This window comes from Salvia miltiorrhiza, chromosome 4 (assembly GCF_028751815.1).
Source record: "Salvia miltiorrhiza cultivar Shanhuang (shh) chromosome 4, IMPLAD_Smil_shh, whole genome shotgun sequence".
Lineage (NCBI taxonomy): Eukaryota > Viridiplantae > Streptophyta > Magnoliopsida > Lamiales > Lamiaceae > Salvia > Salvia miltiorrhiza.
The window spans coordinates 46,286,436-46,341,151 of NC_080390.1; the positions used below are offsets into that span (position 1 = coordinate 46,286,436).

At 38.2% G+C, this 54,716-nt stretch overlaps 3 protein-coding genes and 1 non-coding gene across 9 annotated transcripts; 1 reads left to right on the forward strand and 3 right to left on the reverse strand.

The window, feature by feature from the left end:
- Window positions 1-307: 307 nt before the first annotated feature.
- On the reverse strand, window positions 308-6,068 carry LOC131023790 (uncharacterized). 3 transcript variants are annotated; one of them, XM_057953380.1, is made up of 6 exons: window positions 5,821-6,068; window positions 4,766-4,948; window positions 4,265-4,344; window positions 1,959-3,686; window positions 1,698-1,866; window positions 308-1,193 (listed from the first exon to the last, which is right to left on the reverse strand). In XM_057953380.1, exons 2-6 carry the CDS (start codon window positions 4,845-4,847, stop codon window positions 586-588), a joined length of 2,667 nt encoding a protein of 888 aa, XP_057809363.1. In that variant the 5' UTR covers window positions 4,848-4,948; window positions 5,821-6,068; the 3' UTR covers window positions 308-585. The 3 variants fall into 3 exon arrangements, with proteins under 3 accessions (XP_057809363.1, XP_057809365.1, XP_057809364.1); XM_057953382.1 differs by lacking the exon at window positions 5,821-6,068 and adding an exon at window positions 5,583-5,759; XM_057953381.1 differs by lacking the exon at window positions 5,821-6,068 and adding an exon at window positions 5,187-5,575.
- A 7,389-nt stretch (window positions 6,069-13,457) lies between these two features.
- Window positions 13,458-13,531, forward strand: TRNAI-AAU (transfer RNA isoleucine (anticodon AAU)). The gene has a single exon. It is a non-coding gene; the product is annotated as a tRNA-Ile (tRNA).
- A 5,995-nt stretch (window positions 13,532-19,526) lies between these two features.
- LOC131023791 (uncharacterized) lies at window positions 19,527-22,671 on the reverse strand. Of its 3 annotated transcripts, none has more exons than XM_057953385.1 (7): window positions 22,507-22,666; window positions 22,335-22,422; window positions 21,931-22,021; window positions 20,878-20,962; window positions 20,525-20,681; window positions 20,366-20,418; window positions 19,844-19,964 (listed from the first exon to the last, which is right to left on the reverse strand). In XM_057953385.1, exons 1-6 carry the CDS (start codon window positions 22,546-22,548, stop codon window positions 20,396-20,398), a joined length of 486 nt encoding a protein of 161 aa, XP_057809368.1. In that variant the 5' UTR covers window positions 22,549-22,666; the 3' UTR covers window positions 19,844-19,964; window positions 20,366-20,395. The 3 variants fall into 3 exon arrangements, with proteins under 3 accessions (XP_057809367.1, XP_057809368.1, XP_057809369.1); XM_057953386.1 differs by having other exon boundaries at window positions 19,848-19,964; window positions 20,380-20,418; XM_057953384.1 differs by lacking the exon at window positions 20,366-20,418 and having other exon boundaries at window positions 19,527-19,964; window positions 22,507-22,671.
- A 3,141-nt stretch (window positions 22,672-25,812) lies between these two features.
- LOC131023792 (HMG1/2-like protein) lies at window positions 25,813-27,590 on the reverse strand. Of its 2 annotated transcripts, XM_057953388.1 has the most exons (8): window positions 27,105-27,590; window positions 26,974-27,027; window positions 26,773-26,883; window positions 26,633-26,690; window positions 26,495-26,539; window positions 26,334-26,414; window positions 26,151-26,240; window positions 25,813-26,065 (listed from the first exon to the last, which is right to left on the reverse strand). In XM_057953388.1, the coding sequence occupies exons 2-8, from the start codon at window positions 27,018-27,020 to the stop codon at window positions 26,042-26,044; spliced, it is 456 nt and encodes a 151-aa protein (XP_057809371.1). In that variant the 5' UTR covers window positions 27,021-27,027; window positions 27,105-27,590; the 3' UTR covers window positions 25,813-26,041. The 2 variants fall into 2 exon arrangements, with proteins under 2 accessions (XP_057809371.1, XP_057809370.1); XM_057953387.1 differs by having other exon boundaries at window positions 25,813-26,240; window positions 27,105-27,354.
- Between the last annotated feature and the right edge of the window lie 27,126 nt (window positions 27,591-54,716).

Here is a 54,716-nt window from a genome sequence, read left to right on the forward strand (position 1 = left end):
TTATTATCTTCCTCGCTTGCTGAATATTGATCGACGATATTTGATTTATCTTCTTCGATTGTAAAACGGCGATCGATTTCCTATCAGCTTTCCATCTCGTCCGATTCTTGATATAAATGGAAAAGATTGATCCAATGGAATTCAGGACCAAAGAATTTTATTATTATTATTTTTTTAAGTTTTATTATACCAATTTTCTACCTTATTCAAGAATTGAGAGATGCAAAAGTAGAACAAAAAATATCATAGTCATCATCAAAATCATAGCCATTTCTCAGAGTCAGAAATTTTCTTGCAGTGGAGAAGCTGAATAAAGTTTCTTCGCAATAAATTGCTCTATGATATTCCATTCCTTTCAAGAACAATACAACATTACAAGGGAAAAAAAAATAGTAACTCCTGAGATCACCTCAAACTTCTCCGGATCCTCACCATTATAAGATTACAATACAAAATTGAAGAACGAATAAAGGTATCTGATAAAACGAAAAATAGAGCAAGTGCCCAAACAATAATCTCCCTATCAACACTCTATACACCTTGTCATTAACATACAGCATTCCACTTTAGAATCTACACTTGAAGTTATGAGTGCATATCCTTCACCATTTCCTCAATCATATCCCCAACGATCAAGCATTCGATATCTCGACTCAGAGCATTTACATCCTCATCAATCAATCTGGACCACGGGGTAGATTTCAGATCCAGGGCCAACACGTTATCAAGAGCATAGCAACACCTGTCTACGGGGGGATGTACATACACGCGAATACTATTCCATACTTGAGATAGTAACATCCTTCCATTTGGAGACTTACGTGTAACCCCAATAGCCTTCTCCATGTATCTAGATATGTTCACTGGTTCTCTAAGTATAGATGGAAGCACTTCATTTAACAAATCAACTATCATCCTGTGATTTATTTTTTCTGCATGATCTTTAACCTTGCTGCTTTCTTTATAGGTCTCTTCAACTTCTTCGAAGACCTGGGAGCTGATAGGCTTACCAAGTGGGTTCCATTTTGACAGAGATCGACTAAATGAATCATCATACAAACCAGCAGCAATTAGCAAATCTCTAACATAGGCTTCAGACTGGTCCTCTATATTTGTTTCAACTTCAGCATGTGGTTCGTGTATAGTTTCCTCTAGGCAAGCTCCTTCAAATTGATCTAATTTCCTCCGCAGCTCTGAAATTTCCAAGAATAAATTAAACAGGCTTAAACAACATGTGACAGGGAAAGAAGAAGAATTTTAAGTTGATTGTGTGTAATTGACCTGCTTGGTTTGGCTTGCTTTTATAAAAACATAGATTCAATTAAATAATGGCATTAAGTGAGGCCAATTCCAATCTTCCTAAAAAAAAGGTCCAGAATATTTCCAGAAACTCAAGATAAGCATTTTAGTGCAACCTAGCTAGACCAGCAACTCGGGACAACCCTAGAAGAACTAAAAGTCTAAATGAAGTCAAATTAAAGAAGAAACATAATATGATTTTATGAATTGAAGATTTTGCCACAATTTTTAATTAAGAAAGTATAGTGAGTGGACTATCTGCTTGACCATTTTATAAGTTCTAGCATAAGAAAGAAACCTGTGAAAGATTACTCCTGTGAAATTCGCTGCATAAATGTTCAAACTATGACCTTATAAATAACATCAGATCAGGGTAAAGGGAAACTTCAATTACTAACCATTCAAGTTTGAGTTTATTTCTCTGAATACATTGGACACGTCGCTATCCTCCAGTTGATGTCCACCTGATGATGATATAGGACTTAGGTAGTCATTTGACCTCCAAAACTCATCATGAACACTACTGCACACGGATGCAGGGCTGGGTGGCACTTCAGTGGAATTCCCCTACAATATATCAAAACGAATTTAGTAAGAATTACCCGTACTCAACTGTCAGATGTCAGTGCATGAAACTGTGAGTCGAGTAAGGTCCTCACATGTGTGTCAAAGAAACTCATCGTCGCTGTTGGTCCATTTGGAATATCTTTCAAGAGGTTGTTTTTGTTTTGACCAGATCTCTCCATAGACTTAACTCTCCTACGGAACAGTCTCGCTCTGAGTGTCAAGTTGTATCTAAAGCTCGAAACCTTTTCCCTTATGTTAAATTTATCCTTTTTCTGTTTTTTAATGTTCATAGAGACCTTGTCAGTTGCTTCATGCTTCCTCCTGATTTGTGCCCCAGTTAGTACATGGCGATCCTCCAAAAGAAGATTTCCAAATGATCTTCCTGACACTGAAACTGGAGTCGATAAAGATCTCACAAGGTTCCTCGGAGACATATCTGTCTGGTGGGGCATCCCAACTTGATCGGGCTCCTCTCTGAAAGAGCAACTACGCTTTTGTAATTCATTTGTGAAACTATCATGATGGCTCATTTTATTGCCAGTCCATGTGCTTCTTAAGTGTCCGGGTTTACCCTTCTCAAAATCTGACATGGAAAACGTTGAACTAGTATGGACAGCTTCACGATGTCTTTCTCCCTTAAGAACATTTCTCAACCTCTCTGCTAAGAATTTCCTCGTATCTCTGTTGATAAACTCAGGAGAACCTATACCATTCTGAATTTCACTTCTGTATGATCTTGTAGACTGTGAACGAGGTAAATTCATCCCAAGGTCCCTTGAGACACTATCTCTCACCTCTTGAGCGATACACTGAGCTATTTCTCTTGATTTTGACGGTTTTTCCCAATAAGGGGTCTCGATCCCTCGTCCTCTCACAGTTGTGCTCCTCTTAGAACATTTACCTTGCAACTCAGACTCTAGCCTTTCCTTCACCTCTTCAAGAAAATTCTCTATAGTGCCTACCTCCTCTGAAGTGCTGGGAGTATTGCCCCACGAATCGCCAATGATATTTGTAGTGTCAGGACCAGGCCTTAAAACCACAATCTTAGAAGGAGCTGAAACAATATCAAGTGCCTGTCCAGAATTCATGAGTTGAGAGGCCCTAAAGTATGTTCCTATCCCTCTATTTGGATGTAAAGATTCCTTTCCTTCATCCGAATAATGTAAATTTTTCTTTTTAACCCTCTCATAGTCAAGCACGTTGCACGAATCATTTTGTTCTGATAGATCATCATGTTCCCTTAGGCTCTCACACTTAGTGGTTCTATAACAAGTAGCATAACGATACATCTTTTCTCTGTTGAGTTCTTTCTGGGCAAGCAGCTCGGGTGGAGGACTGTTAAATTTTACAAAATTAGAACATTTATTAAATCGTGCTGCTTGCCATACTTCAAATTCCTGCTTGAACTTCTGAAGCTCCTCTTCTTGAGGATGTTCCCTAGGTTTAGGTCTGTTTGACTTCATCCGGCTGCTGAACTGATAAGGATATCCATCTACATAATGACCAATGGGATCAACTTCCAGCTGCTGGGAGCAATTGGATTTGGGGATAGAAATTATATGACTAACTGAAACCTTCTTCGAGAGATTCTTGTCCATCAACTTGTCCATTGGACTTCCATTTCTTATATCAGTCAGTTGTGCCCCGGGTTTTGATTCAAAAGGTAACACGTCAACTCCCATGAGACGAGCCACTACACTTGGTGATTTTGATCTCGCACTAGGTCTTTTAGAAATCTCTTCACAGATTAATTTCTTTATTGGAGCCTCAGTGGAATAGTAGTCCTCACCAGATGATTCCTTTGTCATGTGATGAGCATACTGAGACATGTAGCAAACATCATGCATATTATTCACAGGACATCACAAGTGTAAGACGCACAAACAGAGGCTTCAAGTGTAACTAAGATCCATGCATGCTAAAACTTAAATTTAGTAGTTTGGACTTTGATGGTAAACCAGCAAACAATTATTCACCTTCCAAAGGCAAGAAGAAAAGAATGTCACAAGTAAAGGGTAAGAGCTAATGTGGAACTAGGTTCTTCCATGTGACTCCTCTCCCTCAAATGCATTAAATATGAACAGAATAAACCGGGATATAAAGAAACCCACAAGCCCCCGGATACAAAAAACACTCTAACTCTGAATCCTTAAAGTTCTTCGAGTTCATCATTTGGCTAGGGAGCCACATTATCCTTTAAAAGATTAACCAATCTCACAAAGAGCAGGAATCTTGGGGAGCAAAGTCCATAAGCCTAATGACCAGATACAAAAACCTATTATTGAAGCCTAGAAGATTAATTCCATCTCTGATCACAGTGAGACAGGTTTCAAAGTTCTATGAAGCACGTGAAAATGGTCAGACACTCATAAGATCTTGGCAAGGGAACAGCTGGTACCAGTATATTATCTCTTGCGGCATATAATCCATAGGATGTCTCAATTGGCAGTTCCATACTATTTCGAGGAGCTTCCAAGCCTGAAAAGTAGTAAATAAATCCATTAATAAAGTTACTGAACAAATTTGCAAGACTATTCAAGTGAGTCTACTATTTCTACTTTCACGGGACATGGTTCCCTCAAATCTGACGTGATCATGATAAATCCCAAACTGAAATACCCTTTATTCTGTGAAAATGTACACTCACCAAGCACTGAACAAGAACTAAAAGATGATAAATGTGAGAGCAAAAAAAAGAGGAAAAACATACTAGCTGCATAGCCTGCATTATATTGGTCTTAATTGCTGAAAGCGCTTCTTTTCTGTATTGATATTGTTACAAAATTCTAAAAACAAGTTTAGACTTTTGAACAATTAGGAAATAAGTCTATGAAGTGTATCTCAGTAATCTTGCAATTCTCTTTTGACTACCACCAGTGACTTAATTGGTAATACTTACCACCACCATGTCTCTTATGCATTACAACTTTCCTAGCCATCTCGTCCTCGTTAATGTCAGGGAGGTATATCAAGCTTCCCATGCAAATATACCCAAAATAAAGCAGCAACGTGCACAGAATGTCATCCGCACATTCTCCAGCAAACTGAAAGTCCCATCTCCCTGCTACTTCCCAGTCACATCCTGCATAATCAAGAATATAGTTATTTGCCTTCCAAAATATGCATGTTTGAACAATACCCCTAATTGAAGACAATTACCAGCAATATCTATGTATAACTAATTCCAACTGATCAAAACTCATTCATTTATATCACTTGCTAAACTTTCCTCCTCATGGAGAAAGAAGCATACAAGCTTGTCTCTGCCCCTTTCAAATCTTGAATTCAATTTCACCAATACCTTCTCTAGAGTAATTTACCTCTCCCACGTGTTTATCGGCTACTGCAAACGGAGCACAACCTATTGCAAGTTTCTCCTTCTCATGTTTAAAAAGATAGCAGCAGTAATAATAATAATGAGATATACTCATATACAAGTTTGGGTTGTTCTAATTTAGGGGGAAACAAAAGTTTCAATAATTGTAACTCGTCGATTCACTTTATGAGAAGAAGCTTTTCTGGCAAAATTTAGTACTTTCCACAAGCCATCTTAGAAAAATGCATCTCTAGAATACCAGAAAAAAGCTGTCCACAGATATTGCAGAACAGAATTACACAAAATTAAAACTCTGAATCACAAATCAGTAGATGCTAAAATCGATTGCAATACATCATCAGTGACCAGCCAAATCATTTTCAAAAAAAGAAATTCTTACATTTGCACTGTTGCATCAAAGACAATTATTGATGATACTGAATTATTTCCAAAACTTTAACAACTTAACAGTATAATGATTAAAGTAGCGCACAGTCAATAAAGTCGTGATTATTCCTTGTCAGTAACCAGCATAATAATGGCTACAAAATTCCTAATCAAAACAAAAATCAGCCATCATCAAACGCGATTTCCAGAAATGAAGTGAAAAGAATTGATCACAAGTTAAAAATGCTCACCTTTAGGAAGTGTAATCAGAATTTTTTAACAGGATCGCAAATTGGTCATACAAAGTCAAAACTGTAATTTCAAGTACCAGAAAGTAACGATTGGACAAGGTTCAGATTGAGGAATTGCAATGGGGATTTGAAGAAGGATGAGAAAATGTAGTTGGGGAAAGAATGAGGAGGCAATAATGAGGGAAAAAAAGTTGTAATGGTTATAGCATGACAATCCATTGCTGGAATCACACCTCCACCAAAACTATAAACCTCTCTTTTCTCTCTCTCTCTGGATTTTGTTTTTCTTGGGCAAGGATCAAGTGTGGCAAGGCCTACGTTGTGGCTTGTCCGCAACTGACCGAGTCGGGCCGACCGGTCCGAGCTCACCGGGTGGTTTGGCCCGAAATTCCATCGAGCTTAAAGAATCTCTTTACTCACATTGGAATGTTTGGACAGCTCTATCAGCAGCAACACTACAAAGGTTGCAATTGCACCGTTCGAAAATTAAAATATACTACATGTTCTAAAAAATATGCAAATACATGGATGATTAAAAATTTGAATATAATTATTTCGTGGCTTTCTCTATTAATATCAGGAAATTTTTACTATTATTCGATTTATTCTCTCTCTTTTTCCTGAAACCAACTCGATATCATTTCATATCTTTTGAAAATGAAAATAATACTCTCTCGGAGATTGCACTTCTTTCTATTTTAGGACTCTCACAAAAGTGTGTATTTGTCATTTTTGGATACTGTCCCACCACTAACGTCTTATTTCTAACTTTTACTTTATACTCTCTCCATCCGAAAATAGTGTGTATGCCTTTTTGAGTTATCCCAACGAAAGTGGTGCATTTCTTTTTTTTAGCAAAAAATAGGAAATTTAATAACTTAATTAACAAAACTAAATGCATCCTTATTTTTTATAATTAAGTTAATTAAACACACTCTCTCTCTCTCTCTCTTCTATCCTCCACCTCTCTCCTAAAACAATCCATTTGAATGAAAGAACGAAAGCATCCCACCACCGTGACCGCCGCTACCCTCGCCCCCGGCGCCTTCCCCCACTGTATTGGAGCCGCGAGGAGACAGTCCGGTCCTCCTTCTCTCCATCTCTTATTCTCCAGTCTTCCTTGTATTCACCGTCAATGGTGACATGATTCCTTTAAAAAGAAAAAATTTAATATCTTTATTGTCCTGTATAATTGTGCTCTATATTTGTGTGGTTACATAATTTTAATCTAAAATGTTAAATCAAACAAAAAACAATAATCAAATAGTTATTGAACTAATTTAGATTTTCCAGCATTTTGAGAATGAAAATCATCAATAACATCAAGTATTTTTAATTCCTCATTTTAAATGCATAAAATTATTCTATTGAAGGTAAAGTAATCGTTATAGTTAATGATATCTTATATGCAATAGAAACATGAGAAAAGTAATACAAGAACAACACTTATTTTGAATGTAAATTAGAATATTTTTAGTTGATTGTGATATATATATATATATATGTGTGTGTGTGTTGTTACGATGATATTACTTTATATAATCTAATTAAAGTTCATCATCAATAATGAGATATTTCTTCCGTGCATAATAAGTGCGGTGTAGTCCGTGTGAATTAAAGGGCATGAATTTTAAGAAAATATTGTGAAATATGTATAAAGTGGATAAATTGAAATATCAAATATACTTTGTTAAGTAATTAATAAATGATTTATGATGAGTCTTTTATAAATAATATGTGTAAATATGGATGAAAATATAAAGATATATGTCAAAATAAAAAAAAATAGTATATAATTATCATGAATGGACTGAAAGTCTAAAAGATCGCACTTACGTGATTATATAGAGTAATAAATAAGACGAGAGATCATGCACCGCAAATATTTATTTGTTAAATATTAGGGATGAGTGTGGTTGTTCGAATTATAACTTTTTTTTGTTTAATATTAGGATCTAGATTTTGTGAGAAATTCAGAAAATCCTCAAGAATTTTATAGAGTCAAAGGAAACAACATTGTTTGATGGGTCTTACATTTATTTATAAGAATAACATTTTAATTTTGTATTAATTAAATAATTTTACTATTATAAGCGTTGTAGTTTAATTTTGTTGCTCTTAGGGGTGTAATCGATTCGAGTCGAACCGAATAGTGGTGGTGTGCTCAAGTTTGGTTTGTTTAGTATCGAATCGAATCCCGAACTTTACTTACCTAATACTTTGAGGCTCGCGAGCGGCTCACGAGCCTAATCGAGCCTATACGAACTTTCTAAATTTATATTTATATTCAAAATATTGATTATTTTATTTTAAAAATAAATTATTTTATTTAAAATAATAAATATATTAATTATTTTCTTATGACAAATAAAATTAATTAGAGATTTAATACAATTATTATTAGTGGATAAATATAAGTTGTATATACTAATAATTTATATTTTTCAGGCTGAATCACTTGACGAACATGTTCACGAGCTAACGAGCTGAATACTACTAAGCTTAAGTTTGATTTGTTTATTTATCGAGCTTCTCTAAACGAATTTGAACGAGTTATTTTCGAGCCGAGCTCCGAATAGTTCGCGAGCGGCTTGGTTTGTTTACACCCCTACCTGTTTGAAAAGGTTAAGAAAAAACTAGGAAATTGAAGTGAGATTGGCAGACAGAGGTAGGTGTAGGAGGGCGCGCAGGAGGGGATTATGTAACCAAAAAGTCGTTGTGATGTAGACAGCGGGGACGCAGTCTTTCGACTTGGGCACGTAGAAAATGACGCAATTGCCCTATAACCAAACAAAACGGAACTGTTGCTTTCTCAACGGAAAATTAGTAGTTTGGGATATTTACTTGAAATTAAAATAATGAAAAAGAATATCATTATTCGAAGTTGTGGAATGAGTCAAACATAAACAGCTCAGGAACAGATGCTGTTGCGCACGACGCCACCCTCCATTTGCCTCATTGCCTGCATACGTCCTAATATTATTCCACTTCGTTGCATTATTCACCTAAAAATACACAAACTTTCAACTTATGAGTGAATTACTCCCTCCGTCCTATTGTAAGTGAGACCTTTCTTTTGGGCACGAGAATTAAGAAATGTGTATTTTGTGTGTAGGTGAAAAAGTGAAAATGTGTTTAAAGAAAAAAAAAATTACCCAAAAAGGAAATAGTCTCACTTACAGTGGGACGCCCAAAATAGAAAGAGTCTCAGATACAGTGGGACGGAGGGAGTAATTCTGAAATTTAAATAAATTAATTCTTAAACGAATTTTGAAATTGACTATATAAATTAAATTCAAATATAACTTCACAATTTTCATATTTCGAATGACCTTAATAGCAAATAGAATGAAATTTTATATTTTCCACATTAGACGATAACAATAACATCGTTCAAAATTCATAACTGATCTCATCATCGACATCTCAGGTTGATATATGCTCAATTTGAATGGAGATGTCGACATTGTCGTTTCTTAAAAACAAAAACATTATAATTTCATCCAATTTTAAGTATTTATTCATTTTATCAGTTAAACTGAATTTGAGTCTATGATCAGTACTTGTAATATTTTGACGCATGAAAATTCTGAATGTACACATTCTAATTAATTTCATCTAATTTATATACGGGTGGATTCTATGATAGGTACTTGTAATATTTTCACGCATGAAAATTCTTTTGGTTAATAATTAGTTTGCACGCAGTTCACCCACTTAATGGCGCTATGTGTGTGTGTGTGTTCAAAATGTCTAATGCTGCTAGTTATAATAAATAATTTATATATATATATATATATATATATATAGGGGGCCGCTCCAATAAGACTCCCTAATTTTAGTGAGATCTAGGGCACGATCTGGTGCGTTTATTTTATCAATCCTATGGCTGATATTGTATCTGGAGGGAGATTTTTTTTCGCAGGGTCGAATCCTGGAGGGAGCAGAATATTTTAAATTTTGTTATTCATCAATATATACTGCATTGTTCATCAGTATATATTGTCTTGTTCATCTGTATATATGTCTTATTCATTACCAATTTTTTAAATTTTGTTTTTCATCAGTATATACATCTTGTTCGTTAGATTTACGTCTTATTCATTAGTATTATAAGTCTTATTCATTGTCCTCAGTGTTTCACGAAAAATAGGGGGTCTTACTGGAGCTCGCCCCTTTATATATATATATATATATATATGAGAGCGCTCCAATGAGATCCCCTATTTTTAGTGAGACCTAAGACACGATCTCGTGCGTTTATTTCATCAATCTCATGGCTGATATTGTATCTAGAGGAAGAATTTTTTTTCTCATGGTTCGAATCCTGGAGGGAGCGAAATATTTTAAATTTCATTATTCATCAGTATATACTGCATTGTTCATCGATATATATTTCCTGTTCATCAGTTTATATGTCATATTCATTACCATTTTTTTAAATTTCGTTATTCATCAGTATATACTGCCTTGTGGCCCTTGTTCATTAGTATTACATGTCTTATTCATTGTACTCATGTTACACGAAAAATAGGGGGTCTCACTGGAGCGCGCCCCTATATATATATATATATATATATATATATATATATATATATATATATATAGGGGCATGCTCCATCGAAACCCCTATTTTTCGTGTAACATGAGTACAATGAATAAGACATGTATATTAATGAACAAAACGTATATCTAATGAACAAGAGGTATATGCTGATGAAAAATAAAATTTAAAAAATTCGTAATGAATAAGACATATATATTGATGAACAGGGCCGTATATACTGATGAACAATGCAGTACATACAAATGAATAATAAAATTTAAAATATTATGCTCCCTCCAGGATTCGAACCCTGCGAAAAAAAAATCACCCTCCAGATACAATATCAGCCATAAGATTGATAAAATAAACGCACCAGATCGTGCCCTAGATCTCACTAAAATTAGGGGGTCTCATTGGAGCGGCCCCCTATATATATATATATATATATATATATATATATATATATATATATATATATATATATATATAGAGAGAGAGAGAGAGAGAGAGCGGGGGGGGGGGGGGAAATTGAGGGTATATTTGTTTAAAAAAATACTCCCTCCGTCCCAGAAATAATGGACAGTTTCTTTTGGGCACGAAGATTAAGAAGTGTTGAATTAAGGAGATAAAGATAAAATTAATTAGGAAGATGATGGCCACCAGTCCACCGCCATTTCCCCCTCACACTATCCGGCAAAAATCAGGTAACACCAGCACCGACCTTCTTCTTCAATACTCCGGCAAAAATCCGGCAACTTCAGCCGTTCGACCATCCTTCTTTTTTAGTACTCCGGCGAAATCAGCAAACCAAAGCATAATCAGCAAAGCAAAGCAGCAAACCCAAAAATCCCATCTTCAAAGCAAAATCAGCAGAGCAAAGCAGCAAACCCAAAAATCAACATGTTCCAGGATACTAAATTTCCTCTAGCAAACAAAATCAACAAAACACACACATAGATCTCCTTCTTCCTCCCCTGCTCTCTCTTCCCTTCACAGAGATCGACCTTCTTCTTCAAAACTCCGGCAAAAATCCGGTAACACCAGCCTCCCGCCGCTCCTCCTTTCTCCCCTTTCTCAGCATGCCGACAGCAGTAAAGCGGCTCCGCCCTTGCCCTCCATCTTCTCCTCCGCGATTCCGCCCTCTGTCGCCGGTAAACAATGGATGCGCGGTGGAGGCGACAGATCTGTGTGTGTGTGGCGGCGATTCTGCCTGAATCGAAAGAAGCTAGGGCTCGGCCCTTTGTGGTTGTTGTTTCCTCTCGGCGTGCTGTGGTTGTTGTTTCCTCTCGGCGTCGCGGTTGGGGGTGCTCCGGCATCCTTTGCCGTTCGACTGTCGTGTGAAGAAACAGCGACGAGTCGCCGGCGAGACGAGCTGTACTTCGTCTTCTTTGCAGGACACCAGTGGATCTGGTTCGATGGTTTCAGATGCGGCGTGTCTGGAACGGCGCGATTCGGTATTGTGGTGGCGCGAGCAAGAGGCGACGGTGCCGTGGAAATTGAAAATAGAGAGAAGGGTGGGTCTGTGAGTGTTGAGCGTAAAATGAAGAAAGGGGAGGGGCTGAATTAATTAGCGTAGTTGAATTAATTAGTAGCTAATTACTCCCTTATTATTTCTAAAATAGGAAACATGCCATTATATATGAGACAACCCAAAAAGGAAAACAGGCCATTATTTATGGGACGGAGGGAGTAGTAGAGAAAATGAAAATATTCTTTTTAAAGTAAAAAGATATATAATTATTTGTGGGTCACAATAGTATTTAGTGTAAACAATGGGATGAGTGAGTGTTTGTTATGTATTATTTTTTCATTTTAAAAAGTGATTTATTGAATTGAGACGTTCAAATAAAGAAATGTGGCATATTCAATTGGGACGGATGGAGTATTTTACTTATGACTAACCAAAATACAAATGCCTATAATATTTTATAGATTCAGTGTTCGAGTTGAACTTATAAAATTTATTTAAACGATCTATAATTAAGATATAGAGATATTTATCTAGGAGTTGATAGGCTTCCAAAATTTGTTTGTAATATTTTTTAAAAGAAACTAGCTGTTTTTAGATTATGGTGTGAGGAGTATAAGGTGTTTTAACTTTTAATTAGGCAAGGCGAATGCAAAACTTTCCTGAGAAATTTGCTAAATTGATTTATTTTGTTACAATTTTGGCATTACTAACATTTCTCAAGTTTAGGGCTGGGAATCGGGTCGGGATCAGGTATCCTATCCGAAAAAATTGGATACTCGACCCTGAATAAGGCCGAGGAAAGATACCCGATCTCGAACCCGAATTCTTAATCGGGTACCCTAATACCCAACTCGGGTACCCTAAATTACCCGATCAAAATGGCAATTTTCAAAGTCAAACTGTAAATTCAGGTAAATCGGGTATTAGGGTACCCGAATTACCCGATTTGGCTTAATAGGGTATTCGGGTACTCTAATACCCGATTTTCTTAAAAAAATAAAAAATATAGCCTTTATTAAAAAAAAAACGAAAATATAACCTCTATTTAAAAAAAAAATCAAAAATATACCCTTAATAGGGTATTCGGGTACCCTAATACCCGATTTTAGACTTTAGTTTTAGTTTTAAGTTTCATATTAAATTTAATTAAATAATTCAAAATATATTCAATAAATAATTCGGGTATACCCGATACCCGATTTTTTCATACCCTAAATACCCGATTTCGATCCCGATCCCGAATTTTTCGGGTATCGTATACTCGATACCCGATTTTTTCAGATCGGGTAATCGGGTACCCTATATCCGATCCCGAACTTCCCAGCCCTACTCAAGTTCCATCGTCCAAATTTTGAGTAGTATATTCTTAAATTAAGGTCTAACATCCCCTAAGTTTAAAAACTTTATTAAATGTAGAAGCTTTTGAGCTCTTTTAAAGAACTTAGTCCGAATGGTTTTGCCTTCCAATAATTTATATAGTCATTTAATAAATACTAAAAAGCTAAGAATGAGAGTACTATTTCTTGGAGCAGTTTATAGGACTCAATTTGACGTTCTAAAAACAATCACATTACAAACCCTATATGACGTATAATAAATTTACTTAAAATTATCACAAATGGCCTATTAGCTCAGTTGGTTAGAGCGTCGTGCTAATAACGCGAAGGTCGCATGTTCGAAACCTGCATGGGCCAATTTAATTTTACTATTTTTCAGTCTTTTCGAATAAAACGGTTCCAAATTCCGTAGCCCTCACCAATACTTCACCTTTTCGGAAACAAAAAGGATTTTCGGTGATTATAAGCATCACATTCACATCAACCATTTTATATTCTAATCAGTTTCATTATATGATTATATATATTGCCTTATTTGATTATCTGTATAGAACATAATCTAATTCAAATACATATTTCCAGAGCCTATGTTAATGATAAAAATCCCATTAGTCTTTCAATGTCTTTTAAATCATTTTTGTTGGTGCATCCTTTTTGAAGAAAATGTATGAGTGTCTACTTAATAATCCATGACGTATATATAATACTATTAGACACTCAACACTTGACATCTTTTGTCATCCCAAATCACATATAAATGTCTATACCTTTTGCATATATTATTTATAACACAAGGAAAAATCTAATAGCTTATAGTTTCATTGTCAAATCGAACTAATTGGTATGTAAAAAACGCATACCTTCATTCTTAGGTTTTCAATATGTAATAAATGAATAAGAAATATTTCTAATATATATGGAAACTAGAATGTGGAGTATATTTTAGTTATCCAAAAATAATATCTGACACGTATTATATATATTTGAACGGACAACGGACTAGGAACTAGTATTATTTTAATTCTGTTCTAGCAGCTTATTATATTCATCTTTTTTTAGATCTCTTATTATATTTATCTTACAATAAAATAAACGGCATTCTTAAGCAAATATCTCAAAATTTTGACAAATTGAGAATAAAGTTGGCCGTAACGCCTTTCTCTAAATAGGTATTGAGACATGCATTAATCAAATAATCAAATCATGTTGCCTTGATTATTATTATTTCTTTATGAAATATTGTTGGGATTATTAGTTTTTCAAATTCAAATAATTACGACTATAAAAGAAGGCTTCTTGCGATGTCTTAAAAAGCAAGTCTTTTAAAATTCTTAGGATTATGGCCGACATGAGATGGACTGTTTAGTTGTCTACTTCAATCGAAGATTATATTTTACTACTTTCTCATAATTATTTACTCCCTCCGTCCACCAATTCAAGGCCTACTTGCCTTTTTGGGACGTCCATAAAAACAAGGCCTACCTATTTTTGGTAAGTTTTTATTCATTATTTAATCAAAAAAGTCAAAGATTCTTTACAAAAAAGTGGGACCCTTTCTCCACTCAACTAATAAAAATACACTTCTTCTTAAAAAGTGGGACCCTTTCTCCACTCAACTAATAAAAATACACTTTTTCTTAGACTGCTTTTATTGATAACCTGGACAACCGGTCGTGGGAATAAACAAAAGTTTTAAACCAAAAATAATAATAAAAAATTTGGAATTTGACAACCGGTTGTCTCTGCAAATTGCAGACCAACCTTTAGCATGACCCATGTTAATCAAATAGAAAGATGCCACTTGGCATTGTGTTATTAAAAAATATGATAATAAATAATATAAAAAGAAAAGATATTTAAATTGTAATGAATTATTAATAAAATATTAAGGTTGTAGAATTTAAATAAATTATAGGTTGTAGATGTGGAAGAAAGAGAAATAATTTTTTATTAAAAGATTGGGTTGTTGAGGTCATTGATAAAGATAGTCTTAAAACCCGCGTTTTTTCCCCTAGGCCTTTAATTGGTGGACGGAGGGAGTATTTATTAGGGGAATCTTTTAGAAAACTCAAAACTCAAAAGTCTTCTACTGTCTCTAATATTAACCTATTCAATCTTGTAGGCCCAATAAATCTAAGAAGAGTAAAAGGTACATATACTAATTCTGTTTGAGATCATGAAATTCCAATAGTTTAGATATTTATTATTAATTGATTAGTTTATTATGTACATTTAAAGCGTGCTTTCTCGATCAATTAATTGACTTAGATATAAATCAGTCTTTAACTATGCACCGAGTGACCGAATAATTAATATTATTATTTAAATTAAAAGAGTCAATTGCACATGTATTCTTGAAAATGAGTGAATGATATACATTGTTCGTAATCGTAATAATTAAAAAATTCATCTTACAAAAAAATGAATTACATTTGAAAATGTTTACCAGTCAGAATGGAACATCAATATTATTTTAAAGAAACTATCCGAAGATTATTTGATGAAAACTTCCTGAATCTCTTGAAATAAAACTTATAACTTATAAGCACTTGATCTACAGTGTTCAATCAAGTCTTCCAATAAATGGCATACTAAAAACGAGAGTCCATAATAATTTCTCATTTCCTTTTGTAGTGACTCAAACCTTCAACCTAAAGAAAAGTATTTTATCAATTGAAACACGCTTCATTGCTGACGTGAATTGATGCTGAGAGTTATTTGGATATATAGGAGAAATTCATAGTCACAATTTGTAATATATATATCTTGGAAAAGTTTGTTTTTACGTAATACTCCCTCCGTCCACAAATTCAAGGCCTAGGAGGCAAAACACGGGTTTTAAGAAAAAGTATACTTTTATTAGTTGGGTGGAGAAAGGGACCCACAAAATGTATTATTTATTGGTTGAGTGGAGAAAGGGACCCACAAAGTATATTGTTTATTAATTGAGTGGAGAAAAAGTGTATTGTTTATTGGGACCCACCAATTTAAATATGAATAAAAACTTACTAAAAATAGATAGGCCTTGAGTTGGTGGACGGACCAAAAAGGAAAGTAGGCCTTAAATTAGTGGACGGAGGGAGTACTTTATAAATCTCTCTCTCTCTCTCTCTCACACACACACACACATATATGATTAGGTTCCATTCTCTTTCTCTCTCACACACACACACATATATGGTTAGGTTCCATTGAGAAATTAAATATTTTGCAAAATTGCGAAATACTCCCTCCGTCCCGTTCCAAATGTCTCCTTTCTTTTGGACGCAGAGATTAAGAAATGTGTATAAAGTAGATAAAGTGGGTATGAAGTGGACAAAGTGGATGAGTGGAAATTGTTTAAATATTAAGTATAGAGAGAGTGTGTATTGCCATAAAAGGAAATGAGACATTTGGAGTGGAACGGAGGAAGTATTGAACAGATAGATAATTGTAATGAACATGTTAATAATTTTGATGAACACGAGGGTTCGAGTCCTAAAGTGAACATATTAAATAAAATATGTCGTGTTCATCAAAATTTTAGTTAAAAATTTTGTATGAAATCAACGAAATTGGTAGCCATTAGATTTACATAAAATAGATGGCTATGATTACTTCTCAATTCTACAAACATTTGCCTTTCTCAATTGAACCTCTCTCTCTCTCTCTCTCTCTCTCTCTCTATATATATATATATATATATATATATATATGTAGTGGAAGTCATGTGGGTGACATATTTCTACACGGGAAGGACATTTAGGTATTATTCAATTCGTCTCACATTTTAGTATTCATTTGATAATAACATTGATTTTAGTAAAGTTATTGAGTGTATTATGTGTGAAATAAGAATCTCACCTTTATGAAAGTGTTTTTTTAAAGGCAAAGGGAAAAATGATGAAACCTTTATGAGAGTGTTAAAGTGATTAAAGTGGAGTAAGAGGCTCACATTTTATAGGATGAATAGTGTATGCTAAAAATAAAAATGAATGCTAAATTGTGAAATTGATTAAAATAAGATGAATACTAAAATGTGGGACGGAGGGAAAATATTTCAAGATTCTCTCAGTCTCTATGTAAAATTCTGCTTGCGTCCCAATTGAGCATTTACATTACATAAAAGAGGTGTTGACAATACCAAACACTACAACTACAAAAAGCTATCAATTAAGAGCAAAGAGTAAATTAAAAGGACCACATTTAAAACTTAAAAGCCATTTATATTTCTAAGAATTTATCGAATTATAGATATAATTAGCTGACTAACATTTTAATTAGAAACTTATTATATACATAAATGATTGTCCTAAACTCTCTAATATCTAGTACTATAATTGAACTCTCTAATATACATAAGAAAAATTTCCTTTGCTTTTTGAAAAGTGTAATTTGTGTTCATTTTAAAACTATGTTCCCTAAAGTGGTTTTAAGCTACAGCCAGTAACCTTCCTCAAAAAAAATCTTCAGCCAGTAACCAAATTTTAAATAAATAAAAACTAACTTTTAAAAAAAGAAATTCCAAACAAGATACTAGAAGGATGAAAAGTTCTAAATTCTAAAATATAATGTCATATATGTGTCTTGAAAGAGCAGCATAGAATCTCGAAACCAGGAGACATAGTGCAATAGGAGTACAAGAAATATTGCAACAAATAATAATAATAATAATAATAATAATAATAATAATAATAATAATAATAATAATAATAATAATGTAAAAGTAAAACTCGGCGTATTTTGAATACATATAATGATGATCATATAAAAGAACAAAACGCAAGAGTGTTTTTTTTTTTTGTTAAAAGTACTATAACGAGGATCTGATTATTATTATGAGACATGATGCATTTGAACGTTCAAGCAATTATTTGTAAAATCAGAATTTAACACGTAAGTTTGAACTCTATAAATATAAAGCACAACCTACAAATTACTGGTTTTAATTTTACTTGTCTTAATTTTCCTAATCCTAAATCAAACCAAACCAAACCAAAACTTCTACCTATATATATTCAAATTAAAGATATCTATATCTATATCTTAGCTAAGTCCGCATTGAATTAAAGATATTTTGCTTGATGGAGCAGTTAGTGACTTATTAAAAAGAATTGCAAAACATAACATAAACTAAAATACTCACGAGATGCAGACACCACATCATAAATCATAAAATATTACTGTACATATATATGCCCAAACTTTGCCCGACAATTTCTACAACAAATGAACGTCTTTTCCGCTGTGTTGGGCTTCAACATTTTTTTATCAAGATTTTTAAAATGAAGGATAACAGAAAGTTCAGATGTAGTTTACTAATTATAGCAGCGCTACAAAGATAAGATTGCATCTTCTTTTTTTTTTTTTGACAAAGAATGTAACAGTGTAATGAAACCACAACAGCCAGCAAGTGTGCTAAATGTAGATTGGCAAAGAATGTGTCATCACTAGACAAAGAAATCGCATATATACTATAATCACCAAATGTAACATTTACTCTAAATTTTTACATTATTAACATTTACGTGAGCATGCGCATTTATAATTTACTAAAACTAAAATTTTAAAAAAATATATTAGAGACTAAATTTATCTTCTAGTATGAATGATCTAACAATTGATGTGTGAGCCCATCAATATAAACAAATTGGACCACCACACGAAAAGGGACCTTTCCCCTAACAATACTTAAAGAGGCAACCTATTTCTTTTCTTGTGTACATCTATATTATTGTGGTTCTATACATAAACGTGTGTATGTGAGTGAGTGAGTAGTGTGTGTGTGTGTGTGTGCAATTATTACGATGCACATTTAATATTGAGCATCTTATGGGCACTTGTTCACGTGGAAGTTCCATTGGCATTCATTTGAATGTCAATTTTAAGCATTCAAACAAACTGCTTATATTAAGTCTGCACACACAAACTTAGTCTTCTTTGTGAAGTAATTGTTAAATGTTCTGATAAGATACGAGAAATTAAGTGAATGAGAGATAAAATCCTCTAGCAAAATCTAGAGTTGATCCAAATCTCAACAATCAATGGTCAGGATTCTGCAAGGTGCAATTAATTGATACCAAATCCAGTGAAGAGTATAAGGTGCTTGGTTAATATTTTTTCCCCCTAAAGGTTAAATATTAATATTGTCTTCAATAAATGTGCATTTCATTACAAATTTTCATATTCATGTTAAATTTGTTAAGACACATCAATCATGTCAAAATTGGAATAATTACCAAGCTACAAACCGCAGGTAGAAAATAAAAAATTGAAACTACGAAGGTAAACAGATGAATCAAAATAGAATTACCTGTAGCATCATGCAGCTGCAGAATGCCTAGACTTGCTTCCCTCACTACACTCGAAATACTTCCAGCCAAAAAATCCACTAGTCAGACCAAACAAGATGTTGCAATCCAGATTTATACAAATCAAAAAGACAAATAATGTAAATTTTCCATGACTGCTACAGCTTACTACTTTAAGGGACACATTTGCTATAGACTCAAGCAGCATTCAATAAACTAAACCAAGTGAACAAAACTCACTTTAATCCTTAAAAAGTTGCAGCATCCCTCAATAGATGCAGAACAAGTGGACAAAAACTCACTTTAATTCCTTCCAAATCTTCTACAGGATCGAAAGAAAGTTGCAGGAAGTCACAAAGTAGGAAGCTTTAGCTTTTGACGGAGCTAGTGGTTTTGTAACAAGTCTACCAAGTTGGAGTATATTTGCTCTTTCATGGCATCTCGGTTGCTCGTGTTCAGCGTATATATGGTAGCCCCTGGATGATTTTTCAACCTTGAAACTGCAAAACAGAATGCTTACATGAATAAAATGCTCATCCTGGATCACCAGAAAGAATATGGAGCTGTCAATAGCTTTCAATCAGGACAAAGCATTCTGATAAAAAATTGTGCACGACCCTAACTTTTTTATAGGGAACGCAACAAGGGTAAACGACCTAGGGGGAAGCTATGCATATATCTAAGAATAAACCAATAGTTGATATATAATGCCTAAATAAAAAAATTGTTCAGTTTCATTCAGAGGTAGAATGGGGATTGCCAAATATTATAAAGGAAGCTAACATATAGTTGTAAAGGTCCTAAGCCACTTTTATAGTCATGGGAAAAAATAGATTTAGTAAAGCAACTATGATACAAAACGACCACTTTTACACCATGTAGTATTTCACCAAAACCGTACCCCTCATGGAGTACCTGCGGAAGAGCAGGCTTATGCTCCTTTATTGACATGCACTGAAAGATATGGTTTTCATAAACCAAATAGATTCATTCCACCCTGTCTCATTATCCATGAAATAACAAAAAGATGCAGCATTTCAGATTTGGCTCAACCAAGTACCTCCAGGAATATCTCTGCCAGATTTTGGGACAGGGACAGTTGCCAACAGAGGAATATTGGATTCTAGAACTCTTAAGACAGCAGGGAAGAATGATGAGCTGAACAGCTCCATTTTACCAACTTCATCAATAATGAACAGATCGGTGTCTTCCTTAACCTGGTCAGATGTACATTCAGTTTAAACTGCAAGATTCACCTACATTACAACTTACAAGAAGAATGTTTGACAGACTTCATCCTAGAACTACATATTTAAGACAAGACAACCAGGAACTCAACTCGAGGTTCTCGCATAGCATTCAAAAACATAATACATTACAAAATGGCACAACAACAGCATGGAGTTTACTGACCTCCAACTCTGGCAATGCCGATGACTCAAATGATGAGACGTCTACTTTGTACCTCCCCACATTAGGCCATTTGTGAGATTCCCGGCTGCCATATACAGGATAATTTACTTCCAGATATATAACATCCACAATCAAAGGATAACAGAAAATAGCATAAGAAGGAAATATGGCTACTTAACTGAAACTGCCTGCAACTAACAAAGAAAGAATTGTACTCAATTATACTGGTAAAACCTGAGTCAAACTTTGCTAATGATTCTCAGTTAGGGTAATACAAATATGAATGTCAATTCAATCTCGAGTAAGAATCACATGCCTTGTCGAGGACTATCTTCAGAACAGATTTGAAATACAATCTCTAGATAAGATTATTATGAAGCTGTATCCTCTTCAATTTTTGCTAAAATATAATCAAGTGTAATAAATCTTGTAGGACTTCCGAAGTTTACTTATTATTACTAGATCAGAGAGTTCCCTAGAGAAGCTTTTAAGCATTCAAACTATTAATATACTTAAATTTCACCCTATTTATGTAGAAAGAAGCAAAATATAACAGTATTAGCAATGTCAGCCTAAAGCAAAGGGGGTATGAAGGTTAGCTTTTTACTCTCAGTTTTAAATATTTAATTATATTGTACATCGTTTCCAGCAAAAGTGCCAACACATTGTAATAACATTTAGTCCATGACTACATGGCGCAAAAGATAGATAAATAGTTGCTAAATTACAGTAGTACTGTGCTTGGAAAGATCTAATCCTCTTGACACTTGATCCATCTTCCAAATGAGATACGTCGGGTGCGTAACAAACAATTATTTCAGATCAACAACCTAAGTCCTTGTTTCAGTTTCAAACTAAAGAACTGTATAGCCATAATGAAACAAAAGACAATTTGCTTTACATCATTTGGAAATGTGAAAATACAAACTAAATTACAGAAACGATCATCTCAAACACATAGCCAAACACGATCCAGTGCTCGTATCAATGACGATTAAGTAACAAGATAACGATGACAATGTGAATGGACAAAAAGGAAAGAGCAAATAGTACCTAGTGTTATTGGAGGATGCCAGAGGACCTCTACGGCCATCAACAGTAACCACTTCAAATCCTACCCTGTCAAACCCTTCTCTTACCTCACCTACGTCGTAAGTCAATTATATTTATCAATAAAACTATTTAACTCCTTTGCCAAAGCAAGATTCAATAATTTTTCCATCCTTAATCAGTACATCAATTAACTAATCGACTTCAATTATTTTATCTAATCTTACTATATGTCACTTCAAAAGAATTCCAGTAACATCAAACAACAGCACAAAATAGCAACCAAGATATCAAAGCTAAACAAGATTAAAACAGCTTCAAATAATCAACGGTATAAATTTAGTAAAAAGAACAGCTGTTATTATTAGGATGGCCAAAACACGATAAAAGACATGAAGGAGGCTTACGAGTATAGAAACCCTGAATCTTTAAGCTGGGATTCAATAGTTTAAGGGCATCCAGAACTCGGGTTATCAGAGTAGTTTTCCCCACTCCCTGCATAAATCACCAAATAAGAAATGCACTAACGCATAAACAAAGTTTCGGCGCTTATATACACCTAAATGGGTACAAACTTACGGGAGAACCGGTGACGAGAATGCATTTTCCGGTGGCCGCCATTGCAGAAGCGCAGCCAAATTGCGACGACAGCGTCTAGACTGGACTCTCGAAAAGAGTAAAATTCGTTTTTTGGTCCCCACCCTTTATCGTTTCTGTGCTTCCCAACATCAACACCAATAGTGTGGTGCAGTTTGAAAAACACGATTTTTGTAATTGAGAAATATGCATAAGATAAATTAAAATTAATTTATTAAATAATTTATAAAATATATGTATATTATATCTATATAAGTAAGTGCAACCATGTTTGGCTATTTTTCCCCCAAAAGAATCTTACTATTTGTCCATTAAATAGGCTCGCTTCTTTAGGGCACATAGATTAAGAAATTCACTTTTTAGGAAGAAAATGATGTGGTCCACATTAATTAAGTATATTTTTTTATTTAAAATGAAAAATAAGCCTATTTTAGTGAAACGTCAAAAAAAAAAAAAAAAAAAACGAGTCTATTAGAATGAGACGGATGGAGTACCAATAATTAGTTATATAGTATAATATCGCAATTTTTTTTGATATATATAAATATTTAAAAGTAAAATCGGATTTTTAAAAAATCAATTCAAGCTTTGAAGCCTAAACTTGACATCCAATAATGTGTTCGGTAAACTAAAAAGTAAGGGAAAATATCACTTTAAACCTCAAATTATTTGTGTACTATCAAATTATCAATTAAATTCTAAATTATCGAAAATATTTTTTAAAACCTTGATGTATAAATTTTGTATCAATTGTGTCATTCGTCCATTTTTTTTTGCTCCAAAAGTTTAACGTAGTTTGGCGATGCCATGATATATTTAAAATTATTCTTTTTTAACCTATATTGTATAAAACGAAGATATTATATGTCTTACTAATTAAAAATTTAAAGGGTGAAAATAAATGAAGGGTACAATTGATACAAAATCGATAGTTCAAGGTTTAAAAAATATTTTCGATAGTTTAGGATATAATTGATAGTGCGAAAATAGTTTGAGGTTTAAAGTGATATTTATCCAAAAATTAATGTTCATGTATGCTATGGATAATATCGTAAAATATAGACTAATATATTATTGTTTTAAAAGAATGTACATTCAATTATTTTGTAATATTTGCATATGTATTTTTGCAAAAGACGTTAAATGTGTAACTTTTTAATCGTGACTTTTTTTTATATATATACTTTACAAAAAATACAATTTTTACTATTTTTGTAATATCTATTGTTCTTATTATCCCAAATTAATTATTTTAGTAAAGAAAGAAATGCATTATTTACAAGTTAAAAATATGCAAAATGCATAGGCGCACACGCGAGTGTGTGTGTGTGTATATAATAAAATGTATTTAGAATTTTCATAAAAAAAATTCAAAGTTAATGTATAAAATGTTAGCAGTGCATCGCTATTGCAACACTAATTTTTTTTTATAAATATCGAATGTGAATAAATTAAAAATATAAGAATATGTGTACTAAAATAAAAATATTACACTTATTATGGGATAAATAAAATAGTAAAAAACTCATAATTTTCGTACATAAAAGGGGAATAGAATAAAATAAAATAAAATAAAAATGATAAATTTGGAGCTTCGAGTATTTCACAATTTAAATGTGCTTTAAAAAGTAATACTCCATTCGTTCACAAAATGAGTATCCATATTTTCTTTTAAGTGCGTCCACCAAATGAGTACCCATTTTCTATTTTGGTAAGTTTACATCATACAATCCACTCACAATAAAAGTGAGCCCATTATTCTACTCACACACATTTAATTAATTTTTTAAAACCCCGTGCCACCCCAAAATGAGTACTCATCTTGTGAACGGATGGAGTATAATTATATCATTACATATTAATTTATTATAAAATTAACAAGAACTCTATATAACTTTTTGTTTTCATCTCAGCAAGACATACCTCATACTTATTGGGTTTCCTAAATATATGCATGGAATCTCTTAATATAAGTTATAATAAAAAATTATTAAATGTATTGATAGAAGAAAAAGATTCATGTCTCATTTTAATATATTATTTTTTAAATAAAAAGTCAATACATAACAAATATTTCAATATAAACGAATTATTTTGTCATTATAGCTCACACATAATTATCCTTCATTTCATTTAAAAAATAATGTCGTCCATTTGTATCTCCTACTTTTCCACAATTACTATATCATTAAGAGTTACTTTCTTCCTCTTATTTTATTACAAACAATTCGTTTCTCAATATTCGTGGCCAAGTCCTATGGCCTATTCAATTGGGATGAAAAAGTTGTAAATATAATTTTGTTGAAAAGAAAATTATAAATATAAAATTTTTTAAATTATAGTATGTGAAGTATTATCCAAAAAAATACATACTTTTAGATGATTTAGTAAAAAAAATGCATAATTTTACAGTAGGATACTTTTTATACTATTGGATTTTAAATTTTAAATAATTAAAGGCGATGGACTCACTAAAAGGTTCATTAATGTTATTAGCAATATGAAATTCTTAATCGCACAAAGTTAACCAATAACTTAAAAAAAACATTTGATTGTTGATTTTCTAGAGTTGACTTGACTGCAGTAACTTCATTTTAATCTATTCCCAAGTTCTGAGATATTTTAGTTACAATATAAAAACGTAATTCCAGAATCAAAGGTCCATTGCTTGAACTAATAAAGTCAAACCAACCTAGTGCCATCACTGTTTCACATTTGAGCAATAAGAGGTATATCCCGCAGTACAAGAATATTCGTTCACAATCGAAAAATATTTCAATACAACACACATACAATTACAATACATTCATCTAAAATACAAAGCACTTTATATAAACAAAGGCTTGGACCATTAACAATGTTATTAATCATACAGCAGCAAAATCGCCTCTGTCTCGACAGCTTCTTTTCAAAGGGAAAATATTCGCACCTAAACCACTACTAGCATACCTAAAAAATATCGAAGCAATAACATAAAAAAAACAAGTCAACAATTTCAACGAACCAAAGACAAATTTTAGGACAAGGAAAAACAAAAGAAACCGGAAAAGCCAAAAGGAAGCATCAACGTGTGTGTGGACAGGTGGAAGCGCAGTTTAAAAAGTTAAAACCACCACCAAAACTAACTCCGAAAGCTAGCTACCCCATCTCATAATCCTCGTGTTTGACCAACAACATTAGACATACTTTTATTTTGTGTTTTCACACTCGCGATCTCAATTCATTAATTGAAAATTGAAAATAAAATAATAAATCGAGATTAGTAGATCAGGAGTGAGACATAAAGACAAGTGCGAAGGAGCTGGTTATCATTAAGCAGCAAAAGATCTAAAGAAACAGTACATAAACCAATCCCATCTGATCATCACCTATTTTTAATTCTTTTTTCCTACTCCAAATTAAAAACAAAAAATATAGGAAAGTAGAAAAAGAAGAAAAGAGGAAAGCTATTTATAAAAAGGGGTAACTAGTTCAGATGGAACTGCGGTAGCATAATTTCTAGAATAGCAGGTCTCCTTCACTCGTCATCATCCTCGTCATCCTGCAAATGTTGGAACATAAATTTAATAAATTGATACAAAAACTAATAAGGATTAATTAGGGTGAAAGATAACACAGATAATTACATCTGCGCTGCCATCTTCGTCGTCGTCTTCATCATCGTTCACCTCAGACTTAGATTTGTCGGACTCATCATCAGCACCAGGGCCGTCGCTCTGTTTCAAAAATTGATTAAAAAATATCACTGGTAAGCATTGATGCGATAAAAATTAACAAATGGAAGGGAGGTGATATGGTAAGTGAATTACAAGTTTCTTGTTGTAAGCCTGAAGTGTCTTTTCGTAATCGACTTTCCTTTTTTCTGCCTTCGCGACGAATGGAGCTTTCTCCTAGAAAACGAAAATAATAAAATTAATTAAATAAAACAGTTAAAAGTTGGAAGAAAAAAATAATACAGTATAATGCTTACAGCCTCAGACATGGATTTCCATTTCTCCCCACCAGCTTTTCCAACCTATGAAAATTTGTAAAAAAACATTTCTCAAAACTACACAAAACAACCAAAATTAAACTAAATTCTGGATCTCAAAGTGGCACAACTACTCACAGCGGAGACTGATTTGTTGTTAGGGTGCTTCTCCTTGTAAGTCTTCCTGAAGTCCTCCCTGGGAGTTAAACAGGAAACAAGTCGGAAAACAATTCAATAGATGATAATAAGAGTAAAAACTAACAGGCACGAATCCATACATGAAGACGAAGAAGGCACTGGCAGGCCTCTTAGGCTTGTTCGGATCCTTAGCCGGCTTCCCCTTCTTCACCGGCTTTTTCCCGGCTGCGGCTCCTTTCTTCACCGAAAGCCTTTCCGAAGCAAACAATTGATTAATCTCAAATTCAAACACATAAAGCATAAATCATAGATCTAAACCAAAACCGATCAGAAAAACCTACTTCGCATCAGCTTTCTTCGACTCGGTCTTGGATCTTCCTCCTTTCATGTCGAACCTGCGAAAACGGCCAAAAACTCGGTCAGAATCGTCGAGACTCGGCGGAACTCAGCGGCGACACAGTTGCGTACTCACCTAATAATGAGAATCTAGAGAGAGAGTGTGGTAGAGAGAGAGAAACGAAGAGATATGCTTTGCGTTGGTGTTGTATGCGTTAGCGAGAGAGTGGTATATGTGAAAGGGAGGGATAAGGGGTCTGAAAGGAAAGAGCCTCAAAAATTCTTCCAAAATTCACTCACAAACCAAATTGAAGTCCGGGTTTGGGCGGGATTTCAATTTCCCCCCGCCACATCATTGATCCAAGTGAAGCCGATCCAAGCGTTCTGATTGGTTAGATTGGTTGTGCGCAGCACCTTCTCTTGGCTCTGTGTTTTCTCTGTGTTTGTTGCGGAGGGGGTGGAAGCCGTTGGATGTGGTGCTGGCGGTACAGTAGGGGCACGTGGCGCGATCGCAGCGGCTCGGGGGGTTAAGTGCCTTTGTGGTGTAATGACCGAACTAACCTTTGTAATATGACGGTTTAGGGCATGGCAGGGGTCGTTGTGGCCCTTTATTAAACAAATATCAATAAACTTGATATGATTGAGATGCGCTATATGAGCTGTAAGGTCAATTTGGTAATTTCCTCTGATGCTGCGTTTTAAATGTTCCATTCATGTAGTTCCTACTTTCTAGTTATACATTTTGAAGCTTTTTGCACCGTAAATTTAGTTTTTCGAATATTTTTTTTAAAATTTTGAATTTTTTTTTTTTGAATTATTTGCTCTAGACAGTGATTTAATGACTTACGGTTAGGATACACAATAATTTTTGGATGGTTGAATGTTGACGATAATTTGAGTTTTGAGAAGCTACATTAATTTGACAACCTAAATAGGTTTTGAATTGTAATTTATTTGGTTGGGAGGAAAGTAAAGTGTTCGTATCTTACAATTTTCATAAGCATGATATTTGATGAATGAGTATTTGGTTGGAAGGAAATTAAAGTGTTCTGATATTACAATTGTACTCACTCCGTCCCGCTATTCAAGTCTCATTTTTTTCGGCACGGAGATTAAGAAGAAGCAAATTAGATGATTTAAGAGTATGGTTCACATGATTTAGTTTGTGTTTAAGGAATAACTAATTATTTCTAATTTATTATTATTAAAAGACTTAAATTTTTTTAATTTATTTTTATATAATCTGTAATTTTATTTATATTAATTTTATGCTTGTTTGATGAAATTTTTACCTGCCTAAATTCTAAAACCAAAATCTGCCTAACTATATGTACTGCACGAACTTTAAAAAATTGAAACACATTTCAATGCACAAAAAAAATGGCGGCAATTGAAAAGGCATGAACTTCAAAAGAACCTTTAGCATTAAAAATTGGCCAACATTCAAATTTCCCACAATTTTCCCAAGTTTCAGATTGCTACGCCCTTTATAAATAGGGCAGACAACACATTCACTAAACTAAACTCCTAAAAAACAAAAAACACTCAAAAACTCAGAAATTGCTCCACATGGCTAGAAGGAAAGATCTTTCTTCCTTTCAGAGGGCTGCCATCATCCAGTTTCTGCTTGAAGGAAGCCAAAATGGAAAGCCATCTCGAGAGAAGATTACTGCTGCTGTTCAAAAATGGAGTTGTTGCCGGCGGACGATCAGTCGTATTTGGGCAGCTGCAGAAGAACAAAGAGCAAATGGTGAGGTAATGAGTTCGGTGAGTAAGAAAATGTTAAGACCAAGGAGAAAACTTGTAGCTCTGGATTTACAGTTAATTGCTAGCCTAGATTTGTCAAAAAGATCAACAATTAGAAAGCTTGCATGTGGGGTTAAATGCAGTAAAAGCACAGTGGGTAGATGGGCAAAATCTGGACTGATCAGGGCTCATTTAAATGCAATAAAACCTGATCTCACAGCTCCAAACAAGTTGCTTAGGCTACGGTTTTCCTTAGAAGCTCTAGAATATGATATGATTATGAGGAGTTTGACATTTAAAAGCATACATAACACAATCCACATTGATGAGAAATGGTTCTACATCACAAAAAGTGCACAAAGATTCTACTTAACTCCTGAAGAGATAGAACCTCATAGGACATGCAAGAACAAGAAGTTCATCACCAAGGTGATGTTCACGTGTGCTGTATGAAGGCCAGTTTTTGGGGCTAATGGTGAGTGCTTGTTTGATGGAAAAATTGAAAATTTTCCATTCACTGAACTTGTTCCAGCAAAAAGGAATAGTAAGAACAGGGCTGCAGGCACTATGGAGTGGAAGCCAATTTAAAGCATCACCAAACAAGTGGTGAAAGACTGCCTGATATACCAGGTATATAGGGTGAATGAGATATGCCCTAAATGTAACAATAGCATGTTCCAAGTTCAATTTATTTCTATATATGCTTAGATTGTTTGAGACATGCAATGCACTGTGTATGTATGACTCTGTGTATGCATAGCAGCAGCTTTGTAAGGTGTAATGCAGTGGGTATGTAAGAATGAATGCTGAGTTAGTTTCATTATTTTTTTTTTGATGGAAAACACAGATAATTCCTACTATTAAAGCAAAGTGGCCAGCAAATGCGAGCAAAACCATCTTTATTCAACAAGATAATGCTAGGCCTCACATTCAAGACTCAGACCCAGATTTCAGGGTCGTTGCTTCAGCTGATGGCTTTGATATTCACTTGGTGCATCAACCACCAAACTCCCCAGACACAAACATTAATGATTTGGGGTGGTTTAGGGCAATACAAAGCCTCCAAACTGAATCCATGTCTACAAATGTGGATGGTCTAGTGAATGCAGTGATTAATTCATTCAATGAGTTAAGCCCAACTACTTTAAATAAAGTGTTCTTAAGCTTGCAAAGTTGTATGGTGGAAATTCTGAAAGTGAAGGGGAGGAATAGCTATAAGATCCCTCATTTAGGGAAGGATGCTTTGATTAGGCAAGATATGCTGCCCTTGAATCTCCAAGTTCCAAGTGAACTTGTAAGGGAGTGCATATCCTACCTAATTGACAATGGAGCATTGTCAATTAGTGATACACTAATGCAGAATTTGGGAGTTAATGCAGGTTGCACAGATGAGGTTGAGTTGATGGTGCATCAACTTCTAATTCAAGCAACTGAAGTTATGTGATATGAGAGTGCAAGGTGGATGCTTTTTGTAAATGAATGTTGTGATTGCAGTTTGCATGTTCCAAGACTGCAGTAGTAAGCATGTTCTATTTTGTAAATGTAGGAAGAATGATGTGGATGTTATAATGCTATAATGTGATTGCTATAAAGCTGTGATTGAATGCAGAAACCAATAACACCAAATCAAACAACAACAGCCACCCAACACCATCAGTTTTAGCAACCAACCAATAACACCATCAAACAACAGCCACTCAATAACACCAATTCAACCACACCTAACCAACAGCCACACATAAACAACACCAGTGGACCACACAAGCTAGTAAGAACAGGGGAACAAGTAAGAATCAGGATCTTATCATAGTCAAAATAATGTCATTTAATCTTTGCATCCATCTTCAATCACCAACAATTGGATCCAAGTCTCCAACTCAACCATCCATGCAAAATCGGACTTCTCTGCGTATGATTTTGACATTGAATCGGTGGAATCCCTCAGAAAAATAGATGAAAGAGTATTATTCGACCAAAGGCGACGAAATAGAAAGAGAGAGAGAGAGAGCTTCAGATTTTGACGGATTTAAATCACAGGGATTCAAATGTGTGAGAGCAATTGAAGGTGAGAGACGAATGCAGAGGAGCGGCGGCTGAAACCCAAGAAAGTCGACGGCGGAGCGTCAGAGAATCGGAGAGGCAGAGCGCCGATCGCGATTCGAGAGAGAGAGTAGTTTTAAGGTTTCGGACTTGCGGCGGACTCAAATGGAGAAAAATTGGGAGAAAATTAAATGGTGGGTTGAAGTCCGGTAGGTTAAAATTGAAATTAGTGTGATAATTAGTGATCTCATTTAATGTTAAGCATCCCCCTATTTTCCTTTTTAGGAAACGAGACATTATCAGTGGGACAACCAAAAAAGAAAAACGGGACTTGAATAGCGGGACGGAGGGAGTAATTTATTTGGTTGGGAGTATCTTTTATCCTGTCTTGATAAATAGGGTTGGTCTCTGGTGCGACGGTCGCACTCCAGTGCGACGGGTCCGCCCCGATCTGCGCCCGACCCGACCCACGCCCCAAACCCGAAACCCTGAATCCTAAATTATTATATTTATTTATAATAATTGTTACTTTTAATAAGCATGACATATACATTTGTTCGCACAAATGTATACTTATATAAATATAAGTATTTACCTTCATTTAATATAAAGTATTATATTTTCTAAACCCTAAATTCTGTAAACTAAACCCTAAACCCTGTAAGCTAAACCCTAGTAGGAGTATTTACTTTTAATAAGCATAAGATATACATTTGGTCGCACAAATGTATACTTATGTTAATATAAATATTTACCTTCATTCAATATAAAACATTATACATATCAATAATTACTTTTTCGTACGATAATAATTATTTGATCAAATAATAATGTAATTATTTATGCTTATTAAAAGTAATCATTGTTATAATAAAAAGTAATATTTGATATGGAGAAATGTAATGTTTCAAAAATATTATATTAATTGTAATTATTATTGTAATAAAAATTAATTATTATTATAATAAAAATTATTATTATTATTATAAAGAAAGGCAATATTTTTAAAATATTATATTTCTTCACAATATTGATGTTAACTACTAATGTTAACATAAATATACATTTATGTGTACAAATGTATATATTATGTTATTAAAAGTAAAAATTATTATAAACAAATGTAATAATTAGGAACATGGGTCAAACCCACGCGGGTCAGGGTTCCGGGTCAGGAGGGCGGGTTTGGAGCCGGTCGACCCATCGCACGCCTGTGCGACGGTCGCACCCAATAATCCGCGTGATAAATATTCAGGAAATAATCATGATCTCAATGTCTATATCAAAATTTAGCCAATAATGTAATAATTGGATTATTTTTAGAATACATAAAAAATCTCTTTTGTGCTACCAACAATATTAATTTTACTAAGATAAATTAGTAATTCATAATAATATTTAAATTACAAGCTCGAACCATTAGTTATAAAAAAATAATTTCGCAATTCATCGAACAATAAAAACACAGAAGGAAATGTGAGTGATTGTGATGATACGCGAAATCAAAAACTTCATCTAAAAAATAAAATGAATTTGGTAGCGGCAGTTCTATGAAAATATGTTTTGCTTATACTAATCGCCCACAAGAGTAGAAAAAAATATCCAATGAATATGGATCACGAAAAATGTTTTATTGCAGCCCTTTGCATTTTAGCATTCATCATATTCCAATTTCGTCAAAATGGTAAACAGAATACATATTTTCTGTTACTTGATTAATTTGAAGAAATGCTACTGAATTAATTATGATCGAGAGTAATTTTGCCACTTTTAAGAAATAATAATAATAATAATAATAATAACAATAATAATAATAATAATAATAATAATAATAATAATAATAATAATAATAATAATAATAATAAACGATTCAGTGAGGAAGTGGTCTCCTGTGCACCTGAGTGCAAAATGACACTAACACTAACACTATCTTGAAATGACATTAATACTATTTTATTTTACAAATGATAATATCATGTTATATAAATAACATTATCGCGAAATGACACTAACACTATATTGAAATGACACTAATATTAAATGACATTATTATGTTATCGAAATGATACTGTACACCCGGGTGCACCGTGCACCCGAGTGCACAGGAAAATTTGTGTTCAGTGATAATACCAGGAAATAAAGTAGTCCTCAAAATTCAACTCCGAGTTTGAATTATAAAAAAAAAAATGAAATACCTCGAATTTCCGAACTTGGGAAAAAGAGAGTGTTGAATTTGCAAAATGTTAGAATGTCTATTTTTAAACCCCCTAAGAAACAGTCTAGTTTTAACGAGGGGAAAAAAATAAAGTTCAACATCCCGATACAGTAGCATTAATAATGCCCTATACGATCCACCCGACTCGAGTAAGGGTGAGATCGTGTAGGGCGATGCAACGTCGCCTTACTCGAGAGCTACACGTTCTATCGTGTATGCCCGATATGCTTCAAAATTAGGTGCGTGTTCTATACGCGTCATATTTTAAAAAAAAAATCAAAATTTAAAACTAACGACTAGTAGCCGATTTTGCAATTACTTTTCCTTTTTTTTGTTGCCAACGACTTTTTTTTCCGATCAACTTTACTAGGTATAGTTTACGCCTTTCATTCCGTAGTTTAGGTGTTGGTTTCGTTAAACACCAACTGGCGCCGTCTGTGGGAAGGCTACTGAGCTAGGATGTGAGATCACGGTCGCCGGCGTACGCAGATCTGAAATTCCAATCGGATTTGCGGGCGTTGGCACCAATCGAGCCGATAATTCGGACACCCAGCTGTTTTTAATCGGTTAATTGCGTCTTCCGGGTTAATATGTTTTTAATCTGCTATGATTTGCGTTGATTTATGTTTTTGGTGCATGGGGAAAGGTGGCGACGGGCATAAGTCATGAATCGGGGAATTGTACGTGTTTTTACCGTTTGTTTGGGTTAATTGTCAGCGGATAAAGGGCTTCTTTGTAGAACTGACGTTTTCTTCACCGATCTAATGTTTTGCATGAGGAAATTGTGATGTGCGGTTCTGTTTTGATTATGTTGGGTGCTTTTTTCTTACGGATCTAGTGTTTTGCGTCGATGAACTGCGGATTGATCTCGTATCTCCGGTATCTTGGGTTTATGCTGTTAGTATACGGGTGTTTTACGTATAAACGGGATAATTGTGGGTGATCTTCATGTTTTCTCCGATAATCTTTGAATTATGCTTGTGGGCTTGTTGAGTATTATTCTGTTTTTGGGAGGATGTGAGGTTTTGTTGTTAATTAGGGGCTTTGCACTGATGAAAGATTATTTCGCACTTTGTCTCTTTTTTCATGAACTTCTTTACTGTTAATTTACGGGTTTCGCACCGATTAATACGTCGATTAGTGTTTTGGTGTTGTTATCATGAGGTTTGTGTTGCTGATGGGTGGATAATTTGCGTTTAAAAGAATAATTATGGATGTCCTTCATGCTTGCTTAAACTAATTTTCAGTCCTATGCGTTGAATACTGTCTTACGCTAATAATTTGGGTGATGGTCGCGATAATCCTGTTGTTTATAGGCTTTGTGATTATTATAAGACAGGATGATGTTAATCTTGGGTTGATTGCCGTGTTAATCTTGTTCGTTTCCTTACATAGCTCTCGTTTATCTATCATTTCTAACGTATTACGCTAATAAGTTTGTTGGTGGTTGCCCTATTTTTGCTTGTCTTTGGATTTCCTATTTTGGTTCTCTGGGTGCTCTGTTTTCTCCGCCGGACTTTGGTGGGGGTTCACGGGGGAAACCACCGTTATGCGGGCTCTGTTTTCTTAATCTATGCCCTGGGTTTATTTCCCATTGTATAGAGTTACTGCATGGGGAATTTTTTAACAGTCTCTGTACCGGTAGCCGGGATTTCTTATTGGATTTCTTATATCAGGATTTCAATCGGCAACAGAGGGTTTATTCTTTTGTCGTTAGAATGGTTTCTCACTTTGTTTATGTGTAGGTACCATGGGATCCTCTGATGCACACCGCAACCTAGAAAAGGAGTTCGACTCCGCTGCGCTTACCACTGAGGTGCCTACCTCATTGTTCAACAACTTGCAGGGCAACACAACCTTCGCTACGCAACCGGGATTCCCCGCTGTTTCGGTTACTCCGCTGATGGGATTGAATGGTAAATTCCAGAGGTCTGCTCTGGTGACGCCAGGATCAGAGGTGCCGAGCTTGGCCCCCACATCTGGTGGGGGATCGATTAACTTTGGGCTAGCAGAGCAGATGATGGCCTTGCTCAGTTACGCTAACATGCGCCAGGCAATGGGAACTCCGATGCTGTCTATCATGCCTACTGTAGCTCCCCTGGTTGGAGCAGCAAACCCGCAGGGCACTGAGGCCCCACCTCCAACTGCCCAGGAGGTAAACACTTTAGCAATCAACAAACAGACTGCGATGCCTCTGGAAATGCAAGGGGACCCGGCTGACAGGGAAGTGGAAAGAAGACCAGAGGGGAGCCGGGTCAGACTCAACAGTGTTGTTAGAAAGGAGAGGGTTGACGAGTCTGGTAGTCAATCCGTCTCCCTTGCGTTCGAGGAAGAGAGACCAAAGGAGAAGGCACGGTTGAAAAACCAGGTGTCCCAGCTGAAACACCAACTCCAGGACCTGGAGGAATCACTGAGGGAGAAATCCCGGAGGGAGGACAGGGAACAAAGGTCAGGAAAATCACACCGGGTAGAGAAGTCCCATCGATCAGAAAAATCGCGCTACACAGAGAGGTCAGAGGAACGGGAGCTGGAGTATTCCTCTTGCGGACCTGAATATAGAATTCACAAACGCCACGCTCGTGACGCACCCAGGGATAGAAGGGAGCAGGGGAGGCATAAGGGGGACAAGAGGCTAAGACTTCACGATTTCACCCCATCAGCAACCGTAGTCCTTTCTCTGATGATATTCTGGCAGATACCCTACCCAGAAGTTACAAGCCCATCTCGCTGGATTATGATGGCACTACCGATCCGGAGGTGCACCTCAATCGGTTTGAAGGGTTAGTCACGTTGCATATGTACACGGAGGGCATCAAGTGCCGCATCTTTTCAACTACGCTTACTGGACTGGCTCAGTTGTGGTTTGGGATGCTTCCCCCGAACTCTATTCATTCCTTTGAGGATCTACAAACTCGTTTTTTACGTCAGTTCGCGAGTTCACGGAGGGTAGGGAAGTCAGCTCTTTCGCTGATGGATATCAAGCAAGATCAGGGTGAAACGTTGCGGGAATATACAGCAAGATTTAATCTCGCTGCTTTGGAGGTGCCGGAGGCAGAATCCCAAATAAAAAATTGCGCATATGTCAGAGGACTCAGGCCGGGGATCTTCTTCGACGAATTGCAAATCCGACCAGCAAGGGATTTTGATGACATTATGGCCAGGTTGCCAGGTTATTTGCAGTTGGAGGATGCCAAGATGGCAAGAAAAGTGGAGAATGATAAGCATAGGGTCAAGAAAGCTGAGGAAGCACCTGAGAAACAGAGACACCAGGACAGGGCCCCGTTCAGAGGGTTGCCTCCGCGGGTATTGCCACCACAAGGAGGAATGCCGTCCCATCAGCAGCGCACAGTAAATGAGGTTACGCGGTTTACTGAGTACACACCCTTGAATAAACCACAGGAAGAAATTTTTCATTTGATAAAGGATCAGCCGTTCTTTCGGGCACCGGGAACCTACCGGACTGGGCCGCCACAGGAGGGACCTAATAATAAGTTGTGCGAATATCACAATTCCTTCGGGCATTATACGAAATATTGTGGACATCTTAAGCATCAATTAGAGTTACTGGTGCGCCAGGGATATCTCGACCACTTCATTGACAGAGGAAATGAGGGCCAGAGGAGAACAGATCAGAGAGATCAGCGAGATCAGAGGGATCAGAGGGATCAACGAGATCAGAGGGATCAAAGAAATAATCGGGATCAGCGACAAGAGCAGGGGAACAACAGAGATCGCAGGCTTGATGACAACCGGGATAATCGCAGAGAGGGGGCAGACAGGCAGGCTCCTCCTCCCCCATACAGGAGGGAAGTTCACATGATTTGCGGAGAGAACGGGATGCCCACATCAAATCGGGCTAAAAAACAAGTCGTCAGAGCAGTAAAAACAGGGTACTATCCTAAAAGGGTCATGGAAATTACGAATGCAGCAGAAGAGCCTGCGATCACTTTTGGAGCAGAAGATATACGCACATTGATGTACCCACATGATGATGCGCTGGTCATTACGGCAGACATTGCCGGCTGCATTATTCACCGTATTTTCGTAGATTCGGGCAGCGCTGTAAACATCTTGTATAAGGAATGTCTTCAAAACATGGGAATCAACGCTCATATTGAGCCGACAAACGCCCCTCTGTTTGGGTTCGGGGGAGAAATGGTCATGCCTCTAGGATATGTAGAGCTGCCATTGATTCTTGGCAGTACTAGTTGCGGGTAATAAAACAAGGATGGTACGGTTCTTAGTGGTGGATATGCCTAAACCCTCGTACAATGTCATACTCGGCCGGCCTGCCTTGACGGCGTTCAAGGCGGTTGTCTCTCTGTTTCATCTGAAAATGAAGTTTCCCATCGAGGGTGGAAGAGTGGGAGAAGTTTGTGGCGATCAAACGACATCAAAAGCATGCCACGTGCAAATGCTCACACAGTCAGCGGGGCAGAAAAGGGAAAGACGGACAGAGGGGTCGGACGCCCGGAAGAAGGGGAAAGTGGGCGAGGTGCATGCCCCAGCAGAGGAGCGCCAAGAGTTGGCGGATTTATTAAAAGACAGAGACTCCACAGAGAAAACCGCGCTGGTGTCCACCAGCGATGTTTGCAACATGATTGAATTATTTCCAGGAAAAGAGGGTTTCCAGACAAAGGTTGGATCTACCATGAGTGATCAAGTCAGAGAAGAGCTCATTGGCTGTCTTCGGTGAAATGCGGATGTATTCGCATTCAGCACCGCAGACTTAAAAGGAATTGATAGAAAATTAGCAGAACATTGCCTCAACGTGGACCCTAAGGTTAAGCCGGTGAAACAGCGGACAAGGAATTTTGGGGCAGAGAAGGACGCGGCAATAAGGGAACAGGTCCACGGATTGTTGGAAGCAGGGCATATTGTGGAAGTGCAATACCCGGAGTGGATTTCAAACGCAGTAATGGTACCCAAGAAAACCAATACCTGGAGGATGTGTGTGGATTTCAGAGATCTAAATGCTGCCTGCCCAAAGGACCACTATCCTCTGCCGAGGATCGATCAGCTGGTGGATACCACTTCAGGGTGTGCTTTATTGTCCATGATGGATGCATACCAGGGATACCATCAGGTCAAGATGAATAAGGGAGACATCGCCAAAACAGCATTTGCCGTCTGTTGCGGAGTATATGGATGGAGAAGTATGCCTTTCGGCTTAAAAAATGCGGGAGCTACATATCAGCGGATGATGGAGAAAATTTTCAAAGAGCAATTGGCAAAGAACATTTCGGTTTACGTGGATGATATGCTTGTGCGGAGTGTCAGGGCAGAAGATCATGTTTCCGATCTGGAAGAAATCTTCACGGTGGTCAGAGATCATCGGCTTATGCTGAACCCAGCGAAATGCACCTTTGGGGTCACAACGGGGAAGTTTTTGGGATATAAGGTCACGCCTGCAGGGATTGAGGTTAATGCAGAAAAGGTCAAAGCTATTATGGACATGACGCCACCCAGGGGAATCAAAGAAGTGCAGACTCTGAATGGACGCATCACTGCTCTGAGCAGATTCATATCACGCTCGGCAGAACGCAGCATGCCGTTTTTCAAAGTTTTAAGGAAGGGAACTAAGTTTTTGTGGACAGAGGAATGCAGAGCGGCGTTTGAGGATCTTAAAATCTATCTAGCCAAGTTACCGACTCTGACCAAGCCGGTGCCGGGTGAGACCTTGTATCTGTATATAGCGGTGGGGGAGGATGCGATCAGCTCTGTGCTTATCAGAGAAGAGGGAAGCCACCAGAAGCCCATCTATTTTGTCAGCAGAATCATACAAGGGCCTGAGCAGAATTACACAGAGATTGAGAAGGCTGCTCTGGCAGTCATAGTCACGGCCAGAAAGTTGAGGCCCTATTTCCTTTCACACCGAGTGATAGTACGCACGTCTCTTCCCTTCAAACAAGTTTTGGGGCGCCCGGATTTGTCGGGAAGAATGGTCAAATGGGCTGTGGAATTAGGGGAGTATGATGTAGAATATGAGCCGAGAACAGCAATCAAAGCACAAGCATTGGCAGACTTCATACAAGAAACAACTCGCCGTCCTATACCAGAGTTTTGGGTGGCCTTTGTAGATGGGTCCGTGACGAAAGAGGGATGTGGGATCGGGGTTTATATCACTTCACCAGGTTATGGGACATACCAGTTCGCCATCAAATTCACTTGTCGGTTATCCAACAATGAAGCGGAATATGAGGCCGTGGTCAGAGGGGCTCACATCTTGTCAGAGCTTAAAGCCGAGTGTGTCATCATAAAGACAGACTCCCAGTTGGTTGCACAACAGTTCTCGGGAAGTTATAATATCAAGGATCAGAGGATGAAGGCGTACCATACCAAAATTAGCGAAATGAAAGAAAAGTTCATGGAATTTAAGCTCGAGCAGATTTCTCGGGAGGAGAACACGAAGGCCGACTTACTGGCGCGCATGGCTAGCGCAGTAGAGCAAACTTGGAGCGACGAGATTATTTTACTATGTGATACCAGAGAGATGGAAACTTCGCAGGTGTTCTCGGTAGAGATCAGAGATGATTGGCGGGCTCCGATTATACACTTTCTGAAGACAGGGGAGCGGCTGAGCAGAGAATCCAATCAGAGGGCTCGCTATGAGAACTACTGCTTAATCAACGATCAACTCTTCAAACGATCTTTCACTCAACCTTTGCTAAAATGTTTATTTCCAGAGGAAGCTAATTTTGCTCTGCAAGAAATTCATGCAGGTTGTTGTGGTGGGCATACGGGATTTCGGGATCTTGTGCGCAAAATTATCCGGGCCGGGTTCTATTGGCCTCACATCAACAAGGAGGCCAGAGAGTTCGTCCGCAAGTGCGAAGCTTGCCAGAGACACGCTGGGCGAATCAACGTACCAGAGGAGCCTATGGGTGTCATGTACGCGGCATGCCTGTTTGACAAATGGGGCATTGATATAGTCGGAAAGTTGCCTACAGCACCGGGAGGAAAATGCTTTCTTATCGTGGCAGTAGATTATTTTTCTAAATGGGTCGAGGCCGAGGCTGTGGGCAAGATTGATGAAGTTACAGTGGAGCGCTTTATTTGGAGAAACATCTGTTGCAGATTCGGGGTACCGAGAATCATTGTATCTGATAACGGGACTCAGTTCACAGGGCAGAGGATCGCGGATTTCTGCGACCGAATGAATATCACACAGCGTTTCGTCTCGGTGGCTCACCCACAGGCGAATGGTCAAGTGAAATTAGGCAACAGAACAATTTGTGAGGGGATTAAGAAGAGGCTGAACCAGAGCAGAGGGAAGTGGGTTGAAGAATTGGATACCGTCCTCTGGGCTTATCGCACCAGTCCAAAGACGGCAACAGGGGAGGCTCCTTTCACGCTGGTATATGGATCCAATGCAGTGGTACCGGCAGAAGCCAGATTGGAATCATATCGCATCATCACCTATGATACGGAGCACAACGCCGATCTTCGAAGAGCAGAGCTCGACCTTGTAGAAGCGCAGCGAGAGGAAGCTCAAATCAGAGCAGCAAAGTATAAAAGTGTCATCAAAGCAGGGTACGACAAAAGGGTCAGAGCAAGAAAGCTGGTCAAGGGCGATCTAGTATTAAAAGAGCAGACGCGTTAAAAGCAGTGGTCAAGTTTGAAGCAAATTAGGAAGGACCATTTATCATTACAAAGGTTTTGGGTGGCGGAGCGTACACATTGTCGGATTAGACGGCAGAACTCTCCCCAGGCCATGGAATATAAACACACTCAAAAAGTTCTATGTATAACTGCTGCTTAGCAGGAATGATCACTTTGTAGACCGGATACTCTTTTTCCCCACAGGGGTTTTAACGAGGTCCGGGGCCATAATATCAATAAAAACAGATATGTGGTTCTAGGGAATTCCCTTGTGTTGTTTCATTTGTTTCAATTTTTGCTTTCTTACATTTCATATGCTATTTAACATGTTCATGCAGAGCATTGCACATGTCACCAGAGGGGGGAGTAGGGTGTATACCCGTAGTCCCCAATTTTCAAATTCAAAATACAAACTGCTTCTTAGCAGGACAAGGGAAAAACGAATACAAAAACTGCTTATTAGCAGGTCAAAGGGAAAGCAAGCACCAGGGATGGATGCCTTTTCTTCCACACTTCGAGTTCTCTTCCGCCGCCAAGACATGCTCATTCCTCAGATCTACTCCAGCTCCACCCCACGTCTGCAGAAGTATCAAGAAAAACAACAAGTCAAAATGCCAAAAAAAAAAAAGAATACAGAAGAGGAACAAACCAATGTCCAGATCCGGGGAATCAACGCCCAGATCTGGAGAAACAACGGCCAGATCTGGGAAACACGACAATAATGCTCTCAAGCACGGGAAGTCCGCTCGTTACAACCACAAAGTTAGAGATCTGCACCAGAGGCACAGAGGAAAAGGGCGAAGCCTTCAGGGATGTGAATGTTCAGAGGGGAACTTCCCTTACTTGAGTGTCTTACAACCAAGCTAGGAATGGTTCAGGAGGGAAACTTTCTTCAGAAACCCTGGAGATAAAACTCTCAAACGGGGGAGAGTCCTGTCTTTTCAGTGTACAACCTCTTAACAGGAAAAGATACAGGAAAAGGGCAACGAGGAAGCTTCCTGTAAGAATCTCGGAGATAAAACCCTCAGGCGGGGGGGAGTCCTGTTTTTTCAGTCACCAACGGGCACCGGCGTACTTTCGCAAAAGGACTCACTCCCCCGACTGAGGGCGTTACAACCAAGATAGGAAGGCATTTTGAGCCAAGAAGACGGGAGATCTAGGGTTTGAGAGGAGAACAGTTTGGGGGCGGCGAAAAGAAAATAAGGGATTCTGAGCTAGGTCATGAAGGGGAGAAGGGTATATATAGAGACGGTATTGGGCCTGAGAAAGGGGCCAAGAGGTAATGGGCTTATGCGAATTCATGGGCCGGAGAAGGGAGTAAGAAGTAATTGGGCCAACATGTTCATAACAGAGTATTGCACATGTCACCAGAGGGGGGAGTAGGGTGTATACCCGTAATCCCCAATTTTCAAATTCAAAAATGACTTCTCAACAAGTAAAGGGAAAAACAGAGGGATCACGCTCCAGCAGAGCAGAGGGAAGCGCTCGTAAGCCGCGAAAGTTGGTTGCGCCATCCGGGCCTTCCATGCTCCGCGCAGAGGGAGGGAAGCGCTCATAAGCTGCGAAAGTTGGTTGCGCCATCCGGGCCTTCCATGCTCCGCGCAGAGGGAGGGAAGCGCTCGTAAGCCGCGAAAGTTGGTTGCGCCATCCGGGCCTTCCATGCTCCGCACAGAGGGAGGGAAGCGCTCGTAAGCCGCGAAAGTTGGTTGTGCCATCCGGGCCTTCCATGCTCCGCGCAGAGGGAGGGAAGCGCTCGTAAGCCGCGAAAGTTGGTTGTGCCATCCGGGCCTTCCATGCTCCGCGCAGAGGGAGGGATACTATTTAATCGTAAGCCGCAAAAGTTGGTCGTGCCATCCGGGCCTTCCATGCTCCGCGCAGAGGTGGCACATAATCGTAAGCCGCGAAAGTTGGTTACACCCCCCGGGTCCTCCATGCTCCGCGCAGAGGTTGTCCTTAACCGTAAGTCACGAAAGCTGGTCACACCCCCCGGGTTTTCCATGCTCCGTGCAGGGTGTTCTTTCAATCGTAAGCCGCGAAAGTTGGTCGTGCCATCCGGGCCTTCCATGCTCCGCGCAGAGGTGGCACATAATCGTAAGCCGCGAAAGTTGGTTACACCCCCCGGGTCCTCCATGCTCCGCGCAGAGGTTGTCCTTAACCGTAAGTCACGAAAGCTGGTCGCACCCCCTGGGTTTTCCATGCTCCGTGCAGGGTGTTCTTTCAATCGTAAGCCGCGAAAGTTGGTCGTGCCATCCGGGCCTTCCATGCTCCGCGCAGAGGTTGCACATAATCGTAAGCCACGAAAGTTGGTTGCACCCCTCCTGGGTCCTCTATGCTCCGTGCAGAGGTTGCACTTAACCGTAAGCCACGGAAGTTGGTCGTACCCCCCGGGTTTTCCATGCTCCGTGCAGGGGGTTACTATTTAATCGTAAGCCGTGAAAGTTGGTCGTGCCACCCGGGCCTTCCATGCTCCACGCAGAGGGTTACTATTTAATCGTAAGCCGTGAAAGTTGGTCGTGCCACCCGGGCCTTCCATGCTCCACGCAGAGGGTTACTATTTAATCGTAAGCCGTGAAAGTTGGTCGTGCCACCCGGGCCTTCCATGCTCCACGCAGAGGGTTATTATTTAATCGTAAGCCGCGAAAGTTGGTTGCACCCCCCGGGTCCTCCATGCTCCGCGCAGAGTGCTCAAGCCTGGATGGGAAGCAGCTCGGATGGGAAGCAGCTCGGATGGGAAGTGCGAAATCATTGACAAAGAAATTAACCAAATCCTCGGAAGAGGAGGCGGTGAAATCCCTATCGTAAAGGTTAATCAAATCCTCGTCAGAGGAGGCGGTGAAGCTTTTACCAGAAGGGTCATCAAAATCCTCGCCAGAGGAGTCTGCGAAATCCTCGTCAGAGGAGTCCGCTAAACTCTTGCCAGAAGAGTCAATCAAAATCCTCGCCAGATGAGTCTGCGAAATCCTCGTCAGAGGAGTCCGCCAAACTCTTGTCAGAAGAGTCAACCAAAATCCTCGCCAGAGGAGCCTTCCAAATCCTTTCCAGAGGAATCAACCAAATCCTCGCCAGAGGAGGCGGTGAAATCCCTTCCGGGGGAAATCAATTAAATCCTCGTCAGAGGAGGCGGTGAAATCCTTTCCAGAAGAATCAACCAAAGCTCTTGTCCGAAGGAATCAACAGAACCCCCACAGCGGAAATCAGAGAAATCTCGAAGGAGAAAATCAAAGAAACATCGACAACAAGCATGATGAGCTAAACCAAGCCAAGCACAGATTCAACATGAACGTGAAAGCAACAAAAACAACACAAAGAACAAAGGGAAAAAAGCGACATAAGCGGAAAAGAAGTTTCATAAAAACGTGCCAAGGAGGCACAGCTGTACACCAAAAATCGGAGGTAAAGTATTCAGTCTGTACAAAATAAAGAGTTACAAAAATTATTATCAAATTAGGTAGGAGGGATGGAGGCATCTTCAGGAGAAGTAGATGAAGCAGGAGCAGAGGCAGAGGATACTGGAGAAGGAACACCACTGGCAGGGATCTGGCTAGCAGAGGTTCCCTCTGTAAACACAGGCAGCATGCCGATCTCTTTCACTTTGGGAAGACGAGCTCCCAAATCCAACAGCTTCGTAGCTTCCTGCACATATAAAGTCTCATCCCTATACAGATCAAACAGCTGATCCACCGCAGCAGAGGAGGAGGCAGAATCGGAGAAAGCTGAAGGCGCTAAATTAGAGGGCAGGGGAGGTTCCATGCTGAACTGAGAAAATGACCGGGTGCCCTTGCCAGTAGGATCCCGCAGCCGGTTCACAAAGCGTACCAGGGAAGCAGAGAAAGCAGGCATATACAGGGGAGCAGAGGGCAATGAGTCAAATCCAATCCCAAGAGTAAAATAGGGAATGGCCTTCTCCAGCACTGGATACCACCACTCTGGTTTCCCTGGAGAATTTGCAGGGATCCCCATCAGTTCATTTATTTCCTCATCCTTAAGGTTATCCATCAGGGTTCGGAAATTCAAGGAAGCGAGTTGCTCCGGGGTGGCTCCCGCCATCTCTAGTGCCTTGGTAGCAGTACGCTCTATCACGTAAGCAAAAAGGGGCCCAAAATCCTCTAGGTATTCAGGAGTCTTTTTAAAAGCCTCCAGAGTGCCCTCTAGCATCACTCCTAGGAAGTGTTGACCCTGCGGAGACAAGAAATATTCCAGGCGTTGATCTCGTGCCCCCAAGACATAGGCACGATTTTGAGCCTCTATAAGTGTCTTCTTCCAACCACGCCTGGTCTCCTTGTAAGCTTTTTCATATCCCGCCTTGAACCTGGCAAGGCTCTCATGACCTTCCTTGGTCGTCCTGGTCAATTCAGAAACCAGGGAGGACTTCTCCACTTCCGATTGGGCCAGCTGAGCCTTCAACTCAGCAATTTCTGCCTCAGCCTTACTCAGACGTTCCACCACTCCAGCGACATCATCATCGCGCTTGGCGACGTCCGCTTGCTCCTCCTCTCTCTCTTTCTCTGACATGTCATAGTCGTGGATACACTTAACAGCTCCCTACATCCGAGCCTCCACCTGCAAGAAAACAAAATGGGTTCCGACAGAACAACAAAAAGGTTAGTAACTTCGTTTTTCTTTCTATGATAAAGGTATAAGAGACAAGGTACCTGAAGAGCCAACTGGCACAACTGAGTAGCTAAAACCCCCCGGGGCAATTTCTCCACTTTCTCCTGGTATTTTGAGTGGACACGAGCTAGCAAGGCATCAATTAGCCTTTGACCCGACAGACTCGAAATCGGCCCAGGGACAACATCCTCGGGTTCATCAGCAGAGAGCACCACAGCTTTCCCATTGCCCTTTCCCCCGGCAGAAGCGGGAACCTTCGAACCACCAGCAGACCTCTTTGCTGGCCCCTTGCCCTTCTCCACTGCAGAGGAGAGGACCTTCGAGTCACCAACAGACTTCTTTGCTGGCTCCTGGGACTTGCCGGCCTTCCTCAGGCCCTCCTGTTTTTCCTTTTCACCCACAGAGATCAGAGAGCCCCTTTTCCTTTTCTTCGAAAGCTCTGCAAGGGTGACACCGGGGGCCGAGTCGGGTGAAGGAATTTCATCAGTAATATCTACAATCTGGATATCTTCTTCACACATGCCAGATGCATCACCAGTACTGGGACGTTTGCTCCTACGAACAAGAGCGCCCGCATCAATCTCCTCTGCATCAAATGGGCGTGAGACCTCCACATTTCCTTCTGAGATTTCTACTACAGAGGGAATGGCGATCAGCTCGACCCCAGTCGGCTGTTCTGATAGGGACGTCCTGGAAACAGCACCCCCCGAGCCATGTTCCCCACTGGGAGTAGGAGCAGTAATATCAGGCAATTTGCCCCCGCACTTGATTCTCCAAGACATGTCTGCAAAATCAAAATGCTATACCATTAACATCAGGGTAACAGAAGTTAACATATTTTTCTAACTCATATTTTTTACCTATTGATTTCTGTGGATATAGGGGAAACAGGCCATTGTGAGCCAGAGCCGAATTGTTCTCAGCCAGGTATTTACAGTCTAAAGGCTGAACTTTGTTCATCATATTAAGATGAGCTATAACCCCCAAATCAAAGGTGGAAGGGGCACCGGGAGAGGCCGGTTTATAGGAGGTACGAGGGTTATGCCATTGCAGCTCCGAAACGAAATACTCGCGCCAAGAACCCGAAAGAGTACGCACATAATAGTATTGGAACAAGAAATTTTTGTCATGAGAGTTTAGGGAGGAAAGAAAGGTGGTGAGATACTTCTTAAGACTAGCAAAACTATACAGAGGGCTGTTCTGCATACGAAGCGACTGGGTCTGAAAGAATAACTTGGCAGTATCTCCAACACCATGGAAGCGGCAAAGAATGTGAAAAGCGTACAATCTCCGGATGGCAGAGGGAGTAAGCTGGTAAAAGGGAATACGGTAGTAATTGCAAACTTCGGCCAAGAAAGGAGGAGGAGGAAGTCTTAAACCAGCATCTATCTGGGCTTTCCAGATAGCCACTGTCTTATGGTCATAGAGCTTTTCCGGAGGGGTCGAGTCTTTGGAAAAGGCGATAAATTGTAAACCTAGGGAGCAACGACACTTGCGTCGCATTTTATCCATCTCCGCGACACTGAGGCGTGATTCAGGAATACACTTGGGGGGTTGGGGTGTCTTCTTACCCCTTTTCTTAGACTGAGAAGAACTGGGGACAGTTTGGGAATCATAAGAGGTAGAGGGGGAAGGGAGGCTCTCGAGATCCTGGAGTTGGGGGGAGGAAGATGAAGAAGCTTGGGGGAAGGTGAATGCGAGAGCTGAGGAGCGGAAGTAGAGGCCATTATCAGAAACACCAATCCTAGGGTTTTCTAACACGCTCAATCAGAGCACCAACAAACTTCAAAACTACTTACACTGATCACAAATAATGGGGAAGAAAAAGGATACGCAAATTACCTAGGGCAGAGAAAAATGGACGGTAAAAACCGGAGCGGAGGTATCGCGGGAAATACGCCGGAACAGGGAGAGAATCGCCGGAATTTGCAGATAGAAGAATTTGAGAAAACTGGAGAAGAAGAATAGTGAAAAATGGGAGTTCGAATCGACTAAGTAAAAATATACGCGGGCAACTACCAACATGCGGGATGAACAACACGTGGCATACGGAAATAAATCGACGGCTAAAAATCCCTACGGAAAGGCGAAAAGATGCAAAGGCTAAAAAGTAACCTCGGGGTACGGGAAAAAGCACTGTAGATCGGGCAGGCATTTAATGCAGGTGACGTCAACCATGCGGGCGAATCCTCTGACTAGTTGCACTATTCCAGAAGTGAACTAGCCAGACCAGGGGAGGAGTGACAAAAACACCAGAGAGCAACTTACAGGACTTACCTTTATTTTCGTAAAATATTAGAGTGTTTATATCTTCATGACTTGCAGGGATCAGGGAAAACATCATAGCACCAGCTTTAACAATACTACAATGGTTGAACACGAAGAATACCCGGTTCAACCAGACTAGAGGGGGGAGTGGTTGATGAGGAGTAATATGTGCAGAGTAGGGAAAGAATACAAATCAGAGGAATCGACCCCACTGGCGGGACGAATATGGCAGAAGAGATACACTCACCAGAGAAGTCAATTCCATCAGAGAGGTCACCCTTATCAGAGAAGTCATCCCATCAGAGAAGTCACCATCATCAGAGAAGTCATCCCCCTCAGAGAAGTCACCATCGCCAGAGAAGTCCTCCACGCCAGAGAAGTCATCCACGTCAGAGAAGTCCTCCACGCCAGAGAAGTCATCCACGTCAGAGAAGTCCTCCACGCCAGGGAAGTCATCCGTGCCAGAGAGATCGCCTCTTTCAGAAGGATCGCCAAAGACGCGGAGGATTTTCCCGCGTGAAGATGAAATTCCTGATATACCCTTCAATCACGTCAAACGCATGCACTAGCATCGATTTTACCTTTTTACCCTCAATTGTAATCTATAAATAGGCCTCGTGCTCGTGTATTACATTTTTTACGCTATCATTTGCTCTTGAATACTACAGTTATATTTTGCTCTCGTGCTCGATTCTCCGATTGTTACTTCATCCTTTCCGATCAACTTTACTAGGTATAGTTTACGCCTTTCATTCCGTAGTTTAGGTGTTGGTTTCGTTAAAAACCAAATTACCTGGATAAAAATTATTATAAACAAATGTAATAATTAGGAACATGGGTCAAACCCACGCGGGTCAGGGTTCCGGGTCAGGAGGGCGGGTTTGGAGCCGGTCGACCCATCGCACGCCTGTGCGACGGTCGCACCCAATAATCCGCGTGATAAATATTCAGGAAATAATCATGATCTCAATGTCTATATCAAAATTTAGCCAATAATGTAATAATTGGATTATTTTTAGAATACATAAAAAATCTCTTTTGTGCTACCAACAATATTAATTTTACTAAGATAAATTAGTAATTCATAATAATATTTAAATTACAAGCTCGAACCATTAGTTATAAAAAAATAATTTCGCAATTCATCGAACAATAAAAACACAGAAGGAAATGTGAGTGATTGTGATGATACGCGAAATCAAAAACTTCATCTAAAAAATAAAATGAATTTGGTAGCGGCAGTTCTATGAAAATATGTTTTGCTTATACTAATCGCCCACAAGAGTAGAAAAAAATATCCAATGAATATGGATCACGAAAAATGTTTTATTGCAGCCCTTTGCATTTTAGCATTCATCATATTCCAATTTCGTCAAAATGGTAAACAGAATACATATTTTCTGTTACTTGATTAATTTGAAGAAATGCTACTGAATTAATTATGATCGAGAGTAATTTTGCCACTTTTAAGAAATAATAATAATAATAATAATAATAATAATAATAATAATAATAATAATAATAATAATAATAATAATAATAATAATAATAATAATAATAATAATAATAATAATAATAATAATAATAATAATAAACGATTCAGTGAGGAAGTGGTCTCCTGTGCACCTGAGTGCAAAATGACACTAACACTAACACTATCTTGAAATGACATTAATACTATTTTATTTTACAAATGATAATATCATGTTATATAAATAACATTATCGCGAAATGACACTAACACTATATTGAAATGACACTAATATTAAATGACATTATTATGTTATCGAAATGATACTGTACACCCGGGTGCACCGTGCACCCGAGTGCACAGGAAAATTTGTGTTCAGTGATAATACCAGGAAATAAAGTAGTCCTCAAAATTCAACTCCGAGTTTGAATTATAAAAAAAAAAAATGAAATACCTCGAATTTCCGAACTTGGGAAAAAGAGAGTGTTGAATTTGCAAAATGTTAGAATGTCTATTTTTAAACCCCCTAAGAAACAGTCTAGTTTTAACGAGGGGAAAAAAATAAAGTTCAACCTCCCGATACAGTAGCATTAATAATGCCCTATACGATCCACCCGACTCGAGTAAGGGTGAGATCGTGTAGGGCGATGCAACGTCGCCTTACTCGAGAGCTACACGTTCTATCGTGTATGCCCGATATGCTTCAAAATTAGGTGCGTGTTCTATACGCGCCATATTTAAAAAAAAAAATCAAAATTTAAAACTAACGACTAGTAGCCGATTTTGCAATTACTTTTCCTTTTTTTTGTTGCCAACGACTATTTTAGCCGTTTGATTTATATATAATATATACATATATATATATATATATATATATATATATATTTTCCTATCTATAAATACCCCTAAATTCTTTCTTCATTCACACAACAACAATTCTTCTCTTTCACTCTTCCAATATTTCCTTCTTTTTTCTTCAAAAAATGGCGGAACCCCAACACGATTCTTCGTCTGATTCATCCGACGGTGTAGCTTACGCGATCATGGATGAGATAGAGTTGCAGAAACAATTGCTTGCTCAAATCTACACCCAACCGGCGCCGGAGCCGAGATGTGTTAAACGTCCCTGATCTTACGTCCACCGTGATCGTGAGGATGCCCATCTACGTCTTATGCAAGACTACTTCAACGACAATCCGACGTACGGACCTACATTTTTCCGACGTCGTTTTCGAATGCAGAAGGAGCTGTTCTTGCGCATCGTCGAGGCTGTTCAAGGTAAAAATACTTACTTCCATATGACAACCGATGCAATAGGTCGGGACTATCTCTCCCCTTTGCAGACACCAACGCCGCCGACAACAAACATACGATAAACTAAACTAGCGTCTTGCCCCGAAGGGCTTAACAAAACGGAAAATTGTAGCTAAGGATTGGTGTGGTTCTCCTCTCAAATACGGTCTGATCTTCTTTTTGTGTGTCTCTCAATTCGTGTGTATGCAGCTGGTATTTATAGGGGGAGTTGGAATAGGCTGCAAGTGTTGGGCTGTGTAGAGTCTTTTACTTGGTAGACTGTCCAGGTTCATCTCGCCTAAACTCTAGCTTTGCATGAACTCTGCCTGAAGCTATCTCGCCTAGATCCGTCCTTATCAGAAAAGGTTTCAAGTATATCATCATCTTCCAGATCTTAAGGGATAAACGTTCACCCTTATCCATTCTTGATTCGGACTATCTGCCACGTCAGCATCTTGACCAAACACGTCTTGCCCAGAGTCCTTCCTTGCGTGGACTCTTCCATCCTTATCTTCTCCAGATGCCACGTCATCATCTTATCTGCCACGTCATCATCTTGCCCAAGATGTCGCTCAATCTTCCTGCTCAGTGGATCTTATCTACCACGTCATCATCTTATCCGCCACGTCATCATCTTGCCCAAGATGTCGGTCAATCAACATGCTCATATCATTTCTTTCTGCCTTGACCTCTTCTTGCCCTAGATGCTTCTCATGATGAAAGCTTGATTTTGAGCGGTAGTTAGGCTAACTCTTGGTCAACGGCAAATAGCCTAAGCTGCAATACTCTCTCCCAGAAATTAACTCCATCTTGCCCAACACCAGCGAAGCTACTGCGCTGAGTGGTACTGTCTGTTCTGACCATGACATCTGGTCAAGAGGTTGGCATATGTATGTCTCTGCATTGAAGTTTATCCATATCGCAAGACTCTAATAAACATGGCCAGACTCCAGCTCATTCCCAGATCTCAAATAAGTGCTTCATTGTGCCCATTCCAGCCTCTTCGAACTCTGCCTCATCAGTGTGTCCTCCCAGACACAAAATAACACAAAACAAAGAAAAACAACTCGATATAGACCTAGACACGGCACAAAAAAGAGCACAAAACTTGAGCTCGTCAACATCATATATTGTTATTGAGATCTTTAATTTTATAAATCGCATACAAATCAAGGTTCGATTTGTTCATATTCCCTTTAACTTTAAATTATTAATAAAAAGAACAAATCGGACTTTGATTTTTAAGCGATTTATAAAATTAATGATATCAATAACAATATGATGTATTATAATAAAAATACATGCCTAAAATAAAAAAGACAATGCTAATGAGGGTTAAATGTGAGTGGTGCGCATATAAGATGCCCACATAAGGTATGTAAATATGTAACTAGGGATGTGAAAAAAGCCCGAAATCGACGGGTCGACCCGAATAGACCGATAAAAAGGTGGGTTAGAGCTGAAAATTTTTAGCCCGAATGGTCCGAACCAAAAATAGCCCTGGCCCGATAGGGTTGGCCCGAAAATCGAGTGGGTAGGCCCGATTAACTGAACACGTTCTTAATAATTGATTTTTAAACTTTAATACTTTACTTTTTAATTAGATAATAACATTTTGATGCTTGTAGAATATGTTTTTATTTTTTCCAACGGTTAATAACAAAAATCTATGATTATAAAAGTCACAGAAAGATAGTCATTTATGTTAAATCTATGTACAATTTTTATCAGAAATGAAATTAAAGTTAGATATTATGTAAACTTATGTTAAAAAAATGGAAGTACTAATTTTTGTATCTAAAATAAAGTGAAATCTCTTGATTTAAAAAATACGACATATTTTTATTACAAGAATATGATTATCTATAAAAAAAATAAACATATAAAAAATAGTACTCCCTCCGTCCACGAAATGAGTACCCATTTGTGGACGGCACGGGTTTTAAAAAATGTATGGAGTGTAGTGTGAATAGTTTAAGGGTCCCACTTTTATAGTGTATTAATTAAAGAGATGTGTGGGGTACACTTGCCAAAAAGGGAAATGGGTACTCATTTCGTGGACGGAGGGAGTAAAATTTACGGGGCCTGAACGGGCTAGCCCGAAACCGAGTGGGTTGGGGTTAGGGTCGAAAAATTTTAGCCCGAAAAATAAAAAAATCGACTAGCCCGAACCGAAAATTACCCAAAACTGAATGGGCTGACCCGAAATCGAGTGCGCTGGCCCGATTGACATCCCTATATGTAACATAACATTTCTCTCTATCTCTCTCTCTCTCTCTCTCTCTCTATATATATATATATATATATATATATATATATATATATATATATATATATTCGAATATTTTCAAATACCGAATCGAATATTGTAATTCTCAAATCGTATTTGATAAATAATCGAATAAAAAAAAGTATTTGTATTTGTATTCGAATACCAAAATTTAGAATCGAATACCGAGTCGAACCAAAATTATTTGATTCATTTTGATCCTTATCCACCAACCCTTGTCTCACTATATTTATTTTTAAAATAATGCTTAAATAATTTCGATCAATTTATTTTATCTATTACTTACATAATTAGTACTCCATTCGTTCGCTAAAAGTGGGGCATAAGAACTATATCGGGCGTCCGCAAAGAGTGTATCACTTTCATTTTAAATAAATGGTCTCACCATCCACTTTAATCTTTTAACCTTACAAACAACTCTTTTTTTTACAAAATAATCCATCATAAATTCAATCTCAACCACACATCTCATAAAGTGGTGGGACTCTTTCTCCACTATATCAAAATCATCACCAATTTTATTAAGAGGGTGTTTGGCTGAGCTTATAAGCTCCTTCAAAGTGTTTGGCAAAATAAGCTCATAAACAGCTTATAAGTTCCAAAAATAAGCTCTAAGAGCTTATAAGCTCCCAAAAAATAAGTTCCTCTACCCCAACTTATTTTTTTATAATCTCATATGCAACAATCTTTTTACATATATTTTTCAACTATAATTTATTATTTTCATCTTATATCATTCAAGTTTATTTTTCTTCGATTTTCTCTCCCTAACTTATAAGCTCAATTATCCAAACACTTTGACAACTTATAAGCTTTTAAAAATTACTCCCTCCGTCCCATTAATAATGGCACGTTTTCCTTTTTGGGTTGTCCCGCTATTGATGGCACGTTTCCTATTTTGGAAAAAATAAGGGAGTGATTAATGTTAATTAAAAGCCTAACTAAAACAACTTTAAAAAAAACACTCGCTGTCTCTCTTCTCACTCTCACTCTTAACTCTCTCTCTCTCTTCCGATTACCCTCACTTTTCTCTCAGCTGCTACACCCTCGCCGCCTCTTCTCCTCCATGGCGACAGCGCGGCGACTCCGCGTCCACCCACCCTCCTCCGCCGCCTTCTCCTGCCCTCTCTACCCTTTTCTTCATCCCTCCACCACCATCTCCTAAACCCTAGCGTCGCCTCCACTGCCTAGCGCCGCCACCACCCTCCACCACCTCTGCGCCTGCTCCATCCGCCGCCGCCTCCTTCGCCTCCGAGTGAAACCCTAGCACCGATTGGCGCTAGATCTGAGCGGCTCCATCGTCGCGCCTCCACCCCCTCTAAGGAAACCATATCAACGGCCCGGCGGTGGATTGAGTGTGCCGCCGCCGCCGCCTCCTTCACCACCGAGTGAAACCCTAGCATCAGTACGGCACCAGATCTGAGCGGCTCAATCGTTGATTTTTGTTGATTTTGTTCTTGTTTTGAATCTCATTCTTATTCTTGATTTTGTTGATTTCATGAGTTTTGTGGAATCTTATTCTTGATTTCATACAATTTCTGGAATCTTATTCTTGATTTTTGTTGATTTCGTGAATTTCATGAATTGTGAATATTTGTTGATTTTCGGGATCTTTATTGTTGCTTGGTGAATTTTGTTCTGTATTTTGAATATGTTTTGTTCTTGTTCTTCCTAATTCCCAATTCATGTTCTGCTGATTGTTCTTCCCCAGTTCATGCCCTTCTCGCTTTTCGATTACAATCCGTATCAAGCGTCCCCGAAAACTACTTCCCAATTCCCAATTCATGTTCTGCTGATTTGTAAAAAATCTGGTATTTCACCCCAGTTCATGTTAAGAAAACTGCTTCCCAATTCCCTATAAAACTTTAGAAACTTTTTTTGTGTGAAATTAGTGTTAATAGTAACAAATGATTAATTAATTACAGAATTAAAATTTATTTAATGAATCAATAAATAAATGTTTTTATATATTGATAAATTAGAAATAATAAACAATCCCTAAACACAATTCTAATCATGTAGACCATACACTTTTATTCCTTAATTTTCTTCTCCTTAATTTCCATGCCCAAAAGAAACGTGTCATTATTAACGGGACAGAGGGAGTACATCTTATAAGCTCTTAAAACATTTTATAAGCTGCAAGAGTTTATAAGAGCACCCGCAACGCGGGTACTCGAGTGGGTACTCGAGGAGAGAGAGGGCGTCGAGG

What these genes read in the sequence shown, in the direction of transcription:
- LOC131023791 (XM_057953384.1), bottom strand. Translation starts at nt 22,548, where the DNA reads ATGGCGGCCACCGGAAAATGCATTCTCGTCACCGGTTCTCCC. An exon ending in TTCTCGTCACCGGTTCTCCC is followed by an intron (nt 22,423 to 22,506) that starts GTAAGTTTGTAC and finishes TGATTTATGCAG; the next exon opens with GGAGTGGGGAAAACTACTCT. An exon ending in GCATCCTCCAATAACACTAG is followed by an intron (nt 20,963 to 21,930) that starts GTACTATTTGCT and finishes TGTATATGGCAG; the next exon opens with CCGGGAATCTCACAAATGGC.
- LOC131023792 (XM_057953387.1), bottom strand. Translation starts at nt 27,020, where the DNA reads ATGAAAGGAGGAAGATCCAAGACCGAGTCGAAGAAAGCTGATGCGAA. An exon ending in TCGAAGAAAGCTGATGCGAA is followed by an intron (nt 26,884 to 26,973) that starts GTAGGTTTTTCT and finishes TGCTTCGGAAAG; the next exon opens with GCTTTCGGTGAAGAAAGGAG. An exon ending in AGGCTTACAACAAGAAACTT is followed by an intron (nt 26,241 to 26,333) that starts GTAATTCACTTA and finishes TTTTTGAAACAG; the next exon opens with AGCGACGGCCCTGGTGCTGA.
- LOC131023790 (XM_057953380.1), bottom strand. Translation starts at nt 4,847, where the DNA reads ATGGGAAGCTTGATATACCTCCCTGACATTAACGAGGACGAGATGGCT. An exon ending in CCGCAAGAGATAATATACTG is followed by an intron (nt 3,687 to 4,264) that starts GTACCAGCTGTT and finishes TACATGTCTCAG; the next exon opens with TATGCTCATCACATGACAAA. An exon ending in AATAAACTCAAACTTGAATG is followed by an intron (nt 1,194 to 1,697) that starts GTTAGTAATTGA and finishes TGGAAATTTCAG; the next exon opens with AGCTGCGGAGGAAATTAGAT.